Source organism: Accipiter gentilis, chromosome 4 (assembly GCF_929443795.1).
Source record: "Accipiter gentilis chromosome 4, bAccGen1.1, whole genome shotgun sequence".
NCBI lineage: Eukaryota > Metazoa > Chordata > Aves > Accipitriformes > Accipitridae > Astur > Astur gentilis.
This window is the reverse complement of record NC_064883.1, coordinates 38,060,979-38,119,830: the sequence shown is the minus strand read 5'-3', so window position 1 is coordinate 38,119,830 and position 58,852 is coordinate 38,060,979. Positions and strand designations below refer to the sequence as shown.

General features: G+C 45.7%; 2 protein-coding genes across 4 annotated transcripts; one reads left to right on the top strand and one right to left on the bottom strand.

Annotated features, from left to right (window-relative positions):
* Positions 1-12,569: 12,569 nt before the first annotated feature.
* NOM1 (nucleolar protein with MIF4G domain 1) lies at positions 12,570-28,269 on the top strand. 3 transcript variants are annotated; one of them, XM_049798790.1, is made up of 11 exons: positions 12,570-13,526; positions 14,325-14,449; positions 15,425-15,620; positions 17,744-18,067; positions 18,584-18,694; positions 19,974-20,141; positions 20,773-20,894; positions 24,691-24,823; positions 25,186-25,317; positions 26,040-26,149; positions 27,185-28,269. In XM_049798790.1, exons 1-11 carry the CDS (start codon positions 12,570-12,572, stop codon positions 27,360-27,362), a joined length of 2,556 nt encoding a protein of 851 aa, XP_049654747.1. In that variant the 3' UTR covers positions 27,363-28,269. The 3 variants fall into 3 exon arrangements, 2 of the variants coding, with proteins under 2 accessions (XP_049654747.1, XP_049654746.1); XM_049798789.1 differs by having other exon boundaries at positions 12,570-13,531; positions 14,327-14,449; XR_007505832.1 differs by lacking the exons at positions 25,186-25,317; positions 26,040-26,149; positions 27,185-28,269 and adding exons at positions 21,203-21,350; positions 22,279-22,607 and having other exon boundaries at positions 12,570-13,531; positions 14,327-14,449; positions 24,691-24,780.
* Positions 28,270-39,760: 11,491 nt separating this feature from the next.
* Positions 39,761-43,102, bottom strand: MNX1 (motor neuron and pancreas homeobox 1). Its single transcript, XM_049798599.1, has 3 exons — positions 42,475-43,102; positions 40,214-40,374; positions 39,761-40,093 (listed from the first exon to the last, which is right to left on the bottom strand). Exons 1-3 carry the CDS (start codon positions 43,100-43,102, stop codon positions 39,761-39,763), a joined length of 1,122 nt encoding a protein of 373 aa, XP_049654556.1.
* Positions 43,103-58,852: the final 15,750 nt, after the last annotated feature.

Below are 58,852 nucleotides of genomic sequence, written 5' to 3'. Positions count from 1 at the left end.
GCCCTGAATGTCCCAATAGGCCCCTGACTAGCTCCACTGGGAACCTCCACCTATGCCACATCTACCCACCGACCTCTGGTTAGGTGGCAGACATTAACCACATCCAACTAAAAAAAACCCTCACCCTGCCTGGTCCCCACTGAAGGTGCTGGGGAACAGGAATTACTCTGGGTATAGGGTTGTTGCAGAAGCCTTCAGGGCTGTGATCTGCCTCTGTTGCAGGGCTTAGTATCCACCAGGATTCTAAATTTCACCTGGAGCTGTGGGCAACCCTGTGGGAAAGTTCCTGTGTGTAGAGCTCTATAGGAGCTGTAATTCTAAATGAGGGACATGCTAGTCTACATTCTCGTTTTAAAAAAAGTCCAATATAATGGTTTAAGAGTGGTGGAGTATGGGCATCAGTAAGTTGCTATGATGTCCTAGCATATCTCTTTCCCCTGATCTCATAAAGCTGGGAATGCCACCAACTATGTTCGAAACGTTGCAGATGCTCTCTCTGCCCCATCTTCTGCCTGGATTGTCTAGTCAAATTGCTTTGATACCTGAAAGCCTCTTAACAGCCTGATATCTGAGGCTGCTTCCTAGACTGGAGAATTCACGGAGGCACCTGAATCCAAGACAGGTCAACTACAGAAGCAGACCCTGTCAATTCCCCCCAGTGACGTGGGTTTAGCATATGCCACCACGGATACGCGATGCCACCGTCTTACTCTGTCTCAGGTTTTCCTATGCTCCAGAGGTGTGCAGGCAGGGTCAAAACTTCTTCGTGACAATGCCACTACTCTCTGGCCTGTCTGTTTGCCATTGCCTCAGTAAATTTCACCCATGGCCTGGATGAAGTCATCCCAAACTCTCTTACTGTCAGATGAATCCTACACATAGAAAAGGCATCTGTCTTCTGGTCTTTCAACAGAAGAGCAGCAGAGGGGAAGGTCTGCCTACATTACTGGCTTTCAAGTTGCATCTTGAACTTGTTGAACTGTGTAAGATGTGTTCTCTGCCTGACCAGGTGCGCCCTGCTTTCTTACATGCTGCTAATGGCTGATATGAGAGGAGCGGGACCACTCCTAGCCTTATCCACACAAGGTTGAAAGTATCAATATTCATCCTTTCATCTCCATTGGTGTGTGATAATGGTCACTGACCCCATTTCTCATCAAAGATGTGGTCATGTATGGCTCAACCTGTACTAACTACTACCTGACATAGGACTGCATCTTCTCCCTGGCCCAAGGAGATAATCATACCTTTGGCCTTGCTATAGGTGTCCTTCAGCTTTGTTACCTCTAACCAATTCCCCCTATTTTCCACATGTTCCACATTGATATGGCTGTTGCAGTCAGGCTTTCCCAAAATTCTGGTCCCACCTTATAGAGGAAAAAAAGCATAGAGCTCCATATGGCTCATCATGTGACAGGTTCAGAGCTGTTGATGAGCTTATCTCACCACAATATGCTGCCTCTGTATCATACATGAGAGGACAGAAGGCTGTAGAGTTTTTAGAGAAGCACAGAGACAAGGAGTTTCTTCAATGTAAAAGCAGGTACACCATTCATTCTTCTTTGAAGCATATTTCCTACAAACTGGTTACTGATAAACTTGCAGAATCTAGTTTCTCTATTTTCAGTACTGATAAGGTTACAAAGATGTCATCTGTTCAAGACAGATGGTCTTTTGTTTCTAAATCATGTTATTCTGTGAGTAATCACTTATTTAAATTGTGGGGATAGTACAAAGTTACCAAGGTTTCATAGGATACATTCATATTGTTTTGCATCCTGTGCGTTGATACCTCAAAACTTACGTGCTTTTACAGAATAATATTTTTTTGTATTGTTGGTTAATTTGCCAAAAGCTAAACATACGTTAAAAGTCTACATTAAAAGTCATTATAAGGCACACTGGGAAACCTGGATACAAAGGGGTCGCTTCATCCTGAAGAGTAAAAACAACAAACCATAGAAAATAACTCTGCAGTTCATACCCACTGGTAAAGTATTGCATAGGATGTAGTTTTCTTTGAAGTACCAGTAACACTGCATAGCATTTGACAGAGTTTTACTCTTTACATAGTCATGTCTGCATTGAACACTGTTTCTGTAGCCTGACAGCCCACCTCCCTACACCATGCTCTGTCCTGTTATCATTGTGGGTATCCAAGTGCCATTACTCTGGACATACACTGACCTGATACCATTGCCTTTTTTAAACCCTAGTCCACAGCACGCTTTGGTCCATTTACAGTCACATGCTCCCAGAATTAGCATAATTGGAATATAATTTCAGATTATTTGTGTCTCATTGTGTATTTACACCTGGATATCATCAACGAAGTAAGAAAACAACAAACCTCTCTCAGACAGGTCGTCACACTTCATCTCTGTTACCAAACAAATCTGCGACGGAAATCATTGTTGAACATTGCTGTTGTCCCAAATAACACTATATGCTATGGCATATGTTTGGATTTTCTGTCGTAGTGGTAGAGGTAGCACAGCAGTGAACTCGTAACCTTCCCAAGTTCTCTTCACCCCACACATCACAGTAAAACACTAGCAGCAGCTCAGTGAGATATAATTTTTTAAATGGCTGAAATGCCAGCCATACTCCTTCCCTTCTTCTGTCTTACATCCCCACCACTGACTCCCACCTTCAGCACCATCACCACGCAGCAGGATCTGCTGGTACATCCTTCTACCCTTCCTATTTTCTGGCCATACCTTGAGTCGTGACAGGTTTGAGGGAACATCAGATTTCCTGTCAAATAGCTCTGAAGGAAGCCACAAATTCCTTCTCTATGGCCTAAAGAACCTTACAGAATAACTGAATCAAAAACTATTTTGCCTGTTTGTGTTATAAAATTTATCACATAATTTGGCACTTAGGAAGCAATCCTGTGGCAGACATTGTACAAATCCAAGTTCCCTACATCTAATCGATTTTTGTATTACTGCAGGCTAATAATCTCCATAGAGCTTCTGAAAAGCCCAAGTAAGGATTTCATTTTAGCACTTTGTAAAAGTACCCGAACAAGTACCTCTTGGGCTGTAGCGCTGATCCTGTCCAGCTTTCTTCTTGAGTTTGTTCCCACTACTCCTTCAGCAGTATTGACACAGCAATACATGGCCAGACAGAACCGAGGAAAATAATCTAGCAAAAATAAAAAATTTTATCAGAATGAATTCTCTGAGCCAGTTCATTCTGTGTTCACACAGCAGAAGGAATGATATAACTGAGCAGAGGGAGCTACTCCAGCCACCACTGTTACAGAGAGAAATGCTTGCGAGCTACACTGTACACTCAAAGCAATTACAAATATGTTCTTCTGTCTGGCCGATGCCATTTTTAGTACTGAGAGTAATAGAAAATGTGAGAAACTATATTGTCCTCTTGCTCTGCACACGTGTGATCCTCATAAAGGATTCATGAGTCAAGAAATAACTATAGACCATAATTTTCAGATAGTTCTTCCTGCCCTATGTTATGGAATAAAAAATACTTATGCACAATGTCAGCAGGACAAGTTTACTGCATTTTTTGGAAGAATTTGTTTAAAGATTCACTCATACAACAGATTTTAAAGTGTACGTTTTCAAATCATTAAATGAATTTATATATTGTATGAATACTTACACATAACGTCTGTCTGTGTATTTATACATCTAAATATAAATAAAAATAAGCACACACACATATAAATAAAGTTCTCTGAAATAGAGCTACCCTGCCATAGTATTAAAATAAGCTGGTGCAGAAGACAGCATTGCATAGTGTCCTCTACAGAATTTCTTTACAAGAGCCAGAATATACTAATTTGTATGCAGAGTTAATTTGAATCAAGATACTGGTATTACATTTATTTATTTATTTATTTATTTTTACAAAATCACTGTCTATTGACTTTTCTGAAAATGGTAGTTCTGCCCTTATAAAGAAGCAGCAGCTTATAGTATTCTTTCATATGAGTTTGTGTAAGTATGTATATGAAAGAAAGAAAAATACAGTTTAATTACTGTTGGAGTGTCTCTTCAGTTTATCATTTTATTCTGCAGTTTATATGTTATTTACTTAAGAAAAGCATCTAAGCCTGTGCCCCAAATAAACTATTTTAAGATAGAAGAAATATTTCAATGGCTGCTTGAATTAAATACAAGAACAAGTAAGTTTAAGTATTATAAACTGAAAAATATGATTATATATAAATCTGAAATAGACATAAACTGAAGCATCACTGCATGCACAAAGCCATATACCCCAAATCAATGTCTTCACTGAAGCTACACTCTGGAAAAAAAAAAGGGGGGGGAGCTTTGACTACAAAGAAATATAAAAAGAACTTCACAATGTGACATACAGTTTTTAATGAAATAAATTAATGGATAGCATGCAGATGCCAAGATTAAACACAGTAATAACAAAACATTAGCAAGCACTTTTAATGTAATTAAATTTTTGATGTATTACAATTTTTAGTGTGTAATTATTTTTTAAGGAACTGGAGAGTAACACTGGATCACACCCTTACTTAACCTAGTTATTAAAGAATAAAATGCAACAAAGCTTTTAAATTCTATTTCAGAATAATAGTGCCTTGTCCATGACAAATAACGATGGCAAGATTTTTCTCATCTGATAATCACTCATAGCTATTACCTAATAAAAGGACAGTCCTTAGTACTATAAGAACCTATGGTCAGTCCAGATTGTAAGCAAGCATTGAAATGTGCTATATAAAGCATCTCAGCTTGCAAGCGACCTTGAATCTCTGTTTCCTTATTGCTGGAGGTTGGGATTGTTCCATGGCTACATTCCCAGTCTGCATCAAGGGGCTGCTGGTAACATCAATCTTAAACACTGGTCTTTAAAACAATTTTTGATGTTGGCCTTGAACAGGTCTAATAATTTTGCTTAATCACCTCTGTTTCTACACAAAAACTGGAATCTAGGCTGACTTCTAATTTTTCATTCTTGTGAAATCCAGCCACAGGCTTTCTGTCTGCCATCAAATATCTTGAATCACAATTAGATAAAATATGGCAGATGCCCTGTGACACCCAATCATCTTTATTGTATAGAAGTTCACTTTCAGCTTAGAGTGGAATAAATTCCATTTGACTCAGAGGTCAGTACTTGGGAAGAAAAATGAGAAGTGTGTTCATTTGCATATTTGAATGTGCAAATTGGATGCACCCAATTTGCGTTATTTGTCTCCTAATGAGAATGACCTTTTCTGCTGATGGGAAAAAGCAATTGAACTTGGGCATGTGAAAGTTATGGAAGAATAAGAAATTCTGAATCTCTAACAAAACAACTGCTTGCTTCTGTGAATAAAAAAAAAAAAAAAAAAAAAAAAAAAAAAAATCGAGGTCATATTGAACCCTAAATCCCAGTACTCTTTCATCTTTAGGGACACCCAGGTTAGGTTTAGAATCTGAATTTTGCTTCTCGTATGTGTCTCTAACAACACTTCTTGCCTAGCACCCTTCCTTTTCACCATCCTTTCCAAAGAACATCTAAACAGTTCTCCCACCACTAACATGGCTCAGGTTAACACCATAACATCTTTATAATTATTTTGCATAACAAAATTCAAAGCTTCAAAATTCAAGGATTAAGTGACTTGCCCAAGGCTACAAAGAAGACATTACTACATCAGGATTGGAACTCAGTTGCATCTAGTCTTTGGTCATGTGTTCAAACACATTAACTAAGTTTCTTTCAATACTGAAATTGAAATGGAAAGAAGCCGCGATCAATTTACAAAGCAGCATTAGGATCATATAGCCTGTGTTGTTCTATTACTGTGAATGCTAAAGAACGAAATAAGTCCTGCATATAGGCAGCTCATCTGTAGACAAGTAACATCATCATTATTGCCATGTATTACTATACATTTAATTATCCTCTCTACTGGGGAAAAAAAAATATAGACGGTCAAATTACCAGTATGCTTCTCTTCATTTCAAGCTTACTCTTTCATCTGCAGACCTCAAAACCAGGCAGGAGTAATAGGTCTTAGAACTAGAACCACTCACATGCAGAACTCGGGATTAATTAAAGAGCTAGAAATTAAAACAAACATCTTGGCATGCCTTATAAGTAAGGGCACAATTATTTATTCTTCTTCTTGTTTCTTTTTCATCTTGGTGCTGTAGGAGTCCCCCATCAGGGATCAGGGCCCCATATTGTGAGGATTTATTTAAACACTTACTGAAAATATGGCACCTGCAGTTGAGAATTTACAACTACAATAATAAGAGGAAGAATAAAACTGTCTCTTCAGTTGATTTCTGTAATCATAATATTCTAAATTATACTAACACATACCTCATTTTAAGTGTGTGTTTTCCCATGATTATGTAAAGGATGGACTGCAGTAAGCTTAACACTGCCACTCTAAAAGCACATCCAGACAAACGTGGATTGTCCTAAAAATAGATATCTTACCTTTGCCACCAGTAAGCAAGGAGAAAATTTCCACTGAGAAAAAGAAAATTCAAGCTGCACAGAACCAGCCAGCTCTATAGGCATACACGTACATATCCAGTTGTATAGAGCTTTGTTCTTAATGCTAGCTTACTTGTTAGTATGCTATTTTTTGCAAAATTATTCAAGAGAAAAAAACAGACAAACCTTTTTCATGATGAAGAATGTAATTACACAAAAAGGGCTTTTGTAATTGTTCTTGTTTTCACCTGTGTTTCAAAACCAATTTCATACTGGGCACAGATGCAAATGCTTACAGATTGGGCAACAGAAGGACCAGCTGTAGTTGTTAGAGTAATGAATTCTCCTTTAAAGCAGCATGGGAAATAGCTGTCCTACTAGCAGGCTACTCTGATGCAGTAATTTTTGTAATCTGCTAATGGTGTAGTTTCATAACTGATTTAGGGTGATCTTAGTCTGTGCTGCTATTGGAAGGAGCAGTTCTCTTCCCTTTGCTAACTACCTCTTTCTGAAGCTGAATCAGAAAATTAATCCAGCCCAATTGAAAAGTTTACTAGTTTCATTTGAATCAAATCTTAGATTTGGTGGATTATGCCAGAAGTCCTAATGTCAATGAGAAAAAGGATAAGGAAATGTATTACCTGGACGAGCGGTTGAGGTTGTCCTGAAATAGCTGCAAAACTGCAGTCTTGAAAGATGGTGATTGCTTGAAAGAGATGTTAGCAGGTGTAGGAGTAGGTTAGGGTGGTTTCTGGTGTCATATATGTGCCAGACACAAACTGTGTAAACATGAGGTTATTCAAGCTCATGTGTTTATGGTTTTGTTTTACTGCCTTGTCCCTTGCATATGAGACACCTAACTAGGTATCTACAATGCAGTTGCCTGCATCTAAGCCAGTCATGCAATGCTCCCTTTTAAATCAGTGGACATCTAACCATTGGGTGAATGGAGTCTAAGGCACTGTCCATCTCGTCCTGAAGCAGAAGCCTAAAATGGATTAGATAAGATTTTTCTCTAAAAGTGACTATTTCTCTCCATTTGACTATAAACAGAGAGCAGGGTGACTGGCTTTGCTGTAGATGCTTGTCTGAACTGAGGAAGAAGAACTCTATCTTGTCTGTCAGGGTTAAATCAGTGTTGCTATTTCAAAGTACTTTGAGAGAATGGTCTTTAACTAGAGGTGTGGTATGCACAGTCCACTGCTGCACTCTAGTTCTGGCTATGGTCGGGTAAGTAGAGTTCCTGAACAGGAACTGTATATTAAATTAATACTATATTACAAGCAATAACATAATGCATTACAGGAACTGAGATCAAGATGTAGAATGGCAACCAATAGGTATAAATTGGTATCATTCTTACAGTACAAGTTACCAGATCCAAAGATTGCTGTCATCCCAGAAAGACCTCCAAATACTTCATTGTATTTGGCTCAGATACATATCATATTTTGCATGTTTAACAAAGCCTCAGGAAACTTGCAGTAAGACTTTTGTTAATAGCTAGGAGCACCCCACTGAGCTAGAAAAGGCTGCTGGAAATTAATTGTCCCTGAAAACAATTACACTGTATATAAAAAAGACAGTGTTAGCAGTGGGACGAACAGGAGCGCTGCACACTACCTGTGCAATTCCTTGTGTTTGGCAAACAACAATACTCATTCTTGCCACTGTTTTCACTTTCTATAAATAAACAGGTAAAAGGTGATTTTAACAAAGTAACAGTAACTGTTAATTTTAGGGGAATTGTTTGTTGAATTCAAGCATTCGTAGATATTTATTCTGGTGTGTCTCTCCTACATCCGAGTATTCTTTTTTTGAAGTTGCCTTGTCAGAATTAAAGAAATAGCTAATAAAAATAAAGACTGATCTTCAGGGAATAGAATTACAATTGGTATGTTAAAGCTAAGCAGTTAACAACAAAGGAGAAAGAACAGAGGGAAAAGGAAATGTCCCTTGTTAAATGCTTACTTTTTTTGGTGAAAACTGCCTTATAAATGACAATATAATACTAGTGTTCCTTATTTAAGGTCAGTGTTCTGCATAAAGTCTCCCATAGAGACTTAAATTTCTTGGCACAGAAACTTTGATTATATAAATTTCATATAGGAAATGCAAAGTGCCATAATGTGGGACTTTGATCAATGATGCTATCCTGATTTATAATTGGGGGTTTTTTTAACTGTGATGTGCACAAAGCACTAATTTAAAAGCTCATTTTAGTTGCAACCTACCTCTTCCTTTTAATAACAAGAAAGTAATCTGACTACATTTTTTCAGTCATCCTTGTGTCACGTATTAGATAATCTCCTTATAGTTTAAAACTAAAAATGCTAATGGATTGGGGAAATGGGTTTCTGCTTTCACCCAGCATATCTGTCTTTTTTATGCTTGTCTTTTGAATCATTTATCTAAATAATAACCTTTAGTACCCACTCCTTCCTTCCAATGAACTAAAAGATATTAAAGTCAGTGAATACATATCTTCTCCCTGCTCTTGTTTTGTCAGCTGAGGTTACCACTTTCAGCAGCTGCTTTTTGGGGGGAGCGGGGAGCTACAGAGATCCCCTTGCAGAACTACTCATATGGTTACTTCCTAATTTGTCACAACCAAAACAGCCTAAATTAGCTTAAACTAACTTAAACTGATCTCTTTTAATGAGTATCACCAGTCAGACTGAAAGGACATTGATCTCAGTGGCTAAAAGAAAGCAATTCTATGAAAAACTCAGCAAACAGCTTTCAGTCAGCAAATCTGTTGCGACAGCTCCAGAAAAAAGGCAGTAATAAGCCCCCTCAAGGAAAGGTGCTGTGGATGGTAGCTTCTTCAGCAGGCAAACCTGGAGATACAAGAGGATATATTTGCATGGCCTTTGTCTCAGGATGATGGAAGATAACTCATTTTGTACAACAGCAGCATGGAGAAGATAAATGGCCAGCCCAAGGTCAGGTACGAAGATTATGGAAATTGTAGGAGTGAGTGCCAGGACAGAGATTTTTCTAGAGTATTTGTGTAGTTCTGTTTTCATCATGCTTGACTTAAGCTGTGTAAGGACCAAGATTTCAGAAATTGCTTAGCACATACCCTCTGGGGAAAAAAAAACGGGAAAAAAAAACCAACAACAAAAAAACACCCCATACCAACAAGTTTCTGAGCAACAGGGATGTATCTTTAAAACACTAAGGAAATCACTTTCCTTACCTACCAATACCTTCTCAAATAGATGGAACTGAAGCACATTTGAAGAGCCAACAACTTTGTACTGCCTTGAGACTTTGGAAAATGTTTTCCAGAGGAAAAGTATCTTTCCACAGATGATCTCTCCCAGCAGACCAAATTTCAATTCTGCTGATCCCAGCAGTGACAGTATGTCATGGGGGGGAAACAACACCTCAAGTAGATGGATGCTGTGCTAGAGACTCACAGCAGAGTGTTCAAGTAACTTGCACTGTTCTGAGGCTCTCACTGCTTAGAATAAATTCATTCTGGCACAAAGCTTTCAGTCTGCATAGTCAAAAAAGGCTTTGGATGTAAAGCGATATTCTTACATCAATCAGGCTATTTTCTCCATTGATAAGAACAAAGAATGACCCTATGAGCTCAGTCTAAAAGTCTTTCTGGTGCTGCTTTGGTATTTCCTGTGGTGATAAATAGCACAATATTCTCAATAGCTGCAAATTACAAAAGAGCCAGAATCTACCTATGTGTATTATGTAGTCACTAAATCACATTTTCATGGCATGTGGGAGGTGACCAGAAGACAATAGCAGACAGACAGCTAAAGGAATTGTATTCCGCTCATTCTGCTAAGGGGGGAGAAAAATAATCCATGAACATAATTTAATAGGAAAGGAAATCTGTTAACAAAGATTATCTCAGCAGGAAGCAAAAATTTACTGAAGCAACAATTCTATACGAACTTTCATTTCCAGTGAATCATGCCAGTATATTCAATTTCATTCTAAACACGAAACCTGCCCTTGCAGCTTGTTCTCTGCTGCAGGACCACTGTCAAAACAAAGAACAATTACAAAATGTTCCCTCAATTCAGAATTCCTATTTGGTAAGTGACGCCCATATGATGCAGAGATCTAAATGTGAAATTTGTAAAATGGAAACTGGATTTGTCCCCTTTTCTGCTATTTAGACAACACAGGAAAGTTGGAAGAGTAGTTGACAGGGGTTTCTAATTATTCAGATTTTAAGAAGACTGTATTTACCAGGTACTTGAAGCCAAATTGGTACATGTAAAATAATAAACCACAATATTCTAGGATACTATCTGAAATATTTGTTGTAATGTATTTATTTGGCATCACTAGATTTGAATGCTGAATTAGTCTATTAAGCAGATTCATATTTATTTCAATATTACATTTTCTTGATGATTATATTTTGACTGAAATACTGCTTTAATTCTTAGAAAGTATTTTTACTTCACAGACACATGATAATAATTCTATTTGTGTATTTTTTGCAAAAGTAGCATACCCGTTTTCACCCAAATTTGGGATTATAGAGTTCAGCAAAATACTTGCGCTCCCCATTTTGCTTTGTGACATGAAGTATTGAAGAAAGCAAATATTGACATTTTCTCTCTTTGAAGAAATGTGAGATTGGAAAGCTCTGTTGCCCTGAATGACAAATTACACGATGAGACAGAAGGAAGATGCAAATCTTCGAGTTTTAAAAGCATCTAATATTTTCTCAAATTATTTTCAGCTGTATTTATCTAGCATTCTGGCATGCTGCTGGATTACTGTTATCAATAAATCTACAAACAGAATGCAAAATGCATGTGAGCTGTCTGTGCATGAATAAAGAGCAGCCCAGCAATAAATTATAGCATAATATATAGTTTAAAATGTAGCAAAAGGAATGCCTTGACAAATCAATGCAACGTATTTTGTCACTGAGGGTGAAAGATTCATTACGCATCAGCCTTGAGAAAGCTGGATTTCTGAAACATGGGTCATTTAGGACGTATGATGTAATAAGAGAATACAGAAACGTGCATAGAAAAAAAAATCTTCTGGATAATAAAGCCATATTAAATTTTCAGGTAAATATAAGTCCTATGCTGTACTTCATTGTTCAAGAGAGGTCAGGAGCGCAATGCGAAAGAACAAAATAGTGAAGCCTGACTTCCTATGGATTTGGTCCTCACAGGAGATTCAAGACCGACCCTTTTTCTGAAACTGGGTCATGTGCGCTGGGTTTCATTTGTGTTTTCTGGTGTCTGCTAAGGTCTACGCTCATCTTGTGGCACTTTGTTCAGCTGAGAAATTCTTTCCTCTACCTAGCCACCTATTTTGATGGAAATTCAGTGTTTTGGGGGAACTCCAGGCATCTGCCAGCCATGACTGAAACTGGCACTAGATTTTGAAGTTGGTGGGAGGAGAGGACGCAGACACAGGGCCAGACACACACACATCCAGCAGGTTGCATAAGCCTGGAGTACAGCAAAGAGACTAAAAATAAGACCAACCAATTGGTTTTCCTGCTGACAGCAGCAAACTGCCGTGGGACATTTAATTCCCTCTGATCACATAAACGACAGAAGAGTTGTCACCTGCTGTGCATGCCAGGGGAGGATCCTGTCCCTGTGGCAAGGGCCACTGGTCCCAGCAGCTGCGTCACCTTGTCCCGTGTGCCGCTGTGGATGGAAATGCCCCAAGAGAAGTGAGCACCAGAGAGAGGCCGTGGACGTGGATGTTGTCTCTGGCATGCTCAGGAAAAGACACCTGAGCTTGGCAGGGTTGGAAGGGGCTTAAAATGGGGGACTGGGCAGGTGGAGGAGAGGCCAGGAGGCTGATGTCCCTCTCCTCCCGTGGTCTCAAGGGGTGTGAGAACCTCACGCCCAGTGGGCGTTAGGGCCTTGTGACAGCAGCCAGGGCTACGACAGACGAATTGTTCCAGTCCCTTCTGTAAGAAGGACAAGCCTTACGTTTTCTTACAATATATTTAAAAAAAAAAAAAAAAAAGAGGGGATGTCTACGGACTTAGCGTAGGACCATCCCGTCAGAGCTGCGGCCGCCCCGGCGGCCGAAACTCAGCAGGGGGCGCTGCTGCCCGAAATGGCGGCCGCGCGGCGGAAGAGGAAGGTCGGCCCTTCCCCAAGATGGCGGCGTCCAGGCGCGGCGTGGCCGAAGAGAAGATGAAGCGGCCGGCGGCAGCCCGCGCTCGTCGCGGCGGGAAGCTGGACAGACTGCGGCAGGCGGTGCAGGAGTTCGTGCAGGCAGCCGGCGGCCAGCCGCCGCTGTCTCTGCAGAAAGACTCGGAGAAGCAGAACCGCAGGAGCCGCCGCGACGCGAGGAAGGAGAAGCGCAGGCTCAAGCGGAGCCGCCGCCGCCGCCTCCGACGCGGGGAGCCGGTGGAGGCCCCCGCCGCCCCGGCCAAGGCGGCTGCGGCCAAGGCGGCTGCGGCCAAGGCGGCTGCGGCCAAGGCGGCTCCGGCCAAGCCGGCCCTGGCCAAGCCGGCCCTGGCCGCCCGCCCCAGAGCCCCGGCCTTCCCCGCCGCCGCCGCCGGGAAGCAGCGGCCGGGGCCGCCGCTGCCGGCACCGACGCCCCGCGCCGCCCTCCCCGCCGCCGCAATCGCCTCGGCGCGGAAGCGGGCCTTGCTGGAGGCCAACGAGGAGGAGGAGAAGGAGATCCGGCGCCTGGAGCGGCGGCTGGGGCTCGGCAAGCGCCGCAAGAAGCAGGAGGGGGCCGCGGCGGAGAAGCTGCCTCAGAGCTTCCTGCGGGACGGGCTGGGCTACGTGCTGGGCGCCCTGGGCTGCCGGGCCGGCCTCAGCAGGCTGTGCGAGAGCAGCGACGACGAGGAGGAGGCCCCGGCGGTGCCGCGGGAGGGCCGGCCGGCGCCGGAGGAGGACGAGGAGGGGCCGGAGGAGGACGAGGAGGGGCCGGAGGAGGACGAGGAGGGGCCGGAGGAGGACGAGGAGGGGCCGGAGGACGCCTCAGACCCCTCCGAGGAGGGCGATGTGGACGGAGAGTGGGAGAACGAGAGCTCGTCCTCGTCCCCGGAGGACGGCGGGGCGCCTGAGGCCAGCGAGCCCCCGGGCGAGGAGGAGGAGGAGGAGGTAGGGTGTTCGCCTCAGATAGCACAAACCTGCTTCTCAAAGTACGTGCCGCAACCTGCCCCTAAAGCAGAGTTGACATCGTCTCTGTAAAGCAGGTTTCTGTCAGTAGCGGGGCCGTGCAGTGTTGCCGTGGGTCAGAACAGCAGCAGCGCTGACCTCGGACCCCCAGGGACAACTGTCAGGCGTGGGGGGGGGGGGGTCCCCAATTCGGGCTGCTGGCGGGTAACACCCTAAAGCAGAGGGCATGTGGCCCTGGCTCTGTGTACGAGAGCAGCCAACAAAAGGAACGACCCTTGCTGTAGAGTTTACGAACGGAATTAAGCACTTCTGCTAAGAGCAAAGAGGGCTCGCGTCAACATCGGGATCTGTTGCAGACTGAGGTGTTGCTTCTTCTGGATGACCCCGGAGGCCCTGCCTGTGTTAGGTCTTGTAGCAGGGGTGGAGGAGAGGAGGCTGAACGGGTCGTTTAGCCCACATGACGCCAGCTTAAACCGTTAGTACATCCGCAGGTGCTAAAACCAAGACCTGAGGTGTCAGGTTCTAATAGCAATAACTTAAGGGAAAGTTCACGTAAAGGGAAGAGGGGGTTTGCCGCCATCAAGTTGGTCGTAAGCAGCAACTTGTTGCATGCTGCTTTTCTGTATGAAGTTGTTCCTTTGGCATTAAGTTATTAGAGGGTAAAATACATACTTAACTAAAAGATTGGCATATTAATCTTAAATAGAAATGTATATCTGTATTCAAATATTTAAGATACTAGTCTCATTTGGCATCTTATTTTACTGTTTTCCTGGTTAGAGTCTTAATCACAGTGCTGTGAGGTATGTTCCCCCTCAAGTAAGGAAAGCTCAGGAGACACTAAATGACAAGAAGAGAGAAGAATTGGGAAGACTGAAGAAAATGGTGAATGGTCTTATTAACAGGTAATGTAATAAGGCAAGTCATTAATCTTTCTGGTTCGATGTGACAGTGCTCATCATTCAAAGAAAAGTGGCAAGGATGTGACTTTTCTCTTCACAAGCTGATTTTAAGTTGGCAGTCATGTCTGCTATCCTTAATAATAATTATCTTTGTTGATATAAATTCTTCAAAGTTGGTAGTTATAGAAGTTGAAAAATCTAGAAAATAAATTTAAGATTGGGCTGAATTCCACACAGCAGTTGCCTGCAAGTGCTAGGTATAATTCACTAAGTGTCAGTTGGAGTATGCCCATAAAAAAGCCTCATAGTGTGAGTTATAGCTCCCCCCCAAAAAAGTATGATTTTCTTTTTTTTTTATTTAAATAAAATTGAATTTCTCCAGCACTACAACTGAGGAGGAGCAACACTGCATAGCTTAAAGTACTGAGGAACAGAAAAAGTAATGAACACTTTCATGCATTTTAATTGTACAGTATTTTTAAAATAAGAAACCTATTGGCGTTTTCTTTTTTCTATGTTATCTGTAAAATGCAGACTGTGGTATGCAGTTTGTTCAGTCATTTAGAATTTGATATGCTTTATGTGTTAGAAAGTATGAGGAATTTTCATACTTAATTTCTCCAAAGACAGTGATGTGCCGTAGTTACAACTGCTAAGAACAAAATCTGTTTTCTTAATAACTCTGTTCAGTGTGAGAGTAAGCACACTGAGTGCTTTGTAAATACTGCAAAAAAATCTGTTTTTACATGTAAATACTAAAAAACCCCAAACAACCAAACAGAATTAAACATATGTTGTATTTTTTAATTTAGTGAACACAGCAAAATACAAAAGGTCCCTTCCAGTCACCTTTTCCATCTTTCTTCTTAAGCCAAGCTAGTTTCTCTTAAAAGAATACGTTGTTTGTTGGGTAAATTGAAAATTGTGGAACCGTGTAAAGAGAAGAGAAAGTGAACATTGGATTTTGTTTCTCAATAGGTTGAGTGAACTGAATTTGTCCTCAATTAGTGGACAGATGGAAGAGCTTTATATGGCCAACAGCAGAAAGGACATGAATGAAACTCTGACAGATATTCTCATGAATGCTTGTGTTACTGCAGTTGCCATGCCTGCAAGATTGATGATGGAGCATGTCCTTTTGGTCAGCGTTCTTCATCATAATGTAGGAATTGAGGTAATTCTTGTGTTTGGGGCTAATTTTATTTAATAATGCATATTGTAGGGTGTTTTCCTTGATACTTTGTTTGAATTGCTTTTTAATTTTTGATTGTTGTCACTAAAAAGCATTTTTAGTTGAATTTCATCAGTATTTGTAGCTTCTTTGCTGCATGTCCACAAGTGAAAGGGACCAAGTCTGTTGCTTTATCTGATTAATTTATTTCCTCCATGAGTTACCACTAGTCAGTTATAAAAGCATCATTTTTTTTCATCAAAATCTTTCTGCAGCCATAAAACTGAATTGTTTAAACTTCAAGTTTTCTCCTCTTTAATTACACTAATCCATTTCTGTTCTCTTGGGTATATGGCAGTATTGTTCTTCAACGCTGTGTATCCGGATAAGGAAAGTACTACAGTTACAGAAATCCTTTTACCTCAGTGGCAAAAGTCCTGTTTTAAGCCAAATCATGCAAATCATCAGTGGAATTAAGTAGGTATATCAATGACTCCAGAATATCCAAAACTTCAAAAAGCATGGCAAATTTTTTGGAGGTTTTTCTCTTGGGTTTTTAAGCCTGATGAATGATTGAGATTAAAATATCTCTTGCTTACAGTTAAGAAGAAGCTGAAACTACTGATGTCAAAGGGAAGATTTTAGCTAACTTCAGTGAAATGTCTCTCCAGAAACAGAGGTGCTTCAGCACCATGTTCCCATCAAGTGACATTTTCTTTCTACATCTGAATGCAAAAGATGTATTGATGCCAGTTCTTCAGTTTGTCATATAGTGACCTGAATGCTGTCTCTGAAACCTTATTAAATATCAGATGGATGCAATTACAGCAGATTTCTCCACGCAGCCTTGCCATTAAACTTTTTTTGTTCCTCTTTGCTGCTTGAAAGGCAGTTGCGACGGCAAATATAACGTAATATTACAATGCTGTTTTAAGAAGAGAAACACAATCTTTTTAAATGTTGAAAATTTGCAAAAATACCTAGTAATAGGTTTTAGATATAGGTATACTAATAGGTATTAGAAGTAGATAGATGATATCCAGACTGTATTCTGTACTACTGACTCTGTTACACATCATCTTGGAATCTAAGGCTGTAGTATTTAAGTATACTATAAAGCCCCATTATTTTTTCTGTAAAATAAATGTAGAATATGCATTACACGAAAGTGTGATAGCACAGCTGCATTTAAGATCAGTTTGAGCAATGCAGAAGTTGGGTTTCCAATAACTGTGTTCATGCATTTGTGCAACATGATCATTGGATAGTTCAAACCTAAGCTGGTCAAGGCTTGTAATGCAAGTCAGTACTGCTACTGGGAGTTCTGGTTTTCATAAGAACAATCAGCAAATACTAGTACCATAATAAGGAGTGGGGAGGGTGGTGTCTTGTTTAGCAGTAATGTGTTCATTACCTACCTGTATTTTGGTATGCTTTATAATTCCAGTCTTTAGCATCAGTTCTCTCTTCACAAATACAGAGATTCCAAAATTTCTTTTCCCATCTGTACCACTGACAAATGGCTAAGACTTGTTCCCACTTCAAAAATCAGCCTAAGCTCATGCTTAGCAACTGTGAAAACTTGGTGTGTTGGGGGTTAGTTTACAAAATTATCTTCTACCCTTATATTAAGGATTTTGCTTTGGAATGCTGAACTCTGTGCTGCATTTGGTTTTTGACATGGAACTTTTACTGGATGAATGACTAGCAGTAACAGCATGCTAGCCTCGCAGCTGGGAAGATGCTAATATGTGTCCACGAAAATTACATAAACAAATTCTAATGTATGTGTACTGTAAGTTCATAATATTTGCTTTTCTTGCACAGACTTCAAAAGGCAATGAGATGGCATGTATGAGGTGTAAATAAATAACATAGACTTTAAGAAAATGTCACACCACATAGATATTTGTATATGTAAATGTAAAACATTCATATTGGCTGAGAGGAGCAACAATATTTCTTTAAAATTAATAGTGGCAGTGCCCCCCAAATGAACGTTTTGCAGATGTCTGTAAAATCTACTTATGGTTAACCTCTGGATTTGATTTTTTTTTTTTCTCCCTCCCCACCTCCCCCCCCCCCCCCCCCCCCCCCGCACCCCGCCTTAATGGAACTATTGCCAGGTTGGTGCTCACTTTTTGGAAGCTGTGGTGAAGAAATTTGATGAACTCTGTAAGAGTGATGCTGAAGGGAAAGAATGTGAAAATCTGCTTGCCTTGATTGCTCATCTGTATAACTTCCATGTGGTTCATTCCCTGCTGATCTTTGATATTCTGAAAAAACTTGTTAGCACTTTCACTGAAAAAGAGATTGAGTTGATTTTGTTTCTTCTGAAAAACGTGGGATTTTCCTTAAGAAAAGATGATGCGTTGGCTTTGAAGGAACTGATCACTGAAGCCCAGAGGAAAGCAAACACAGCAGACAAGAAACTCCAGGATCAGACTAGGGTATGTGTGTGTGTTTTGAACATTTTCTGTTGTGAATAGATTTAACAAGCACTTGGATACGTGTGTTAATCTACAAAAATGTTTTCGGCTGCTCTATATTTAGATTCTAAGTTACCATTAGTGTTCAGTTGTTGCATTCAGTTATTTGCATTCTTCTTGCCTATCTTTCTCCATTAGTTCTTAGGACACAGACACCAAAATGGGTGAGACTAGGACTGTTTTATGTCTTATGCGACGGACAGAGCTTCTGTTTCATGGTACTTTGTACGCTTCAAAAAATGGTCTCTGAGGCATGATGTTTAGCAGGTTAAGCTTTGAATTGAAGCTTGAACACAAATGAATATAGTAGGAGTTAAAGTAAACATCATTCTTTGTATTTGTATTCATGTAATCTAAGTTTTGATGTATATTGCCAGCTGAGCTGCTTATTCTCACAGAATAGTAATTTCAAAGTACACTCTCTATTTAATAAACTTAACGGCACATAATCTGCAGAAATATTTATTTTCCCAATAGGTTCGTTTTATGCTAGATACTATGTTGGCACTAAGGAATAATGACATGCGTAAGATTCCTGGTTATGATCCTGAACCAGTTGAAAAACTCCGCAAATTGCAAAGAACACTGGTGAGAACTTTCTTGACATACATAGCATAGTTATTCTTAAACCAGAAGTAATTATTTGTATTGTACGTTGGCTTGATGGCTATAGTATTTTTTAACTCATTTAACAGTATGAAACTCTTGGGGACAAAAATCACTTCTTAGATCATTAACTATTATCTCCTGTGTCCAAGTTAAGTCAGCAGTCAACCAGCCTTCTGCAGAACAGTTTGAGAAAGGACATAATACTTAGCCAAAGACTTTGCCTCAAAGTCCTATACTTGAAAAAGAGATTGTGGGATGTTTAATGATTATGCAGAAGAAATGAGTCATTATGACAAGTTCTTTTTTCCATAGATTTTTGGATGCAGGCACCTGCTGCTACCTTCACCAAAGTTATTTTGGAAGTCTAATGCTTCTGAAAACCTGGATGCTTTTTCTTTCTTGGGTTTTGGTTTTTTGTTTGTTTGGGTTTCTTTTGCGAAGAGGGGGCAGTTTGTCTAGAACAACCCAGTATAAAATGCTTGAAAGTAATTGTCTCTTTGGATTGAGAACTAATTCATTTTCACAGGACTTGAATCTGGTTTTAGAGTCCAGGTATCACCAACCTGAAAATTACCCTACCTGTCTACAACACTTAGAGCGTCTTATTTTTCAGAAATTTGCAAGTGCAGGATGTGCACATCAGTGATAATAGGCCAAGCAAAATAAGCTAGGTAACCTAGTTCTGTAGAACTTACTCTCTTAAATTTTTGCAGTCTTAGCATGCTTCTAGAGTCTTTTGATGAAAATTCTTTTTGTGTTCAAAGAGTTTAAGCTTTTTGTTGTTTGAATTGTACAAAACTTAAGGCAGTTTGTCATGTCATTTTATTTGATAACAAGTGTTCAAAAGGAAAATCATGACCAGATCGTAAGATGTGGCAACTGATTTTTTCAATGTCAGCATTAAGTCTGAATTCTAATCGAGTTTTATGATTGGAAGATGGCTATTTTTTAATTGATTATCTCTTTTTTTTTTTTTTTTTTCCTAAATAAAAAAGAGCTTCTAAATGTAGTTTTAAGCAACTTCTTGTATTTGAGAAATTAGAGCATATGGGAAACTTGTAAATTCTTTTCAGGTTGCTGACTGAAACTAAGGGTTGCGGGGGGAACATGTGAAGATCTGTATAGAGGGAGATTAAGTTACTTGTTTAAAGTATTTGTTTTAAAGTAATTTTAATTAATTAAAATATTTGTTGTTTTGTTTTGTTTTTAAAAAAGCTTCAAAGAAAAGCTTTTGGATTTTTTGTATTTGTTATTCAAGGTTCGCAGCAGCGGTTCTGGAAAAGACACTCAGCTCCGTGTCTCCCTGGAATCTCTCCTCAGTGCTGATCAGGTTGGTCGCTGGTGGATTGTAGGATCATCCTGGAGTGGAGCACCAATGATCGATGATACAAACAGCAAGACTCAGCAAAAACTGCATATAGGAAAGGTAAATCCAAGCAGTGCTATTTATAAGGCTAAGTGTTTGTGATCTTTTGAATATTCTTCATATAGGTGAGTAAGTTTATTTCAGAGCCCAACAAAAAACTTCAGGGACTCTTGTAAGGCTAAGCTTTTGAGCTGTAAATTCTGCTCTTACGTTTTTCAAAATGTACTCATGCAGTCCATAAGAGCTGTTACTACAAATATTATGGTATAACTTTATTTTTTATTATCTTGTGGAATTGCAAAAGTAACTCATGTAAGTTGAAGTAGAAACTTGATTTAAAAGTGGATTTGCTAGCATGAATTCTGGCAGGTAGTGTTGTCTGTCCATGGGTGGCATATATCTAAGCTGATTCTAAAAGTAGTGTGGTGAGGTGATCATAGTGACTTACATTAGAGATGTGTGCCTTAAAAATAATTGGCACAATTAAAATACGTTAAAATATCTTTCCCTGGTTGAAAAAGCTCCTGATGATGCCTTTGCCTCTGGACAAAAGCTCAGAACCTTTGGATTGCTACTTCATAGTTTACTGGAGATTTTCATTAATGTTCTTATTCAAGGCTGCACAGAAATAGCTTTCTTAAAGCAAGCATAAATAAAATAGCTTTTTTTTTTTTTTTTTTTTTTTTTTTAGGTGAGTTCGAAGATAATGGAGCTTGCTCGTAAGCAGAGAATGAACACTGATATCAGGAGAAGTATTTTTTGTGTCTTGATGACAAGTGAAGACTTCCTGGATGCCTTTGAAAAGCTTCTCAAGTAAGTACAGACTAGCACAGAAGACAGCACAGAACTAAAAATAGCATTAGCTGGGTTGGAAAAATAACATTGCTGGTCTGGGCTTAAGAGCATTTAGTTGATAATAAATTAAAGAAGTGCATAGCTAGGGATCCCCATGAGGTAAAAGGGTAGGAGAGGGACCAGAACCCTGGTGGAAGGACTAGTGGGGGCAGGCAGAACTGACTGGCAATCAGAAGAAAGGAGTAGCCCCTGTTATTGTCACTCATGTCTATAACTGATTTACAGTATTTTTTGACTTACGGAGCCTATATCTTTTTGCATTGAAGATGTGTATCCTGGTCTAGCAGATGGAAGTCTGTTGTAGGCTTGCTTCCTTACAGAGGCAGACCCCTTCAGAACATCTCTTGGTTTTGTTGCTGGATTTCCATACTACTGCCACTTCCTTTACTTCTTGCTACTTTGTTAAGCCATCTTGTAAGTCTCTGTCCATACTTGCATGACCTGGTAGTGTTCTAGCACCTCCGCTTCCCTGTTGCAGAATTTATTAGCTTTGGATTTGTTCCACAGTCACATTTCATGTTAAGACCAGTTTCCTTACCACTTGGCAAACAGCTCTTTAGAAGAAGATGTGATCAGGGAAAAGCTCAAACTAAGCTATTCTTTGTGTTTGTCAGGATATTAATTGTAAGTCTGTAGTAACTGGGAGGGGAGAGATCAGGTCTGAACTTTTCTATTGCAGCCTTGTAATTCAAGGGAATTGTCTTACCCGGATGGCATGCAATTATTTAATTTGCTAACCAAACCAAAACAGACTTTGTAATAAAGTCAACTAATATTTGATTAAATGCCACTTCTGCAAAACACAGCTTGGATTTAAGACTGTGATGGAGTCATTCCAATATCTTAATATGGCCTCTTCAATTAAAAGAAATTAGCTGCTGCTGCTGCAGTTCTTGCCAAGACCTGGTAGCTCAATTTGCAGATTGATCCTTGACTCTCATCTGTGCTATTTAAACTAGTATACAAATCTATATACATACAGGCTTGGCAGAAGAACTGTCTGCAGATTGCCTGGTGTGTGTTGATACTGATTTTTATACAGCAAAGTCAGAGAGGAGTTCTCAAATCTGCCCGCACCTGGCAGAGTATAGTGGAAAGTACACAGAATTGTCAGTGAAGGAATTAACTTCAATGTTCCAGAGTGTATGGGAATTTATATTCATATGTTTGACATCAGTCTCATGAAGAAGAACATGAGAAATATATAAAGAAATATTTTAACTGCACTTGTTGATTCATCTGCTGCTAGGTCTCTGGCAGAGTTGAGGTGTGGTTATATGGTAATTTAAACCATTTTAAATCGAGGCTGCTGTAGTTTTGCTTGTCTTTCTCCTCCTTACAGCAGAAGAAAGTAATTGGTTTGAAGGCAGAACAGCTCTCTGAAGTGGCTCAGCTTGTGATTGCAGAAGTGTCAATGTAAAGGGAGGGTTGTGAACGTCACTGGAGACAAGAAGAGAGTGTCTCCATTTCAGCTGAAAGGCCACACATCCTTCACAAACCACAGATTCACACAGGAGGGGGAATGAAGGCATTTTAAGTTTGATGAAGAGGCAATTTTTAAAGCTATTTCATAGAGATGAAGAATTTGAGAAACTTCACATCTCACAAAAAACTGAAACCTAAAAGTCTTAGATGTCCTGTTGTATTGTGATGTGTAATTCAGGATAGCAAGTACGTGATTGTATCTACTGAAATAATTTGATCTGACTTTTAAAAGGTGGGGTCGAGTGTTGCTATTTTTGATCTAAAGGCAGTGATAGTCTTGGGCTTCCAGCTGATGATAACTAACCTACCTAGAGGCAGGCTTCTGCTGGTGATAAATAACCTACTTCAGAGGCAGTTATCCCCTATACAGCGGGCAATTCTTAACGTGATCAGGACATACAAGTCCATGGGAATACTGTAACTCATGATTTAGTAGGTGAGGTTGTTGCATATTCTTTATCAAAGATTATCAGGCTTATGAAATCTGTAGAAGTTTATGGTGAAGCTCAGCAGTGGAAGACAATCCTGGCTCCTAAATTTTAGATGTTTAGGAATACTAGGTCTGAAAAGATAAAATACTGCTAGGTCTGTGAAGAAGTGAAGGAGAGAACAAAATTGAGCATCAAAGTGCTGATTTACTTGGTTACAAATGTCTGGCAATATGAGTATTTCCTAAATAAGCAAGTCATGATAGAAGTGATGATGAACAAGGAAAAGGAGAGTGTGCCGGATCAGTGATTGCAGTGTAACTTCACACATTATCTATTAAGTGCATGTCCAGTGGCTGAAAACCTGTGTATTTTTAAAAAAAAACTTTTCTTGCTCTCTTAATAAAATCAGATAGAACTTGGCTGATGGGAGAGCAAGCAAATTATACCACAGACGCAGCGCTTACAGGGCTGGTCTCTTTTGGAGAAGCAGACTTCTAAGTTTTCACCACTCATTAGCAATCAGCCTAGAAATCATCCCAGATTTTCCTATCATAAAACCATAAATTCAGGAGGGGGTTGGCTGAAAGACAATATTTTCTCTGTTAATCTGGTGTGCATCTGTGATCAAATGCAATGGCAGATGTCTGGAGGTGTATACAAATGAGGGATATTAGAATCAAGCAATGACAAACTACAGATGGTAGAGCAAGTTCCAGTGGAGTCAAACTTAGTTAGAAAATACACTTGAGTTACACTAATGCCATATGAAACTTGAGCTTGAAGCAATGAAAAGAATTTTGTTTGACATTTTTCAGTTTATAATACGAAGCATTTTTCATTTTAATTGGTTTTAACGCTGCCAAGCATTTGGCAGCCCTGGAACCTAAATCATATTATTCACAGAACAGGTGCATTGCGAGTTAGTTACCATTCCCTGCCAAAGTGTCTCAGCCCTCTTTTAGACTGGTCAGCTGTTCAAGTGGGAAGGCTGTTCAGTCCTTGGCCTTTATGCTGAGGCAGCCAACATAAGTACTCATTGACACTGACTGTTTTCTTCAAGCTTTTTTTCTTTTTTTTCCTAAGGTGCTTTGAAGTCACTGACTGCAACCTCTTAGGCTACTATCAAACAATAATGAATTTCAAGTATTATGTAGTGTGGACTTGACCTAGAGATGAAAAGATGCATATCACCAGCTAAATAGGGAAAACATCTTAAAATATTTTTTTTATCCCTAGTAAGTACCACAGAAGTGAAGGGCCCTGGATGTGTTTCTCTAAATAGGCTAATAATAATCCAAAGGCTGGTTTTCCTCCCATGACCATAGGTACAAGTGTGAGATAAGCGCAACAGGGTCCTACAGTTCTTGTTTCACTATTGAACCTTTGTATTGCTACACCGTGCAGCAGCGCTTGCTGTGGTGCAACTGATGGGTTCAAAGGCACAAGACTCCATAGTGACAGTGCCCTCTCCTCCGTTTTTCTTCATGGAGAGCTACAAACATGGAGTGGGCTACCTTTTCTTCCCCAGGGTGTAATTATACTTGTATTGTTCCAATTCTGTCTGTTGAGGTCGTGCTTTTGCAGCCACTCCTTTAACACTGATAATACTGTAGCATTTCCATGTTGCAATACCAGGATACTGATTTAGCCCACAGTCATAAGGGTTTGAGTGCATTCAGTGTTTTAAAGACTTTGTAAAAACTTTCTAACAAGTAAAATTTAATGTGGTGTTTGGGGCGTTTTTTAAGCATTACTCTCAGATGTTGGCTGTAGCTCTTAGTTTATGGCAGTATTTTTTTTCCTTACTAAACGATTCTCATTCTTTTGCTAAATTTTAGGCTCGGACTGAAAGATCAGCAGGAGAGAGAAATTGTTCATGTTATCCTTTACTGCTGTTTACAGGAGAAGACGTATAACCCCTTCTATGCGTTTTTGGCTGACAAGTTTTGCAAATGTGAAAGGCGATTTCAGGTGAAGAAAAATCTGTTTCTGCTTTCTTTTAACCATTATTGTGGTTAGGAAAACAGTTATTAAGTACCTGAGAATGGAGGTATGCCTGTTAAATCTTGATACTGAGGAAAAATTTTGCTGGTATACCTGTGCATTCAGTAAGGCATACTCGTGGTCAGATCTGAATAGGAAATAAAATAACTACTGCCAAAGGTTTGCTTTCATCCATTTTACGCATTTTAAAAGAATTGAACGGTCTGATCAAGCATCTCTGTTAATTAACAGAGGGCTTATAGAGAATAGAAGGTCAAAAGGTTTTCTTACGTTGTTATACATTTAAACAGTCCTTGATTTGTAGGAATTTTTTTTCCTTTGACACCTAGGTGACATTTCAGTTTAGTATTTGGGACAAAATCAGAGACTTAGAAAACCTGTCAGCCACTGCCATCTCCAACTTGGTTTCACTGTTGGCTCACTTGTTAAGGACAAAATCATTGCCACTTTCAGTTCTCAAGGTTGGTGTGCTTTCTTTTCAAAATACTTCTGTGTTTTCCTTGCATTTGCTAGTTCTACGGAAAATATATTTTCTCTGTTACCTAGCTGGTACTTTAGCTGTTCATGGTAGTAAGCTAAGACAAAACTTGTTCTAAAATTACCAAATTAATCCAATTGATTATGGTAATGCTGTCATTTGGGGAAAAGGGAACCTGTGGTGACCCGGGTGTACAGAAAGTCTATAGTTCTATATCTAGAGCAGCTGTAAGATTATTTTCTCGAGTGTCCAGAGTTGGAACTGAGGCCCTTTCATTAAGAGGCTTTGTCAATGGATTTTGTGCTGTGCTTTTTAGCTGATGTTGATTTTTATTAGAACAGAAAGAAATCTACTGATCACTTGCATTTCAGAGTGGGGAGTCCATAGAATTTTATTAGAAGAATAATCGAAATGTGTTAAACAGGCAATTATATGGATTGTCCTAGGTAATTCTAAAGTATTTATCCAATTGAGAAATTATGTCCGGATTTCTGGTACAACTAGAGAGGTTATTCCTTAGAAATTTCTCTGCATTCCTTGTTGATTGACTTCTGGAGGCAGTGTTCTCAGCTAATTCTTCTGTGCCAAACTTAAGACTTGGTATATATAAGAGGCCAGTTGGTGTGCTAAAAGCTGTTCGTTTAGAAGAGAATTCAGCTGTCTAAAATACTTGAATTAATCTAATTCTCCCTCTCTCTCTACTAGGTAATTGAATTCAGCGAACTAGATAAAACCAAAGTCCGTTTCTTGCGACAAGTGTTAAGCATGCTGTTAATCAAAACGGATGCTGAAGAACTTAGTGACATTTTTGTGAGGTAAGTGATCAAAGAGATATCCAGGGAACCCTTGGTGAGTAGTAATTAAGAAGATAAGTTTGCTTATTTTGTTTGGAATTATACAGTGCCTTTTCCAAAGATCAGCCATCCATCCCTTAAAAAGTAAACTCTCCTGGGTTAGTGGGGGGAAGCATATCATTTGTATGTTAGTACAGGCTCTGATATAGATACAACTGTGAGAAGTGTTATACAAAATAAGGCTTTCAGATAACGTATCATTTTGGTCATAGGATTTTCATGAGCAGAGCTCTGTAATTACCTGCTTTCCTTACTGCTTTACCATCTGTGTGCAGTGGGATTCACTCTATCAGCAGTCTTTGCGAGATGGTCTCTTTAGCGTAAGAAGGAAAAAGAAAGAAATACTGATGAGGGAAAGGTTTGGGGGGGGGGGAGATTGTTTGGGTTTTTGTTTTTGTTTTTTCAAATCAACATTGTCTGGAAAATCTTATTTTTGTATATGGGACAGGGTTGCCTGGAAAGGCTGGGAAATCTGCATCCTTGGAGATGCTTAGGATGTGAGTGGATAAGACTCTGAGCAACCTGACTACATCTGGGTGTTAGTCCAGCTTTAAACAGGAGATCAGACAAGATGACCTGCCAACATCCTTTCTGACTTAAATTTTTCTGTGATTCCATGATTTTATTGTGTTAAACTTGCAATGTCACATGAAGTTAGAAAAAATTGGGTGATGATGTTTCAGCCGTTACTGTGATGATGTTACACTGCAACACAAGGAAGCTCAAACATTCTGTTTGTCTTGTTTTTTGCTGTAATGTAATTGTTTACATAAAGCAAGTCTAAGGTTCCAGTACTCCATTGTATGTTGAGTGTGTTTGGGCTGTTTGCCAAACCAATGTAGACTTGCTGGTAACTTGAAAGCCTTTTCAGAAAAGCTCCTTTTATAGGTTGGATTTTTTTCTACATCTCTATTTGAAGAAGGTAAAAAAAAAAAAATGAAGACATTTCTGAAACAGTGGAGAACTAAATACTGGTTTTGATCTCTATCTTTACAGGCTGTCTGACAACCCCAAACTGGGAATGCTACGGGAAGGCTTGAAACTCTTCCTTACCCACTTCTTACTGAAAAATGTACAAGCCCAAAAAAATACTGAAGAAGCTAGCTTATTAAAAGAAAGAGTTGAACTAGCAACCAAGGCTTTGCAAGCAAAAGAATCCAAATTGAAGCTATAGTTCTGTTTTTCTAATAAAACATGTAGAAAAACAGTCTCTGTGAAGATGCAAAGGTTTTTTAGTCTTTCAGACCCAAATAATTGAGAACGAGGAGAGCCATGTTGTTCTAAAGGATCCATTTTTTGATGTAAAGAGTTACTTTGCTCTACACACTAGTTACAGGTTTAATTGAAGCTGATACCAGGCCTTTTTGAGGAAAGAGAAAATGTATTTTTTGTCATGTCCCTTTTTAGTAGGAGTGCTTCGTGTTGGTGGTTAGTCTCTGGAGAAGAGGATGAATTTCTGTTCTGTGATACTCCCAGTCAGCAGTAGCACTCTGCATTGCATATTCTAACCTTCCATTTAAAATAATAGCATAATACTGACCACTGTATGTTAAAGGAGCAGCCTTAACCAAAGACTCTTAATAACTAATCGTTGTACTTGCCTGAAGGAACAGGCCGCTAGATGGCATAAGTACTGGTGAGTCAGTTTTGGAAGAAACCAACTTTTTTCTTAAAGTGTTGGAAGTTATCTGCTAATTCTGTGAATTGTTTACCTGACTGTGGGTCAGGAAAAGATCTTCAGTTGGATTTGAAGCTGTAGTAAAACGACCTGAAGATCTGACTTTGCCCAATTATATTGGGTTTAGAGATGATAGCATAGTTTTATTGCTTTTCTAACCTGTTTTTTGCAGCTTTAAAATTGGAGTTGCCTAATCACTTGTGCTAATCAGATTTTTCTAGGCATAAAGAATAATATCAGTATGAGTCTTTTAATAAGATAATACCTTCCTTAAGAATTTGCTTGCATTTTCCATTCAGATGTACTTTTTTTTTTTAAAACATTTCTTTCTGTAACACTCAGTGTTAATGGTTTGTTTCTTTTGTCACCTTACCACTACACATTAAACTGCAATTTTTCTAAAGGCTTTGCTGTTTGTATTAGCTTTACTGTAGCTGGCTTGCCAGGAAGGGAATGACCTTAAATTGAGGGGAAGGGGGAAAGCACTTTCCCGTCTACGATATGCACTGCAGCTGCATAATCTACCTGTGCTAGAGCTGCCAGCCCTATTTCTATAACCAGGCTTGCCCTCTGGTGTTCAATAGTCCACTCACAGTGCTTCCTAATTGCATTTGATACCAATTGATCTATTCAGCTGCTTTGGATCTGTCCCTGTTGGGAAAATTTGCTCGCAGTAGGCATCGTCTAGAAAATCTTCAGTTCTGCAGCAAGAGAGGTGGACAATAATTATTTTTCTGTTTTTTAATCAAGGAGTTGAATGTAGAATACTCTGTTGTATGATGCTCAGTTGTATGAGTAATGTTTTCAGGCAGAGAAGTGCTTCACCAGCAGCCAGGGAGCTGTTTTTCTCACCTTTCTTCTGCTGGAGGGGGCAAGTTGTAGGGAAGAAGGTGTCCTTTGAGCAGAGAGACCTGGTTTCAAACTCCCAGGTTACACTAGCATGGTAACAACTAGCACAGAAGAGATTACTGTCAAAAGAACAAAGCAAGATGCCTGTTTCATACCACTGGCAGCTTTTAAGCACACAAAACTGGCCATTACCCCTCAGTTGCATCTTATGTGCAGCAGGCAGAAGAGGAAAAAAATTTAATTAAAATATTTCTGAAATTCATACCAATTAACAAAAGTAAGGGCAGCAGACAAATTGACGCTATTTTGATGGATACAGAAGTCACAACTTAAGAGAGTGCATGTAAGCAGCTCCGTTGCAAACAACTGTGCCAAACCTCGTGTTTTAGTTTTGGAGGCTCGACTCGGGAGAAAATCAGTGCAAGCCCCTAGAAACTGGCTGCTGTGGAATGCGTGGGACCTCGGTGAGTAAAAATTGCTCCCCCTAGACTGCAGCAGCCACCTAATTAATTACCTTTTTTGCAGGAGTTTAGGTAGACCTAGCATTTCAACGTGTTTGTGGTTTAATAATACGTAAATGGAAACACATTGCTCTAGCTGGGAGGTTGAGGCAACTTTGCTCCTCGAGATAAATCTTGAAACATCTTCCTTAAATTAAATGTGACAGGCTGCTGGTTCCTTGTTTGAATGCTTTGCTTGGTGATCAGAATTGACCACCCTTTGCTGCCCATGGAAAGATTGCCTAGTGTTTTATGGGTCCGAGTCTATTCACTTGCTGCAGCTGCCTGAGGTGGTGTGATGCAGGTGTTGCTATGCAATTAGAGGAGATGGTTTTAACCTTACAGTCTAAAATTACTAATTTTTTTTAAACTGAGACTTGCATTAGTTATTATTTATCCCAAACAGCTCGTCTGTTTTGTTCAAACTTACAGTTGTTAGAGCCGTTGCTTTGTTTCTGAAGAAAACAGATTTTACCTGCCTGCAGCTTTTACATTTGTCACACTTATGTATAAACGTAATTTGTTTTTTAAACTGAATTTTCAAGGAAAGCAGCCAAAATACACTGCCAGTCCGCAGTGCCGTAGTCACAGTGGAGGACAGTTGCTGCGGGTGATTCTGCGAAAGTCCCGTCCTCTCACTGTGATTCAGTGAGGGAATAACTGTCAGACAGAAATTTGACAATCCTAAGATAAATATGAATTCCTGAGTCTTGGATCTTGCTTTGTTTAACAGTTTTTTCCGTGGTCCTGCTGGCCAAACTGCCACAGCTTGATGGAGGTTGAAGACCTATCAGAGTGTGCTACGGTTGTACGTATGCATCTGCAAGCTGTCGCTTCTGTGGTCCAGTTGCATCCCAAGGATATAAGGCACCTGTGAAAAGGAAAGCTGGGATGATCTTAATATATATTTATATTAAATATTTACACAATCTATTTTATAGATATTATATATGTATAAATGCATGTATAGATATATATTTTATATAATACACTTTTCTATTTATATATCTCTCTCACATATTTAAACCTGGAGAAAAAACTTGTCACCAGCAAAGCTAGCCCTGCCAAAGTATCTCCTCCTTATAGCAGGGTTGTCAGTGCTCTAAGGTCTCTCTGTAACAGCAGCAAGTCTGAATGCTGGCAAGTGGCTTTCTGCAAAACTGCACACTGAGCACTGACTGCCAGCAGAGGCTGCTGGAGAAGTTACACCAGGCTTGGACACATTTTGCTTTGTCTGCCACGGAATAAATGTTTGATAACACACACACACACACACACACACACACAAAACACAGCATGTTGAGATTTCTTCCTACGGAGTGTTAGTCTGTCAGCCAACATCAAACCTCAGAGAGAAATGTTCCCTGATGGTTCCAGTAAGAGAGGTGCCGCTTAGAATGTCCAAAATTCTTCCATAAAGGAGGTTTGGGGGAGTTACTACTTCATGAGGAGAAAAGGGCTTTGAACTGGTGAAAATACACTACCCTGGAAAACCAAGCAGCTATGGTTGCAACACTAATCCTTACTCCAGACAAGCCAGTGGAAAATACGGCATGATTTGCTTTAGATGCATTTAACTAAAACCTGCATCTTTGATTTTTTTAACTATGTAGCAGAAGATTTCAATTCCCCCTTTAAACAGCACTATCCACTCATAGCTATTACCGTGGTTTCAATTTTTGTTTTCTTTTAAGCTGGACAGCGATGTTTTAAACTTTCTCTGTTTTCTGTATCAAAATTAACAGGGCAGTAAAGTCTGGTTTTTAGCTTTGGCCAGAGTGTTACGCTGATAAATCATACGCAAGTCCTTTTGGCAGGGTTTTAACACCGCACCTGAATGGGCCAAGTATCTGCAGGGCTTTTTCAACTTGACGTTTTTCCATTGTCCTGCACACCGGGGATGACGGGTTGATATCAGTTGTGCTCTGAAAGCGCAGACACAAGCAGGTCTGCCCTGCCTCGCACCGGCGAAGGTGTGCAACCCAATACTGTGCTTAAAGCACATCTGGGATCGTTTGATTCGCATTGTTCTACGGGTGAACTTTGCACGTGAAAAGTTACAGCCCGGGAGCAGCACGGTGCCAAATGTGTGCGACGGTGCTTTCGGCTTAATAAATAGGCGAGTGGCAACTCTAATACTCAAATTTTTTTTGCATTGAGTGTAATAGCGGCTTAGCGCCTGGCTACATCCTGTGTGTGTGAGAATCAATACGTGATTTTTTTCCTGCAGTAGATGAAGCAATTTTGTTTTCAGGAGACAATTTGATCCGTAGGGTCACTTTTCCAAAGGCAGGGTGTCAGTTTTACCCAAGATGTTTTTGGTTGGACTGATTTCAGGAATTGTAGGTAGAGATGTGACTCTTTTACCATATGCCACTTTTTGTGATTTCATCTCCTGGAGTAACTTTTCCTTCTCCCTCCAGTAAAGCTTAGCTTACCGTGAGGCCCGCAGACATGGATGTCACAGCTGCCCATATAAAACAGCTGTGCTATCCTCGACTTCTGGTGTAACCTGCAGCCTTGCTTTAAAACTAATTACAGTAGCGTACCGCTAATGTAGAGGCATGCACAATTCAGAATCGGATATCATGTTGTTTCCCTAATAACACTTGAAGGAAATGAAATGAGCATCTATCAAGAATAAGCTTAGGAAGAGCCAGCTGGCACCAAAAATTCCTTAAACCTTGGGTCCTAGGACAAAATAGTTGACACACCAGAACCAGCTCACCCCATGGGAATGGAGGACCTCAAAGTGAATACATTAAAAAATGACTAAGTAATGTAACTAGAATGAGAGGTACAGAGTAAAATTACAAAGACAGACCCATTTTGGATAGTTCCTTTAAAGTCTTTTGTCACTAACAGTGAAATGGTTGTTTCATTTTCATAAGTGAAAGATTTCCAAGCATGCCACATTTTTCATTAAAAAATCCATTATGGGCCTTTTACTGTTCAGACAGTAAGAATACCTTCAAATCTCTCTTGGGCGTGCAGTCACACATGGCTCCGGTGTAAAATAACAGGGAATATTGTTAGGAGGCAGTGAAGCCCACTGCGGGAAGAGCCTTCAGTTACAGTCGGGGGATGGAGCAATGCATTTTTCTAGTATAGAGACAATAAGTCAAGATATGCTCGGTGTCACCTTGGGGAAAAATAAGTCATCTTGATTGCATTTTCTAGGCTTGTGTCTTAGTCCACAAAATCACGTTTCCTCCTCAGCCAAAGCCTTAGATTCTGAACGGATTTTTTTTTCCTTTACTCTTTAGTTCAGTTCACCCTTACAATGTTGACTAGGTGGTGTTTACTTTCCAGATTTCCCCAACTAAACGTTCGAAACTAAGTCTGTTGGTCTCTTGAAGATTTTTATTACACCAAGGATTATGCAGGTACAGTGCGGCAGAGATTAGGGAGCAGTGCAGAAAGGCAGGGGCAGCAGTTGCAAATCATAAGCGTTTCCTACGATGATAAAAGCTGTCGAGGGAGGCTCTAGGGAGCTCCTCACCAGCACTTCAGAGCTTGAGCAGCAGGCAATAGGTTGGCTCAAAAGCTGCTGTGGGTTTTGAATCAGTTCATTTTTCTTATCTGTGGTCTGAAAGCAATGTGAGAATCGGATCCAGAGAGACACTAGACCCTTCGATGTTTCTTGGGCTGCCCTGTTCACCAGGTTTGTGAGTTTAAAGGAGCCTTCGGACTGCTACGGGCTGGAGAAGCAAATCTTTATTCCTGGCCAGGTTTTTGACACCCTCACGGATGCTGAGTAACACTTTCCCTGAAATGGCCTCCTCCAGGGAGGAGCCAGGGCTACCCAAGGCTGACGTGGAGCTGTCGGAGGCACAGGATTAACAGGTTTTGCAGAAGAGCACTTTAAGCTTTTTCAACATTATCCTGTACTGCTCTGCTGCTAGAATCAACCCTCAAATCTAACCTCTAGATATATTTATCAGTCCTAAAGATGGAGACCTGGAAGATCAAAGGAGTGGGGGGTTCAGGTATCTTGCCACCCTTAGCTGATGAAAGAGCATTCTTCCTCCCATCCCCAAAGCAAAGAGCATCCCTGAGGATCTGTAGTGACAAGAGAGATGTCCTCTCTGGGCAGCTTCCGAGTCAGCAGAACAGATCTTTTTCACGGTGCATGGTGCAAGCTGCCGGGAGGTCCTGCTCCCCGCGGGTGATCCAACTTTAGACACCTTAGGTTGGCCTTCCCATCCCAACGTGACTCCACGGTCCCTGCAGCTGAAGAGGTCACACAGTCCTCACCTCGCTGTCCTACAGCCGGGGAACCAGCACGCGGGCAGTTCGGCTCATTGACCCAGGAAATCTGCGGGAGAGGCATGAGACGAACTCACGCCCCAACCCACCCACCCACACATTTCAGTGGCACAGCCAGGGTATCTCTCCTCTGCTAAAACCTCCATCGTAGGCTTTCCGTCGCTTGAAACCTGCGTACGCTGAACAGCATCTGATCACAGGCCGAAGAGTGAAATGTAGATAAAATTTTAAGTTTTATTGCGACAAACCTTATACTTATGCAGCTGTTATTCCAGCTCCTCCGTAGTCATCAATACTGGCCGTGATCCTTTCATCAGAGGTTTCCAAGATGCGCAAAAAGGCAAAAAAGGTGGGACGACCAGCTGTTTCGTGGGGTGGAGACTGAAGAAAGGTGAAGTAACTTGCACATATTGTCTAAGCAAATTACCTGCAGAATGGCGTGGAGTGCCATGATGCTCTGAGCAGAAGCATGGAGGCAGCAGATCACTGCCTCGCATTATCCAGATCCGCTTCTCCCGGCACCCTCGGCTTACCCTCACAAGACCATGTGAAATGCTCATACGTAGCTTAAAAATCCCCAGGCCACAATCACTCAGGCCCTTCAGAAAAACTGGGGGGCTAAGAGCATGGGAGGAATGAAGGTAGTCAAGAAGATCCCTGAAGGAGGGTGAGAGCCGTGGCAGGAGCTGGGAGGGGAGAAGGAGACAGCAGAGACGGCGGGAGCCACTGGCTGATGCTGCTGAAGTGTCATCTTAATTATCCCTGGCAAAAGAACAGTGATTAACATCAATGACTGTGGACAACCTTTATGTAATTACTCATTAACATTTCTAAAATTGCACCTAGCTGCTACAGCAATACATGCTTTATAGATTCATCATGTTGAAGTCCAGAAAGAATCATTAGATCGTCTATGCAGACCTCTGCGTATTGCCAGCCACTATTACACTGCAGAAATTAGCACCGGAGGCGGCTCGGCAGCTTGTGCTTGGCTTCCACGTACTTACCAGAAAGGGCATCCGGGGATACCAAGCGATGGACAATCTGCCCCATCCCTTGAGATGTTGTTCTAAATTGAGATCGCTCCCCTGCCCCATCCCCAGGTTAAAATCCTTGCTAGCTGCCTTTCATTTGTTTTTGTGGAAATGGTACCCACAGCCCAGCGGGGCTGGATGGGGACGGGAATTCTCCATCCCCGTCTCCTCTGTGCAGGAAGAGAGGGGGGCAGCCGAATTAGAGGCTTCTGCATTGTCCATCCATGCTCCCTCTTCAGACACGAGTCCCACCTGCCAAAAGCTACCCTTGGCCAAGAACATTAACAGAAGTCCTGTGACTAATAATTTCAAATAATGGATTAATTAGAGGAAATTCTGATCTGCTTGAAAATGTCCTGCAAGCAGTAAAATGGAGCTAAGCCTTCCAGCTACACAATTCATTGCAAGCCACTGGCTCTGCTGGGTTTTACAAGAGGAGAAGGGCATCATTCTTCTCATCTACTGATTTTAAAGACCAGTCCCAGTTAGAGTTAAGCCAGCAAAACCTAGTGTTTTTTCCAAAGGGAAGCTGAAAACCAAATTTTGGTAGTAGCTTGTGATCAGAGAAAGACCACTAGATGACCACTCGGACTACCCACATGTTGCAAGTGATCCCATTTCCCTGCAGGCACTTCCATTTCCACACAGGGAGAGTCCCAGGACTTCAGTTTAAAGCTTTTCAGTCCTCAGAGTAAGGAGAACCAGGCAGTAAATACCTTCTGGGTCCCCCGCCCTTGCAGAGGACTTTTTGGAGGAGACATTACACAACGCTTCTCTCCTCAAGGCAAGAAAAATAAAGCAAAAAGTCCCAGAAAAGACAAAACCACCTCACCTAAGCTGGGACAACCCCAACCCACCATAGATGTGATCCTGATTGCATGAGTATTAGTGAAAAATTAAAAAATCCCTATCGCGGTTGCTGAGTAACTCCACGAGTAACTCGCAGTCGGTATTTAACTCTGGCCAGACCTGAACGAGCATTTTGGGGGCAGAAGGACTGTAATTTGGTCACTACACACAACACCCAAGGGAGACTCAGGTCCCCTGGGAGCTTCATCCCTTCCACTAGTTGTCCTGCGTTGCTGCTCATGGGAATCGAACAACCGACCAAGAAGCACCCTGCACCTCACAGGAATGATGTATGGCTCGAGAATTAAAAAAATACGGTTTCTGCTTTCACAGCCGAAGCACCGTGAGGTTATCCTGGCACCCACAGCATATGCAAGGGGAAAGTAGGGAAAGAAAGAAGGGCGTCTAACGCTGAGACTCACCACCCTGGGGGATCGGTGGTGCCCGAGGTGGCACCTGGGGAACCAACTCTTAGTGTAGCTCCCCAGCAGGGAAATCAGAGCTGGGAACAGAAATCAGAGCCGGGAAGGATTCGTGGGACCGAAGCAGCCGCTCACAATCACACGGGGAGCAGCAGGCACGCAACCCTCCCACTCGTGGCCCTGCTGCTGCCAGCCTGGCAGGCGTAAAGGGACGGGGTCTAAGAGGAGGAGGAGGAGGAGGAGGAAGAGGAGGAGGGAGCATGGGACAGACAGGCTCTTACTGAGAACTGGAGAAAAAGCTGCCTTTAGTCCCTTAGTTTTGGATGAGCCTAACAGTTTGGACTTCAGAAATAATCAATAGTCTCTCTGCTAGTGAAGTATTTCATTCCCAGCAGTTTCACGGAGAGTGTGAGGGGGATTATATATTTATGGTTTCCCATTTGAAAGACTTTTAGCAGGTTTACCTCGAACATATGGATCCTATTTGGTTCCTTTGTTTTAGCACTTAATGCTTATGAAATTGCCAGTTAATGACATCCATGCCTAAACCATGTTGCTTTTTAGAGTAAAATGTCTACCAAAGGTCCACGTTCATACTTACCACTTCTCAAGTACAGCAATGAAAGTTTTAAGAGGCTTGTTACCTACTGCGCCTGGGGGAGGGAGCCGATCCAATAATGAAATTACAAACAGGGGGGGCAGATTAAAGCCTTGCTAGCCCTGCCTGCGCTGGGTCTTAGGGCAAAGCGACCCCACCGACACCAACGGGGCACCCCAGGGCTGGGTGTGGGGGTGCCCTGGGGATGGGTGCAGGGAAGCTGGGGTGGGGTGCAGGCTGGGAGCGTGAGGACCCTGGGGCAGGGTAAGGGGTACCGGGGTCGGGTGCAGGGGGACCCCAGGGCCACGCTCGGCCAGAGAGAGCACGTCCCCTCCATCCCCAGGGCAGCCTCTGGGGCTGCGGGAGGTAACGGGGCCCCTTTGACGCTGCCCGGCTGGGCGAACCCCGGGGCACCCCTCGGGCGGGGCGGGGCGGGGCGGGGCCGGGCGGGGCGGGGCGGGGCGGGGCAGGGCGGGGCGCGGAGCGTGTCGCACACGTTAGCGGGCTCCGCTAATCACCCTGCGGCTTTGATTGCGCTGCACGTGGGGACGAGCCTCCTCACTTCAAAAGAGCGTGGGAAATCCCGATTAAAAGGCTTTTCTCCCCCGTCGGGACCGGCACCTTCTTTGAAGCCCTTCCAAGCGACAGTGCAAACGCACCCACCGCCAAAGGACCGTATCTATATTTTAAGTGACTTTAATTTCTCTTTGCCCCCCTCTTGCTCTCTCTCCCCCCCCCCCCTCCTCTCCTTTCAGTTTTGGAAACACCTGGTAAGTTGTAAAATGATTTACGAAGTGAAAGTGTTAAATGAGGCCACCAGCTGTAAGACTGACAGAGCTTTATGAGTTTTATTAGGTGCCCTATTATGGAAAATAAACTTTAATCCGTCCATAAAAACAGAATCTGAAAAACATATTTGCCCTTGTAGTCTGGAACACTGAAGGTATTCTTGTGAGACGCTGGGCTTTAAAGAGATTAATTTTATTGAGACAGACACAATACACCGGTAGGACTTTGATACAGAGTCCGTGAGTAGTTGCCTGTACCCCGCAAGGCTATTTTTTCTCAGGACTGAGACACTTCTGGACACACACCTCTTGGGCATACAGTAAATTTCTGGCCCGGTGGTGCACATCTGCCAGTTTAATTAGCGGCTGTGTAATTGGGAACTAACGGCCGAAGGAGGATCTTTTTCGGGGGTGGGTGATCTCAGGTAGCTCTTGATTTTTTTATTATTATTATTATTCTGTTTATTGTTATTTTATATTTTTTTTAAGATAACGACGTGTCCTCCAGACGGATGTGTTTTAGATATTTTAAGGTGTAATCAAGAGGTAAATCCCGCTGGAAGCGAGTAACTCGGCCGCGCCGCCGGGTCTAGGGCAGAGGAGCCGCCGCGGCCCTGCGCGGGCGTTGCGCGGCCCTGCGCGGGCGTTGCGCGGGCGTTGCGCGGCCGTTCACCCACGAAGATGCAGCCGCAGCCAGCGGCGTAGAAAATCGCAGAGCGGCTACCGCCTTTATTTTTCTGTCGCCTTAAATTCTCGGCGACCTGCGGCCGAGAGGAAATCGTTTACGAATTTAAATCCGAGCCTCAGGCGTGATTGTTTCCGTGCGAGGGGGGGGGGGGGGGGAGGTATCGACCGTGCCCAAATCAAGTTTATCCCCATCAAGTTGTTTTGACGTATGGGATCTATCCAGATTTATGATTTCCCCGGTGAAGGTGTGCGATTTACGGCCAATCCCACCGGCGCGCTAATAACTACCAGCGTTGCCCCTAAATGCCCCCTCCAGCCGGCACCACCCGAAACTCTCCGTGACGGACAACGCTTTGCCTTCGTGTAATCCCACGCCATCACCTCATGCATCCGCCAGCCTGTGTTTCACGGGCCGGATTTTTGTAGAAGCCGTTCAGAGGGGCCACGCTGCTCTCATGCGAAAGGTTAGCGCGGGTGTGTAAAAAAAAAAAAAAAAAAAAAAAAAAAATTAAAAATAAAAATTTTTGGTTGGTTGGTTTTTTTAAAGGCGTATGGGAGTGGGAACGCTCCGTATTTCAGAGCTCCTCATCCTCCGGGGCTCTACGGGGGAGTGCGGGGGGCCGGGGTCCGCACCCGGCGGCGGGGACCCTCAAGGCTCCGGCGGGTCCCTCCGCCCCCCTGCGCGGTCCTACCGCGGGAGCGGGAGCCCTAATTCATTAGCGGGGATGAATTGCCAGACGTGGCCCCGAGCTGGTAGGGATGAGCCAGTGATTATATTTAAATTCGCGATAATTGATTTGAGGAAGAGCTGCGGTGACAAGGATGAATTGATCTGTAAATTTATTGGCGAGATAAATCCCGCAGTTATCAAAAAGCCGCCGCTTCGCTGCCGGGGGGGGGGGTCCCGTCCTCGGTACCGGGGAGGGAGCGGGGAACCCTCCCCGTTCCCACGCAAGCCGAGCCGCCCGTGGAAACCAGCGTTGCTCCCGAATTTCTCCTACGCCCCGGCTTCACAGCCCCGCGGGGGGAGAGGCGACCCCGTTGCTGCCCGGGTTTCCCCCCCCCCCCCCCCTCCAGCCCCGGGTTCCCCACCCAGAGCATCGCACGGCAGAGGACCCCCCCCCACACATTCCCCCAGTACCTGGGTGGGACAGGCAGCTCTGCTGTCCCGGGGTGGGGGGGGGGAAGGAAGAGCCGTCTTGATTTTTTTCCCCTGTACCGAGACCCCCCTCTCGGGAAGACCCACACCTATATCAGATATTCCATGGCGGCTGCTGTACAGGGACCCCCCCCCCCCCCCGGCCTGGGGGAGCCCAGCATCATCCCCCCCCCCCCCCACTGCACAGAGCGCTCATACATCTCAAGTACAAAACGCCGTTTATTTTCCACCCCATCGCGCAGGTGGGAGGGCCTGGGGAATAATTTAGCATGCATAAGTAGAGGTAATTTTTTTTTTTTTTATAAATACGATATACAAAAATAAAGACAGTATTGAGATTTCCAGCAGTTTTAACGTTCATGACATAAACAGTTTTCCCGATATATAGTAAGAACAAAACATTTCCGATATTCAGCGAAAGGAACGCACTCCCAGGAGGTAGGGATGGGGGTGGGGGGTGGGGGGGAGAGGGTGCTCAAGTTTTGTCTGATTTTTCAGTCAATAATAACACTGTATTCACCGTAAATCCTCTTCCCCGGCATGCGGAGGCTCCTCTTCTCCATCCCCCTCCAAGCAGGGAGAAATCAGAACACGGGGAGAGGGGGGGGGGGGGGGGGGGGAGCGGGGGCGGTGCCCACCAAGAGCGGTGGGGCTCCCCCCCCCCCCTTGGCAGGACGGGCAGATCCCGGGGCTGGAGGGAGCGGGACGTGCTGGGGGGGGGGGGGGGGTGTGGGGGGGCTCACTGGGGCTGCCCCGGGGCTCCGTGCCGGCCCCGGGGCTGCGTGTCCTCCTCGTCCGCCTCGGAGCAGTCGGAGGAATGGTAAGGGCAGCATCGCCCGGCCGCCGCCGCCTCCTCTTCCTCCTCTTCCTCTTCCTCGTCCTCGGGCTCGCTGTCGGGCAGTTCCCGCATCCTCCTCCCGCTGCTCTTCTCCGGGGTGGGCAGCAGCAGGTCCTCATCCCCCTTGTCCTCCCCGCCGCCCCCCTTCTGCTTCTCGGCCTCCTGCGCCGCTTGCTCCTTCGCCTTCTTGCTGCGCTTCCACTTCATGCGCCGGTTCTGGAACCAAATCTTCACCTGGGGGAGACGGGGACACACACACACACACACACCCCACCTCATCCCACCGTCCTCCTCGACGGCAGCATCCCCCCCGCCCGCCCCTGTCTCCCGTGGGGTCGTGGGGACGGGACTCACCTGCGTCTCGGTAAGCATCAGCGACGTGGCCACCTCGAAGCGCTTGGGCCGGGAGAGATACTTGTTGAGCTTGAACTGGTGCTCCAGTTCCAGCAGCTGCTGGCTGGTGAAGGCCGTGCGGGGCCGGCGGCACTTCCCCAGCAGGTTGGACTGCGCCTGGGCTGGGAAAGGAGAAGAGCGGTGGGGTGAGCCCGGAGCCTCCCCGCCGTGGCCGGGCATCCCCCGGGGTCGGGGTGGGAAAGGGGGAAAGACGGGTGGGGCTGAGGGGGGGGAGATTGAAGTGAGGATGGATGGTTATCCACCGGAGCACGGATAGAGGGAGGGATCTCCTCCAGCAACCCCAACTCGGCTCCGGGGCTTCTCGGCTTGCACAGTGTCAGGGGATCCCCCAGAGGGACCAAAATAAAAAAAAAAAAAAAAATTAAATTAAATCTTTTAAATAAAGAAAAAATATGTCTCTTGATTTCCCAAGAGCCTAACAAACGCGAGACAATAAAACGGAGCCAGGGATCGCGGCGAAGGGGTACCGGGCTCTCCGGGGAGCAGCAATTTGCTCCATTTAATGCTTCAGTTAAACCTGCCGCACTCCCAACCCGTCCATACCCGTTTAATTAACGGGATTGCAGGCGGGAACCCCTTCGGCGGGCCGGGACCAGCTCCGCACCGCTCCGCACCGCTCCGCAGGCCGGTAGCGCCGGGCACCGGCCGCAGCGGTAAATCAGCAGCGAGGGCTGGGAAACCGTCTTTGCAGGGGAAAAAACACAACAACAACAACAACTAAAAAAAAAAAAAAAAAAAGAAAAGATGGGCGTGTTTTCCGTGGTCAGAAATCATAATTAATATCAAGGATTGTAGATTCAAAAAAAAAAATAATCAAAACCCGGCGATGGGCAAGGGGGAGGGCGCCGGGGGGGACACCCGCGGGGATGCGACGCGGCAGCGCTACCGCCCATTTCTCAAAGTATTTTGGTGCTTTGGCTTATTTGGTTTAGAAAAATAAATAAATTTTTTTAAAAACCCCATACGAAGGGGCGGCTCTCGCACCCCGGCCGCGTTTGGAGGCGGCTCGCTAAAGCGGCCAGAGAGAGAAAAGGCCAGTGTCCACTCCCGGGCGGCAGCGCCGAGGAGATTTTCTCACTGCGGTGCGATTTTCCGAGGCTCCATTCTCGTTTCTCTCCGGTTATTTATTCCCCCCCTGCACCTTGTTTGAGAGGCAGGGCTCTGACAGCTCTCCTAATTATTTTTTTTTTTTTTCTTCCTGAATGTTCCAGTCTAAGCAACACCAATTCGAGAGAAAACAATGGACTTTTTTGTCTGCGAATGTGTGTGCAGAGTACGAGAAGGGGAAGAAAAAAAAAAAGAAAAAAAAAAAAATCGCAATTCTTTTCCTGGCATGATTTTCGTAAAACTACACCTCCGGTATTGTTAAATCGGCCATTCCCACAGAGAGCTCACACCTCCGAAAATGATCTGTGCCTAAACCAGATGCACGCAAGGTCCCCATCGCGGTGAGGCCTAGTGCTCAGCAACGCGCCTTCGCTGGGACTTCGGGATTCTCTGGTTTAATGCAGCATTTTCAGCCTTCCCTGGTCCCAGACCTAAACCTTTCCGACTCTTATTTATTTCATGTTTATTCGTTATCGCCAGGGAACGCAGAACCCCGAATTTTTGGCTAAGCCCAGATCCCCACTACACCCATTTGCCCAGAGGAGCCTGCCAGAATTACGATAAGCCCGTATCTGAGAAAAGGGAAATAAAATTAAGAACGGTGCCTGAGTGACGGGACCTGCCAGCCCGCTTTTGGGGGGTACATCGAGACGGGGTTTTTTTGGGGGAGAGACCCCGAGGGCTCCTGCCCCCTGCCTTGCCCCCCCCCCCCCCTCCTCCCCGGCCCCCGTGTCCCCTCCCCGGCGGCTTTTGCACCCCGGGAACGGGCGTTTGCACCGGGAGGAAGCGATTTCCCACCTTCCTATTTAACCTGCCGTGAAAAAAAAAAAAAAACAAAAAAACCGGGTTTTTCGGGGCTCCCCAGGGGCCGGTCACGGCGAGGCGACCCATTGCCGATCGCCGTCTCCTCCTTCTAGTCAAACTCAAATTTAAAAAATAAAGTCGCCTCTGGTTTAAAGCCGCAGCCTACCCACGCGGGGGCAGGGAGGGGGGTTTCACCTCTCCAGGCAGGAGACGGGTCCCGGTAAGTCGTGTGCGTGCGTGTGTCCCCCCCTCCCACCCGGGACAGGGGCCGTCGGGAGGCAAACACTCACAGTTGAAGTCGGGCATCTTGGGCAGGATCATGCCGGCGGTGGAGGCCCGCAGCCACTGGTCCAGCTGGAAGGTGCCGGCGCTGAGCTTGATGGGGTCGGCGGCGGGGTGCGAGGGGTGCGCTCCCTGCACTTGCGAGTAGGAGTAGGAGAGGGCCGGGTGCTGCCCCCCCAGCGCCGAGTACCCGTACACGGGATGCCCGTAGAGGGCCGCCTGAGCCGGCATGCCCGGCCCGCCGGGCGCCGCGGGGTGCAGTCCCAGGGCCATGCCGGCCGCCGAGGCGTGGTGATGCGGGTGGGCGCCGGCGCCGGTAGCGGGCAGAAAACCGGGTTTGGGGACCAGGGCGCAGTGGGCGGCCAGGAGGCGAGGCGGAGAGGGGCTGTCGGTGCGCAGGCAGTCGGCGGGGCCGCCGGCGGGATGCTCGGAGGAGGATGAAGAGGACGAGGAGGAGGACGAGGAGGAGGACGAGGACGGGGGGCTGCCGCTCCCGCTGCTGCTACTGCCGCTGCCGCCCAGCGAGGTGACCAGGGCCAGCGGCGCGCTCTGCCCCGCCGCCGCCGCCACCGCCGCCGCCTTGGGGGGGTCGACAGCCAGCAGCGCGTCGATGCGGAAATTTTTGGATTTTTCCATGGGAGCGCTGGCGGGCTGGGGCGGGGAGGGGGGGGGGAAGGGGGGGGAACCGCGGCGCGTCGGGCGGCCCCGGGCCGGCCGCGTCTCCCGGCGGCGGCGGCGGCGGCGGCGGGCGGCAGTGCGGCCCCGCTCCGCGGCGCGCCCCTTCAAGGGCCGCAGGCGGCTCCCATTGGGCCGGCGCCGCTGCGGCCTCGTCCGCCATTGGCCCCGCCGCCCACCTGTCACGGCGGAGCGGGGGGCGGCCCGCCCCCTTCTACTCCGCCCCCCACCCCCCCCCCCCTCCACGCACCCGGGGACTCCGGGCCGCGGGTGGAACGGGAGGGGAGAGCCCGGTGTGAGGACGGAGAACCGGCTGCCCCGCCGCGGGGAGAGCCCGCCCGGCCGCGGGGCTGGCCCGGCCGGCGTGGGTCCCGGCGGTGTACTCAATGACAGCGTTCCACCATTCCTGCGCACGGCAAATATTTGCCATAAACGCGCCGCCGACCGGTTTTTAACGAGTCGGAAAGAATAAACACCTGTGGGTCAGGGAGTCAAGCCTGCCACCAAGCCCCGGTGTCGTCAACAGTGTTATTAGACCTGCTTATCTAACGCAAACAGGCCCGAACAGAAAAGGGAAAGATGGGGGCGAGGGGTCACTCCTTCACCGGGGTCCCGTTTCCCCCGGGTGGGGGGGGGGGGGAACGGCGGGGACCCCCGCAAAGGCGGTGTGAACGGAAGGTCAGGCCGCGGCACGGAGCGCTGCCACGGGAAACACGCTCCCCCCCTTCCCGGGAGGGGCCGCTTCGCCCCCGGGGCTGCCGGTGCCACCGGGATAAGGATGCGCTGCCGCCCCCCCCCCCCCCCTCCCCATGCCCCTGGGGTAGGGAAAATGAAAAGCAATGAAAAAGGAGGGGAGGAAAAGGGGAAAAGAAGGGGAGAGAGGGAAAAAGAGAAGCGGAGCGAGACACAAGCAACAAAATACCTGACAACTTTGCTCCTAGTGCCCTTCTCCCCGCTGTTCCGTGGGCAGAAGGCTCGGAGCACCTCTGCGGGGTGTACACGCACCCACGCACACACACAGACACTCGCTCACACGCACCCTTTGCTCTGTGCCCTGATATTCCCCCTCTCTCCTCCACTGATATATTTTTTTTTTTTTCCTCCTTGACCTCCCACGTTGGAGCCTCCGGACACGCTCGCACAGCAGACACACACACCCACCCGTACAGGCCAGGCACGACCGCCCACGGCAGATGGGCACGCGTGGCACGGCGGAACCCCACGCACACAGGCAACAACCGGCTCACAGCCGTGCCCCACGGGTAGGGGCAGAGCAGATGTACCCACACCCCAACAACCGCCGCTCCCCGCACGACCCGCAGCCGGGGCCGGCCCGCACACGCCGCGGGGGGACCCGGGGACGTGCCCCGCAGGTGCAGAAGGGACCCACGCACCCCGCTTCCCCGGGGATCCGCGGGAAGGACAGGGGGAATCCGGCTGCAGACCGGTACCGATACCAACCCCCGGGCCGGCGGGGCCGGGGCTGCGTGGGCGCGTCCCGGTCGCGGGTTTTTCCGCACGTACGGAGACCGGTGTGGGGGGCCGGTGTGCGGCCCCTTCTCGGAGCGGCCTGGGGGAGAAGGGAGCGGAGCCGGAGGGGGGATCAGCCCGTGTAAGCGGAGGGACGTGAGCGCTCAGGACACGGGTGGGCACGCGTGGCCGTGGCCGGGAGGGATACGCGGCTCCCGGCGGACGAGGGGTGGCCGGGGCGGTGAAGGTTTCTGCAGGCGGTGACGGGCAGGAAAGGTGCCGCCGTCTTTGGCGGGGGGGACCGGGGGGGGGACCGGGGCCGCATCGCCCCCCGCCCCGCTCCATCACCGCCGCCCCGGGGCGGGCTCAGCCCGCTCGCCCCGTCCGGGCACCCCGCTCCTCCCGGCCCGGTACCGCACGGAGGCATCGCTTGGCTGATGGACGTGTGGAGAAGCCCCCCCCCCCAGCGACCCGCAAGCTTCAGCTCAGCACCGACCCGGCCCCGAGCGGCACAACCGCCGCCGGGCTCCTCCATCTGCCCCCCGCAGCAGCACCCCGGGGGGGGGGGTGGCGTGGGCACAGCCCGGGCCCCCGCCTTGACCCTCCTGGTCGCTCCCAGGCTGCCCTCCCACCCGGGGGGCAATAGTTAGTGCTTGGAGAAGGATTTCGATTCCCAGACTTTTTTTTTTTTTAATCGAGTACCATTCCCCCCCCCCCCTCCCTTTTTTTTTTCTTTTTTTTTTTTTTCCTTTTTATATTTTTTTTTTCTTCACCCTCCCCGGCTCCTTTCCTTGTGTTTGCCCCCCCCCCCAGGTTCCGCAGGGTATCGGGGCCGGCTGAGCTCCCCGCGGTTCCCGCACCTGTGTTGATCCACTCTATTGCCCGGGAGCCAACAATGCGCCGTTATCTCGGCGGAGATAGCGCAAGGACCGCGCTGCCCCGACACCTCCGGGTGGTCCCCTTTCAGCACAGCCCCCGCTCCCCGGCCGTGGGCAAACAAGATGCCTATCTCGCCTTTTGAAAAGCCGGGGCTGTCCACGCAGGGGGCGGCGTGGGGCTAAACCCCGGGCTGCTGTGGGAACGGCGGAGCGGCCCGAGCCCCGCCGTAGGAGGAGGGGGGGGGGGGGGGGTTCGTGGCGTGTCTGAGCGTGTGTTTCGGTTCTCTGAATTAAAGCCCCCCCGGCCGGTCTCCCCAGGCCGGCCGGTCTCTCCGAAGCCGTTACAAACCGCAGGCGCGGGGCCAGCGTTATTGCCAAAAACACATATTACACTGCGACATTCTGTAAATGAGATAATGATACATAAACCTCCCTGATAAATGTGACATCCTCGGGATGTCTCCTCTAAATTAGCCGCTTGCATTGACTGCTAATAATGGTGAGTTTATGAAAGCAATTTCGGTGCAAAAAGCACAGGGTCTTCTCGGTCTAATCAGCCTGCCTCTCTTAATGGATGAGGGGGTCAGGCGGAGAATTATTGACACTCTGCTGCCCTTAACCTGTTTCCCAATAAAGCTGATTAGTTTTTGTCAATTCATCAGCTAACCACTCTCGCCGGGACTGCATCAAAGCCTTATTTGCTCAGGGGAAATCAACAAGTCACAGATCAGATCCATTACGGAGCGGCTCCGGCTGCGGGCGGCTCCCGGGCCGGGGGGGGGGGCTGGCTGGCCCCGGGCGGGGAGGGGGGGACGGGACCGACTCTTTTGGGGAGAAAACGAGCCCCTCCGGCTACTCGGGCTGGCGCAACCAGCCCCAGGTACTGGGACAACGTCTAGGCGTTGTCAAACTTTTTTTTTTTTCTTTCGCCCGGGATAAGGCGACGGGGATGCTGGGAGAGCTGCGGGCAGGTAGTAGATGCGGTTGGGTCCCCGTCGGCACCCTGTCCTTGGTGGGTGCTCGGGGGCGACCGCCTCCGCAGGAAAAAAAAGGGATTTCACGCACTCCAAGTTGTCAGTCCTGGAGAGAAGGGCCAGTCTGCCAAAACCCTTTCTTCATCCCACCCCCCCGCATTCGGGGAAAAAGCTGTCCCCGCATTAGAAGGCCGGGATATTTTTCTTTGCCCTTCCTCCCCCTACAAAGCGTCTTCCGAAGTTTTGCCTCTCGTTAGACTTTCTCTGTCTTCAGAGAACGTCAAGCGAAAATTTTAAATTAATTTCTGCTACCGCCGCGATCCCCGCAGCAGGCGCGGCTTGTCTGGCGTAACGAAAGCTTGACAGTTTTTGCTCCTCCACGAGAAAACAACAAAAAAACCCACCAAATGTGCGCTGCCCCTTTAAGCCCCGACCGACAGCCTCTCAGTCCACCCCCCTTCAATTTAATTTCATTAAAACAGAGCATGAATATTTCTATTAAACCTAAAATGAAATATGAAGCCATTTAGACTCTGCCTGCACCAATCACCCAGATTTATGACTTTTATTCATCACATCAAGAGCTGGGAAAAATGAATTTTCTTCACCCAGGAAGGAAATAAAAACCCTGCCTTGGTCATTTCCAGAAAGCTGTTAATTTGCCCGTGTGGTAATTACTTTCACAATTAACTAAAATACAAATCAAGCTGACAAATTGGGTTAGTTTATATATTAATTAGCCAGTTTAAATTTATTCATTATGAAAAGACAATTTAAGAGGACCTCGGGTGTCTGTTTTATCGCAATAAATTATTGTTAGGAAATGGGGGCTAATAAAATATCACCGCATTCGAGGGCACCGCGCAGACGGGGGAAGCTGCCGCTCCGCCGCCGAGCGCTGCCCCGCGCGGAGGTTCCGCGGGTGCGGGCCGGAGCGCGGCTCCCCGCGGGGGCCCGGAGGAGGCCGGCCGGGGCCCTGCCCCCCCCCCCCCCCCTCCGCCCCGCTTCCAGCTGCGCTGATTTAACACTCCGTCGATAGGATCATTCGATGCCTTTTAGCTTGTGATCTTTATAAATGTCCCGCTATTAAATTAGAAAATGATTCTCTCCTCGTTTAATTGTATTCTTTCGTTTCTTATTTCCAATTAATTAGTCCTATCGACGTTGCAATATTTTAAATGACTGGAGTCCGTTTACAGTTTAAAATATATGGGTCAGCGCGTGCAATTTCAGACTAGGCAGAACTATATAATGTGGGTTTTAACTACTCTTCTCCCATACGTCTTCAACATCTGGCTAAATGCATCACTGGGAAGCGCCGCCGGGATTTTACGCGCTCGGGACCGCCCGCGCCGCTGCCCCTCCGCGCAAACGCGCGGCGCAGGTTTCTGAAAATGGGCTTGCGCCGCTCCCACCGCCGGCGCTGCCAACAAACGGGACGTTCAGGACGAACCGGGAGGTTTGGGGCGGGGGGGGGGGGGGGAAAGCTGCGGGATTGGTTTCCCGCTACAGCCCCGGGGGGCTGCGAAATGCCTTTGGGGCTCCCCCCCCCGGCCCCCGCAAACCCTACCCTGCACAGCAGGCGGGCGGCATCGCAGGGGAAAGGGGTTGCGCAGGGGGGAACCCCCCCCCCACGCTGCCTGTCCTGGACAAGGAGCCTGTCCTGGGGACTAGAGAGGGAATAACGAGGTGTTAAATATATATTAAGTACACCTAATGGGGTATTAAATAACCAGCCCCCTCCTGGCTGGGGTGGTCTGCGGGGCCCCCCCAAAGCACCGCACCAGGGATGTGCTGGGGATGGAGGGGGACACGCGTGTCCCTCCTGTATCAGAAGCAGATGGGGGGCCCGATGCTCTTTCACCTTCCCTGCTCCCCTCTCCCCCGTAGGAAAGCCCCCCGAGAGCTGCCCTAAAAGACAGGGTGGGCAGCACGGATTATCCTGCCCCCCGCGAAGCCCCCCCTCCCAGAGCAGCCACAGACTCCTCGTAGTCCCACCTTCAGGCTCCGTGAGGTGGGCTGGCTCTGTCCCCAAGCTGTCAGGCATGGGGGGGACCCCACAAGCTCCTGGGGGGGGACGCCTGAATATGCACAAGGCTAAGGGAGAAGCCAGCCCCCTCCCCAAGGAGCAGGTTGGTTCCAGAGAAGGGGCTGGCAGAAGCACGGAGGGGGACAGGCGAGTGTGGCTGGGCTGTGACAGTGTGGGGGGGGGGGACACACACACATGCTCTGCTCCCCCTTCCAACCTGGCGCTCCCCCGTGGTGCAAATAGACCCAAACTCCCCAGGTCTCCCGGTTCATCATCCCTCAGGTGGTGCCTCCTCCCCGGTCCAGCCCACCCCACCCCATCCTACCCCCCAGCACGTGAGGGCTTGGGGGCCACGAGCCTCAAGACACCGTGTCCGTGCGCAGGTAGCTGGGACGTCCTTCATCCCGATGGGTTTTCTGGGTGGCCCTTCACTGATTTGTGCTTAAACACCGGGGACAGAGAAGTTGCCTCCCACCCGCGTCTGGGGTGATGCTGAACTTCTCCCTGATAGCTGTGGGCTTGGGCAGAGAAAAGCCGGGCGCAGAGTCGCCCCTTGTAGCAGGCAGAGTTGCGCTTTGCCGTCCCCAACTCGCCTGGGGTCACTGGTCCCTCCAAGCGGGAGTGCGCCAGGAGGACCTCGGGTCTGTAGATCTTGGCGGCTGCCTGGAGCTTTCGGGATTCAGGTGGTCCCGGGCTCAGGCTCCAGCCCTGCCTCCCTGGGACCCTCTCTCCAACCGGGCAAGGCTTCTTGCAGTCGGGGTTAGAGGAATTATTTGGAGAAATACCGGATCCATGTGGGTGGGGAGTGGGATACTCGCCACCTCTCCAAGAGGCACGTGAAGCCTCTCTTCACCTTCACGCTCTTCAGCTCTGGGGACTGTTTGGGCCTCCAGCGTGCATGTCAGAGGAACGACATAAATGTCAGGAAGGATAAAAGATGAATCATAAGGGCAGATTAATAATGTGACAAGTGCTATTGTTTCCTGGCCTGGGCTCCAAAGGTCCCTCCCATCCAATGTGGGCTCGGAAAAAGCACCCAACGTGGTAAAACCTAAACGTGAACCGCTCCCACTCTTAATTGTATCAAATGTCATTGTAGTAACATTAATCATGGCAAGTTCCTCCTGCGATTTAGGAGATTGTAATATGTGATTCCATAAGACTCTCATTGTGATTTAGCATTGATTAATGTCCGTTCATAAAATGATATAAAACTCACTTCTCTTCCATTGTAGAGCCTCAAACCGCATTCCAGCCAATATTTCAAAACCTTGTTAATGTAACTGCTAATTTCAGAGGGTGACGGTGATGGTTATGGTGTACATGGGCTTGTGCGGAGGGGTCTGCAGTGGGGGCAGGAAGAGGTTATGGAAATTATTTCCAAAGCAGAAAATTGCTGTCCAGCTTAAATTATTTCAGGTGTTACACGGTTATTCTGCTGTGACTTCAGCTTCACAACAGAGCTCCTGAGGATTTCATCGGGACTTTGAAATGCCTGACTCCAAATGCTCAAAGAATCAAATTATTTTGGTGATAAAACCCCACAGGATTTGTACCTGTGGCTTCTCCATCCCCGCGCAGCATTTGGCCACCTTCCACTCCCAGTGAACTGGCTGCTCTGAAGATATTCATAGATACAGTTTGCTTTCCCTGTATTTTCTGGAGGCAGGAGACTCTGCTTGGCACAGGGCCTAGTACAAAATAGCTCATGCCTTTTATTTCCTTTTTTTCTTCTTTTTTAAGACACATACCAGGGATTGCGATGTGCATGTGTAATGCTACGTGACCCAGGAATCCCGCTCTTGCAAAAAAAAAAGATCAAATTAGTGAAGCAGGGAGGAGACTGCTAAACGTTTAGAGAATTTAAAAAAAAAAGGCTGAAAGTTGACATCTGGATAAAAACCAATATATAATAGGAAGTAAAACCTTGGTTGCTTTAGTATATATAATTTAGCTATAGATAATAGATAACGGAGAGTTCACAGGATCACTTGATGGGAAATATATTGATAATACAATTTTTCTTTGCAAAATGTATGCAATGATTGCAGTTTTGGTTTAATAATAAATTCAACTTTGAAGAATCATTTGATTCAAACCTCTGCTTTTTCTAATGGCATTCAGAATTATTAATATCTGTCTAGCCAGCTAAAGAGGTTTTTAAAAGAGTATGCGGGTGTTCTGCAATTAGAGTAGCCATCTGCCCTTTATTAAAACTCCATTAACCTTTACATTAAAATACATTTAAAATGCAGACACACTGAAAATATCAAACACAAATAAAATAGATCAATCTAAGCGGTTTCTTTGCTTTCCTGCCTTATCTGTGCAGAGCGTGGCAACTTGTTGTGGCACCTATAATTTTCTGGGGACAGATAGCACTTTGTAGCATCAATTTTCCCACGTTAAGGATAGGAAATAATTACAAGAAGGTAATGGAATTAATAACATCTCTGAAGAAAATTTCCAGGACGTGATCTTGTTTATAGAAGGCTAGAAAATAATTTAAAGTTCATATTATTAACTTCAGAATAAAATGCTTAATTTTAAGAGCAGAACTAGTTTGCTTTGCTCATGCAGCTCTGCTGATCACAGTGGAGATAGTTACGTGGTAGAATGATTCATGCAAATCCAGCGATTGAAAATTTTCTGAAAATATTCAGGTATACTGTCAATATAAAATTCAACACAGTTAGATGCTGCTGCATTGTTCCCTTGAGCCTTGTACTATAGTATCTCCCTAAGCGATACTGTATTTTCCCTGCCTGAATTATTGCTATTACTGGCAGAGCTGCTGATTTCGTCTGTAAATGAATATGCTTAAAATACCCCTTCTAGGGCTTGTTTTTACTTGCTTCTAATTTCACCACATTTGATCAATGCGGGCTGAAATTCCTGAGCTAAAATACCTGCCTGCCTTTTGGGTTTTTTTAGGTCGGCAAAAATGGCTCAGCCATTTCCAAGACCCAGGTTAAGCAATAATGTCATTGTTTTGCCCGGCTTAAAGTCTTTCCCGCGAAGGGTGTATGCACACCCGTTGAGCCGTGATTTACGGCCGCAGCTGGTGCGGATCAGGCCCCCCCTGGCACAGGGCACACCTCCTGTCATCGACCCCACAAACCCAGCCTTTGGCCAAATCATAAAACTTTCGAAAGCGGCTCCTCTGTGGGCTACGCAGCCTCCTTCGCTGCATTTCCCAGGGACTGCCTTTGCTCCGGAGATAACCCTGGTCAGGATCTGAGCGGGATTTCCTTCCCCGTCGTTGCTTTTTCTGCCTCCCGTGGGCCGCAGCAGCCGGTACCGGAGGAGCGAGGTGTCAGACCCAACCGCGGCGAGGGAAACGGGCCGAGGAAGGAGCGGGTGGAGGCAGGGAGCCGGGTGCGTGATGCTCACCCAGCACCGTGGGTACTGCACCCGCAGCGAGGGCTTGCAGGGAAATCCAGAGCTGGATGTGATGGAGGAAGGTTGGGGGGGGGGGGGGGGGGGAGCCCGGAGCCAGAGATGCTAAGGCTGGGAGAAAAGAGAGGGCGGCGGGAGGCGAGGAGGGATGGGGAGGATGAGGATGGGCAAGGGGTCCAGGTCTGCGGTGCAGGTTTGGGGAGGGGTAGCGGGGAAGCGGGAGGCAGCGTCTGGAGAGCGCCACGCAAAGAGGACGTCGGTCTCGAGGGGGAGAGGTCAGCGGTGGTCAGTACCCTGCGTGATCGGCTGCCGCTGCCCTCAGCAATTGCTCATGGAGGAATTTCTGGCGGTCCTAGGATTAAATACTCTAATTTTCATTACAGGATCGACTATGTAAAAATTTTACGCATTTCATTCCAAACTGCCAGAAAATGCTTTTACTTGACTTGACAGCATATTTTCAAAGCCATAGTTTCTCAGAAAGTTTCTTAACGTTTTGCAATTTATTTTTATTCAGAACAAACCCAAATGCCAAAATTGTAGAATTTCCCAAGAACCACAAATCCTGCTTCCTTTAAGGCTCTGGTCTCAGTGATCCCTGTGTATCAGATGGTACAACTTAAGTTCGGATCCCAGTAAAGCCCTGCTGATAAGGAAACGGTTTGGGGAATGAAATAATACATTTCCACGGACCATCATGCTATTTTCTTAATGGCATTTTCGATAGCAGAATCCACATCTCCTTAGATTGAAGGATCATCTTGGAAAAAAGAACTTGGCTTTCAAACGGGTTTGTAGTTTTCTTAGCTGGGTTTATATATGGTCCTCATATTGACAGTACTTTTTGATTAATATTGTGTATAACATTCCTTAATGCATCAGTGGAATTAATTATGCAGAAACATTTGGCCACCTGGATGTACTATTGATGAAATGACATTTTATTGACAAAATGACAATTTAATACTGAGCTTTCCTAAAGCTCTCTGCCGAATAGATTGGTTCAGCAAGGAGAACAGGGGCTGTGGGCAACTCAGGAAATTCTTTTGTGTCCCCCAAAATTTCTCAGTTGGCTAGGAGTATGTCAGGTTTGCTACTGGAAGTTAGTACTGGGCTACTTCAGGTCTTCTGCTAACGGACAATATACAGAGGAGTGGTTTCATCCACGGATTCTGCTGTCTGAGCTTGGAGGAACCTTCTCAGTGAAGTTTGCTAAAATGCACCTGCGGGTAACGGCCCCAACATCTCCTTTCGGCAGGGGCCCTGCTGTGGCTTTGGGCAGTTCAGATTATTTTGGTAAAGGAGTGTAACTGTGCCGGTGTGACCTATATGGCTGTTAAGGGGAAAAAAGAGCTGCCTTCACCAGCCCGGCTTGCAAAGAGCCTGGATTTGCTGCCCTACCCACACCTCGGCTGGAAGAGTGTTCAAAACTTTCTCTTCCCTTCACAGGGTGGACAGCATGACCTTGCTGTGTGGTCTCAAATAAGCTTTTGTTTAGCTTTTGCTGTGTTTTTTACCCCCAGACTTTAAAAATCAAACAGACTTCAGAATGATAGATTTGGGTGGGATTTTCAAAAGCTTACAAGTGACTTTGGAATAGGCGTCCTATGAGATTGCTGGGGTCTTCAATCATTCGGGCACTTTTGAAAAAAATCGTATCTTTTATTGAGACCTTAGTTTCTCTTTCTTAAAAAATTGGAGTGTAGAGGCGGTCCTGATGATGGAGAATAATATTGACTTTCTGTAGCTGATAGCAGAGATGTGAGTGGGCTGGGAGTTTTCCAAGCAGATGTTTTTTTTCTTGGAAAATGCTGATTTATTGGAACTGAAACTTTTCATGGGAACATATCAGTACTGATTAAATTTTTTAGAGAGAGATTGCTAGGGTCTGAGCCAGAATTTCTAGCTGTAACAAAAAAGGAGATCCTTGAACGGGGAATGGCTAACAGGTCAGGGCAGCCATCTAGAGCCTGTCTGGGTCAGGTAGAGGAGCGGACGGACTGTGGGTCTCCCACAAAACTGACATAGCCCTTAGGCTGTTGCTTACTCCAAAGATCTTCTACTGTTTTTTTCATAAAGCAAACTTAAAAAACTCTCCGGATTATTCTTCTATGGAATGGGAAGTTCATTTCTCGCCTAGGTTGTTGTGAGAATTAAGTGTTTGCTCGCAAAGGTCTTTGAAAATCCAATCTATCAAATTATCGGTATTGCAGTTGTTATTACTCATTGAGAGAGGAAGTTGCATTGCAGGGTTTGATCAACAGAAACGCCTTGAAGAGGATGTCTGGACGTGAAGTCCAAAGACTGAATCCTCTGGAAGCAAATTACTGGTAACTGCATTACGGTGAGTTATCATCTGTAAATGTTATTAGCGCGAGGGTTTGTTCCCATGTCAGAATGATGTTAATACAATATTAGTGATGCAGGTCTTTGGTGTCAACATGAGAATATCAAATGCAAGTGGAGGAAAATTGTATTGGATTGTGGAGATGATGGCAAATCAATGACACAGAAAATCTATGGAGAGCAAGCAGTTCACAGTGACACAAGAAAGCAGTGTCCACATAAATCAGTGCAGACCAGTGGACGCTGAAAGGAAATTTCCATGCAAGATTAAGTGGACATTGTTATCATGTCGGGTCTATGTGGAATAAGTGCTGCAAAATGAGGATGATACTGTGATACCGACATTTAGACCAACCAATATGAACAGAAATTACTCTCTCATTAGAAGAAATCAACAGGCTTCTCCGTTACAAACTGTCAGCAGCAGGAGCAGCTCCACCAGGCCTGGGAGCTCCCGTGGTGGATCAAGCCCTGCCGTGCTTGGTGCTGAGCAAACACAAACCTACGCACAATCTCTCCTGGCCCAGAAAGCTGCCGAAAATGGGGAAGAGCAGATGCCTGTAAAGGGGACGCGGCAGCGTGCGAAGAGACAAAAGGACAACGTGGTCAGCGCGGGGGAAGCGACCTCTGCTTCGCTGAATTTTCTGTACGCAAAGGAGAGAGGCGAAGAATGAGGAGGGTGATGCTCTGGGGGCTGTATGGGGACACGGAGCAGAAGGGGAGGGCGGTTGGAGAACTGGAGCGGGAGTTGGCAAGATGATGCTGATGGGAAGGAAAAAAGCTGATGGCGAAGCCACCCAACACCTTTCCTAACTAGCCCCTTGTTTAAGAAGATAACTAATACGTTTGGGGGGGATGAATTGATATGTCCCATCCTCTGACCTCCTTGCAGTGTGAAGTTCATGGCATGTTCTTGCCTGCGCCCTGATCTACCTGTCCGTCCAACACCGCACATGCAGCACAGCTGAGTAGCGCGGTCAGATGTCCGTTTAGTCCAGCCTTAAGCCTAGAAGGGCATCACAAGATGTATACCCGGATGGCAGGACCCACCTCAGGTAATTTTAAGTATCTACGAGGCAGCTCACACATGGCACGGGTCCCGTGGGCACCTACCCTGAGAACAGGGGAGGAATAAATCCTGCTCCAAATGCTGCTGTTCTGGAAGCACCTCCTCAACATCGCAGGCTCTCAGCCCAGCCCAGGCATGGTCCAGTCCCCCCGCAAATAGTCTGTGTATCTTGTACTCGGGGAGTTCTCCGCTGCGGGTGGGAAGCGGTTCTGCGTTTTCTACATTTATTGTACATTTATTTAGTTGAGACACAGTGAGCCGGGTCTCAGGGAAGTCAGTGGGAATTTTGCCACCAGTTTGACGGCGAATAGGACCAGGCCTTGTGTCTGCAGAGCAGCGTAAGTGTCCTAATGCGTTTAAAGTGTTTATAAAATTACTTAAGTCAGACACATTTTTCAGTTCAGCCCATTAGCCTTTCACATGTGTTTGTGTGGAGCGCAGCGCCCAGGCAGTCTGGCGGCTTGTAAATGTTAAATCAGCATAAATATCACAGCCTCCACGAAGACCGTTAGTGTGGCAACTTACAGCATGATTAACATAATGCAGGGAAAGAAAATATTGACATTTTATAAATCTGTATCTCCATAATGCTGCATGAAAAGTGATATCTGCAATACTAATGGACACCTAATTGACGTCATTACAATACTTACAGCTCACTGAGAAGCTGGTGAGAGAGCCTGTAAAAGAGATAAGATTAAAAGAGATAACAGCTGTAGTAATTTCAGCCACATTTCTGGCAGCAAACTCTAGCGCAGCACTTGCTTTAACTCCCGTTACAGTCACTGCTGGCATTTATTGCTTTGTAGCTTCAGGGGTTGCTCCTGCGAGGGTGCTGGGTGCTGGGTGGTAAAGAGGAGCCGGTGTTGAGCAGGAAAAGTCAGATTTGGGAATGAATCAGAGAGATTTTGTCACCCGGTTTCGCCTGGTGCAACATTATCGGCCGCTGCTCAGAGCTGTCTTGACCAAACGGGAGCAGACGGAGAGGAACTCAATGGCAGCGTGCACCTGCGGCAGTGATGCAGGGAGATGCTCGAGGAGGAAAAGGCAAAGACCCTTCCTGGCATGGTCCGTGGCCGTTGTGACATCCACAAGGTTTTGCGGGTTGTTTTCTAGTTATGTTCCGTACCTGGCTTCCCAGGACTTGCCACTAAAGCGACAAATTCGCTTTAGTCCCAGTTATGATAAATAGTTACCGGCTTAGCCTCATGCTGACTGGGGCAACTAATCCCCATATAACATTTTAAGAAGCATCCCTGTACCTGGGAAATCAGCGTCGGTCCCTGACGTGCCGAGGCCCCACACACGGGGCGAGGAAGGGTCCAGGTGCGCGAATCCAGCCTCCAGGCAGTCCGCCCGGAGCAGGGATGCTGGGGACGTACCAGTATGGCAGAGCCTTGTGCTGTGGTGAACGGGGAGCTCTGGAAAACCAGTATTGAAGCCCATCCTCGGGCTAAACTTCTGGCAGTGAACAGAACGTGAAAGTTTGTGGTAACGCTTTTCTTTAACGGGGCTCCAGGATTTCCAGGGACATTGATTTCTCTCTGGGACATATAAACTTGGCTTTTTTTTCTCTGCTATTCGAAGGACATGAGTATCTGCTGGAAGCACAGCAGGTACATTGATATTGGCTCTACTCCAAAGAGGGCCTCCTTCCTCCAGCCTCTGGAGATCTGGGGCACTGGCTGAAATACTAACCTTGCTGGAAAGCTCTGTCCTCCTGCGGCAAGGCTTTCGCACCACGCGCTTTTCTGCCTGCACGTACCTACGGGCGTGCCAGTGTCAAAAAGGACTCTGCCAGGCTATTGCATGTGAATACAAGCAATGCACAGTATTGCTAGAATTGCATCATGTCATGAAAGGTACATACTCAAGCAAAGTTACCCTGAGGGCACCAGGAATTCTAGAGATTTCAGGACTGATGTGTGATTTGCAAGATACCAACATGCCTATGGACACCGTGGTCCCTCGCTACTTGCTCGTCTCCAGCTCCAGTGGTGTTGATTTTGCTTCCGCTACATTTGAGCAATTGGCTTTAGTGGCTAGAACATCATTTGTATGTGGAATAACCGAAAATCTTTCATCCAAGATTGCTTGCCCCCAGAGGGATTTAGATAACTTTCCTAAAAGATGGCAAAGAGCCAGTATGTTATCTTGAATCACAGTCGAGTTCCAGAACAATCAACTCTAAGTTGTTTGAGGAGATTGTGTACATTAAAGTGGCTGTTAATCAGCTTAATGAAAACAACAGCACATGCAGAAATTCATTACATATCTGATACACTGGGGTGTTATTTTAATATTTGGTGCATTTATGCTTTACGATTGTTTTGCGGCATAAAATTCAGCCGATGGATGTGAACTTACAAACTGCTGCCACTTCTCTTGCAGGAAACAGAATGCATTTCAAAAAATAAATAAATAACATAAACACCTAAATGTTTTATTATAATAAAGTTACTTGGGGCCAAAAGTTCAATAAGGAGAATTTATAAACATATAATTTCAGATCTTGGAAGGATTTCAACATAATTTGCTTGTGGTATGGTAAGTGAGGTGAAATCCATCTACAAGTCTCTCTGGAGTAATAAATATATGGAAGTGTCTATTTATATTTGCAATGAATTTACTGTAGCACAAAAATGCTCTAGACTATCCAAATCAAATATGCATGACTTTTGGACAAGGAAAGAATTCTTTATGCACTTTGTTCTTAAATAAGATCAATTTTATTTCTCCGCAAAACAAAAGCCCTATTCTCTCTTTACTCACTTGACTCAAAAGCTGCCACTCGGAGGGTAAGAACTCCTCGTGCCAGAAAGGCTTTGAAGAATCAGGCCCCAGGGCCTCAGCTTTCAGCAGTGTTTTTGAATGTGCTTTCATCTAAGTTGACAGTGTAAATAAATTATCATAATTGAGACTTCATTTTATGTCCATTTGTAAATGAACATAGATTTTTCAATTTATCTAAGTAATTAACCTTTATCAGAACTGCTGGCTGTAATGCAATGACAATTTTATACCCAAATAGACACAAGTGATTATCTGGAGGTATTTTGGGCTTGCTAACCAAGTCTACTTTTGAGCAAATTCTCCACTGTGCAGGTGGATATGGCTGAAGAGTCACCTACGGCAAAATTGCCCATCACGTTGTCAGGAGCCTCCTCTGTGGGACAGTGAGAGAAGGGGTTGCTGAAGGGAACAGCTTTGCTAGAGCAGGACAGTTTTTCATTTAGTGGCACTGCTGAGATTTTCACCTTTGCTGCCATTCACCACTGAAATTAAATCAACCTGCTTAACTAAACTCAGGACTTTGAAACTTTGCACATGGAGCAGAAAAAAAGGATGGCCATCCAAAGCTTCTGGTGAAGTTTTAGTTAGGGGAGGTGTCAGTTAGTAGATGTTATAGATCACCTGTCCCACTCCAATAGAAATACTGCCTCCTTTCTAAATAGCTACATGTTCACTCTGAACAGATTTCCTCACTTAGCTGGGACTGACAGCCCTTCTAGCCAATGCATCTCCAGTCTCTGGTATGTTATCTCT

Bases quoted from the DNA above. Each gene is read 5' to 3' on its own strand.
- NOM1 (XM_049798789.1), top strand. From the start codon at position 12,570: ATGGCGGCGTCCAGGCGCGGCGTGGCCGAAGAGAAGATGAAGCGGCCG. The intron at 18,068-18,583 runs GTATGTGTGTGT...TTTTCCCAATAG, and splicing joins AACTCCAGGATCAGACTAGG to GTTCGTTTTATGCTAGATAC. The intron at 25,318-26,039 runs GTTGGTGTGCTT...TCTCTCTACTAG, and splicing joins TGCCACTTTCAGTTCTCAAG to GTAATTGAATTCAGCGAACT.
- MNX1 (XM_049798599.1), bottom strand. From the start codon at position 43,102: ATGGAAAAATCCAAAAATTTCCGCATCGACGCGCTGCTGGCTGTCGAC. The intron at 40,375-42,474 runs GTGAGTGTTTGC...CTCCTTTCCCAG, and splicing joins CAAGATGCCCGACTTCAACT to CCCAGGCGCAGTCCAACCTG. The intron at 40,094-40,213 runs GTGAGTCCCGTC...CGTCTCCCCCAG, and splicing joins TGATGCTTACCGAGACGCAG to GTGAAGATTTGGTTCCAGAA.